Source organism: Amphibalanus amphitrite, unplaced genomic scaffold, assembly GCF_019059575.1.
Source record: "Amphibalanus amphitrite isolate SeventyFive unplaced genomic scaffold, NRLGWU_Aamphi_draft 000553F_arrow, whole genome shotgun sequence".
In the NCBI taxonomy this organism is placed as follows: domain Eukaryota; kingdom Metazoa; phylum Arthropoda; class Thecostraca; order Balanomorpha; family Balanidae; genus Amphibalanus; species Amphibalanus amphitrite.
In genome coordinates this window covers 164,503-225,450 of record NW_024882047.1, presented here as the reverse complement: position 1 = coordinate 225,450, position 60,948 = coordinate 164,503, and the positions used below count along the sequence as shown (strand labels likewise).

At 49.3% G+C, this 60,948-nt stretch overlaps 6 protein-coding genes and 1 non-coding gene across 25 annotated transcripts; 5 read left to right on the top strand and 2 right to left on the bottom strand.

The window, feature by feature from the left end:
* Positions 1–301: 301 nt before the first annotated feature.
* LOC122393768 lies at positions 302–14,160 on the top strand. 17 transcript variants are annotated; one of them, XM_043390111.1, is made up of 6 exons: positions 302–618; positions 1,274–1,438; positions 9,338–9,668; positions 11,124–11,263; positions 12,020–12,297; positions 13,125–14,160. In XM_043390111.1, the coding sequence occupies exons 2-6, from the start codon at positions 1,280–1,282 to the stop codon at positions 13,345–13,347; spliced, it is 1,131 nt and encodes a 376-aa protein (XP_043246046.1). In that variant the 5' UTR covers positions 302–618; positions 1,274–1,279; the 3' UTR covers positions 13,348–14,160. The 17 variants fall into 17 exon arrangements, with proteins under 17 accessions (XP_043246046.1, XP_043246048.1, XP_043246052.1 ...); XM_043390113.1 differs by having other exon boundaries at positions 413–618; positions 11,124–11,221; XM_043390117.1 differs by having other exon boundaries at positions 413–618; positions 9,335–9,668; positions 12,020–12,286.
* Positions 14,161–15,186: 1,026 nt separating this feature from the next.
* On the top strand, positions 15,187–25,281 carry LOC122393775 (E3 ubiquitin-protein ligase ariadne-1-like). Of its 2 annotated transcripts, none has more exons than XM_043390137.1 (11): positions 15,187–15,352; positions 18,474–18,739; positions 19,114–19,269; positions 19,640–19,708; positions 20,577–20,792; positions 21,995–22,216; positions 22,634–22,764; positions 23,157–23,361; positions 23,641–23,754; positions 24,159–24,271; positions 24,508–25,281. In XM_043390137.1, the coding sequence occupies exons 2-11, from the start codon at positions 18,497–18,499 to the stop codon at positions 24,587–24,589; spliced, it is 1,551 nt and encodes a 516-aa protein (XP_043246072.1). In that variant the 5' UTR covers positions 15,187–15,352; positions 18,474–18,496; the 3' UTR covers positions 24,590–25,281. The 2 variants fall into 2 exon arrangements, with proteins under 2 accessions (XP_043246072.1, XP_043246071.1); XM_043390136.1 differs by having other exon boundaries at positions 15,243–15,476.
* Trnal-caa lies at positions 21,602–21,715 on the top strand. Its single transcript has 2 exons — positions 21,602–21,639; positions 21,670–21,715. It is a non-coding gene; the product is annotated as a tRNA-Leu (tRNA).
* A 2,406-nt stretch (positions 25,282–27,687) lies between the features above and the next one.
* Positions 27,688–33,297, bottom strand: LOC122393774 (bcl-2-like protein 1). 2 transcript variants are annotated; one of them, XM_043390135.1, is made up of 3 exons: positions 33,148–33,297; positions 30,496–31,224; positions 27,688–28,693 (listed from the first exon to the last, which is right to left on the bottom strand). In XM_043390135.1, the coding sequence occupies exons 2-3, from the start codon at positions 31,198–31,200 to the stop codon at positions 28,571–28,573; spliced, it is 828 nt and encodes a 275-aa protein (XP_043246070.1). In that variant the 5' UTR covers positions 31,201–31,224; positions 33,148–33,297; the 3' UTR covers positions 27,688–28,570. The 2 variants fall into 2 exon arrangements, with proteins under 2 accessions (XP_043246070.1, XP_043246069.1); XM_043390134.1 differs by lacking the exon at positions 33,148–33,297 and adding an exon at positions 33,010–33,095.
* Positions 33,298–38,082: 4,785 nt separating this feature from the next.
* LOC122393773 lies at positions 38,083–40,618 on the top strand. Its single transcript, XM_043390133.1, has 3 exons — positions 38,083–38,178; positions 38,924–39,123; positions 39,571–40,618. The coding sequence occupies exons 2-3, from the start codon at positions 38,926–38,928 to the stop codon at positions 39,718–39,720; spliced, it is 348 nt and encodes a 115-aa protein (XP_043246068.1). The 5' UTR covers positions 38,083–38,178; positions 38,924–38,925; the 3' UTR covers positions 39,721–40,618.
* A 139-nt stretch (positions 40,619–40,757) lies between these two features.
* Positions 40,758–46,328, top strand: LOC122393771 (probable indole-3-acetic acid-amido synthetase GH3.9). The gene is made up of 9 exons (XM_043390130.1): positions 40,758–40,895; positions 41,224–41,393; positions 41,760–42,504; positions 43,097–43,225; positions 43,518–43,684; positions 44,115–44,236; positions 44,426–44,642; positions 45,007–45,081; positions 45,666–46,328. The coding sequence occupies exons 1-9, from the start codon at positions 40,856–40,858 to the stop codon at positions 45,816–45,818; spliced, it is 1,818 nt and encodes a 605-aa protein (XP_043246065.1). The 5' UTR covers positions 40,758–40,855; the 3' UTR covers positions 45,819–46,328.
* A 775-nt stretch (positions 46,329–47,103) lies between these two features.
* On the bottom strand, positions 47,104–49,570 carry LOC122393772 (tubulin alpha-1D chain-like). Its single transcript, XM_043390132.1, has one exon. It carries the CDS (start codon positions 48,601–48,603, stop codon positions 47,254–47,256), a length of 1,350 nt encoding a protein of 449 aa, XP_043246067.1. The 5' UTR covers positions 48,604–49,570; the 3' UTR covers positions 47,104–47,253.
* Between the last annotated feature and the right edge of the window lie 11,378 nt (positions 49,571–60,948).

Below are 60,948 nucleotides of genomic sequence, written 5' to 3'. Positions count from 1 at the left end.
GACCTCTAGTCATGCACCTATCAAACTTTGAGCTTTGAAGACCGAACTAGAAAAGGGAATATGTTCTGTCCCTCCCCCTATGTGGGTTGTGGATCTGTTACGCGCGGGCTGTGCACACCGATGACCGACCAACATTAGGTAAGTGTGTTTTCCTCATAAGGTTCTGATCTTGGGTTAAAGTCAAATTAATTGGGAAATTTCATTTAAATGATGGAATTAAGATGCGAACAGCACGCTATCCCCGAGTACCTTAGGTCAGCGACCTTGCCCCCGGAAGATGAGGGCATTCCTTCCCAATCGGCACGTGCGATGGACGGTAACAGCTCTGTTCCGGCTGCGCCTCTCGTGACCGGGCCTCACGTCAGCTCAGCGAGCCTGACGACAGTCCCTCGGCCGGAGCGGGCGGCGGACTTCGGTCCGACCACGTCAGCGGCGGGTGGCCGCCCCGCCCGGCAGGCCCCGATATGACCGGCCGGCGCCCGGCGGCCGGCACCAGACGCGGGGCGCACACCGAGAGAGACGGACAGAGACGGACAGAGCGAGAGGAGCGGGTGCGCTGACGGACAGAGTGAGCTGCGTGGGAAGACAGGGTGTGACTGCCGACTGACCTGTGAATAGGTGAGTGGCTCGTGTACCCGGTGAATACCCACCGGGCAGTTGAAAATTAGCTTGACCCATCTCATCTTTGTCGCATAGTGTGTGTTGAGTGTCACCACCAAAGTTCTAGCTATGCATCATTAAGGCCTTTGAATTGTAGAGTTAGGTATAAAGTATATCTATCGACTCAAGAATCTCATTGGTCGCTTACCAGGACGATGCAATGGTGACTAGGCCTCTACAGAATCCAGTGGTGTTTGGTCGGGTTGCCAGCGAAGTTTGGTTGCTAGCTGTATAAGTTCCAGGCCCGGAGACACGAGTCAGGCGGACAGTCGATGTAAACAGGAGATATCCGGGACCCGGTAAACAGCCTGTTGGCATGGTCGCCCGGCTGGATGGGTCACCAACCCCGATCGGATCGGCTTAGTCGCCCCACAGGCAGGCAGTTGTCACAGAGCACATCTCCCAGGAGACTGCGGGCTCAGAGCCCAGGGAAATTCGGAGTCGACAAACATGATGCAACCCGACTGCGTTTGGCGTGACTAACCTCATGCAAATACAACCAGTGCCCAGCTTGTCACTCCGCGACCGATGTGACCTAGAAGGGCTGCGGCCGCTCGCGCCGTGATGCATATGTCGTGTGTCCGTCTGACTGCTGTTGCCTCGTTTTCTACAGAACACGATGACGTCGCCTGCTAGTGCCGCCGTGGCCCGGAAGGAGGGCGTGTCCGACGCTCTGCTGCGAGAGGCTGAGCAGTACCGCACTGTGCAGACCCTGCGAACGTGGCCGGTAGTCACCAACACCTCGGCAGCCGTGCTGGACGGCTATTACACCCTGAAGGTGAGTGGGGCGGCCCTTACCAGAGTGCCCATAGCCCAATTACACACCCTGGGTGAGAGGGGCGGCCCTTACCACACCGTGAGTGTCAGTGGGGCGGAGAACTTTCTGGACGAGTGTCAGAACCCTGAAGGTGATGAGGGACGAAGGACGTCGTAGGCAGGCACTAAACTGACCATCTCGCATCGAGTGGGTGGATTAGACAATAGAGCTTAGACAGCCAGGCTATCGGACACCTGCTTCTTGCAACACCTGACAAAGGTCCATGGTATGACATCCTTATGCCTGATATTGACCCACTTCGAACCATAACCTCTTGAGCGCGAACTGCCTATCACACACGAATGAAGGACACATGGGCTTCACTTATCGTGATTTCTGAACCCGTTAACTGCGGTATCGAAAGGTGTCAGCCAAACGTGTACCATAAATAGCAACATAAGAAACAAGATGATAAATGGTTGCTTGATGACTTTCGCGTTTTTTTTCGGCACATCGATGACCGAGTCTCATCACTCCTTTACGACCACCGTCAAATATTAGACATGTTTATATGTATTTGAGCGAGATAGCGGGCACAAGTCGACAGTTTATAAGTAAACGTTTACATTATATCAGCACGGCATTATTCCTAAAACTCATGGCTCACTGAAGAAGACACCCTTTCAAACAATTGTTCAAAGCTAAGCATAAATTAAGTCCGGATACGTTTTATCTATTTTTATCGCGCCGATCCCACACTTTTCACCTCAAACAGCAATGTCATTTAGGTTATTTTTGGATAAGAACGATGTCTGGTAGGTATAATACGAGGCGGATGTTCACGCCCAACTCGGCTGAGCCGAACGCCGGTCAGTCATCGGTCATGCTCGGGTCGCGTGATAGGTGTATGGATTGGTGCACGACGCCAGCCAGTGATCGGGGACGTCGGAAATGTCGGTACTCCGACCTCAGTTGGAATTGGCATAAATAAACTTTGATACCATAGCCGCTAGGAAACGGCAAATTGGTGTCGATTTCTCCGAATGTTATCTTCCCCCGCACTTGATTACCGTAAAAGACATGAGTAAAGTAATTTGTATCGAAAGGGTAGGGGAGTAAAAGTATGGCTCAATTGTATCACGCGTTGATTCTCTGTCATGTGCCCCGGTTGAAGTCGTGCCATCGGCCGAGCGTTGTGCCGTAGCCAATCACAGTTAGCCATGACCTCGTCACGTGCCGCCCCAGGCCATGAGGGCGGGGCATCCCTTGGGGCGGGGCAGCCCCGGGTCAGGCGCCGGCGCAGCCCCAACTGACTCTATCGGGCCGCGGGACTCTTCCACGTGTGGCCGGCCAGACTGGGTGCGTCTGCCTGGGTCTGAGATTAGCTGTGTGTTCGTAACATGTGTGTGGTGACACTGACAGTGACATAGTGTGCAGTGAATTGTTGGTGAAATCTGCCGTCGGGAGGAAAAAAGCCGTAAGTCACATTTTTATCGATTTTTCGTTTTTGATATAGTTGGAAAGCTCTTTTCATGATGCGTTTAATGGTACTGCTCAAACGTGTGTACACTCAAAAATGAAAATATTATATATAATATAAAAATTCAAAAACGGATTTGTTACATCAGGGATAGCAAAACACGCAGGAAGAAAGCCGTATCCTTAAATTCGGCAGATACGGCATTTATACAAAATTTCAAACAAAGAATGCGGAACTGATAAGTCAGGAAGAAAGCCGTATCTTGTAGATACGGCTTTTATTTGATGGTGGCCTGTGAAATATGAGCCGAATCGTTGGTCCAGGAAGTTTGGAAGAAAGCCGTATTTACTCATTTAGCATGGCTTCGGCATATCCTGGACGGAACAGTTGAACATTTACACGAACATGCTACGTGATCGTAGCAATATGTGACCATTATAGGGGAATTTTAATTGAAATAAAATAGGGAGTGAACTTGAGAAGTTTGAAGCCAACAGAACTTTGCCAGCTCGGTGGTGTCAGCAGGGTGCCGGGCATTCAGTATTTTGATGTGCTAACCAGCCGGGAGCGCCAGTATAATCCGACCGTTCTTTTCCCAACTTCGTTTAAAATTCCAATAAAAAATACCTACCCGACCTAGCCTCCCCCATGATTAATTTGGCCTCCCTGTCCCCACCCTACCCCACAACCAAAATAGCATCATGTTAAGTTCGACCCGGTAATCATCATAGACAATAGACATGCAGCTCGTACTCGTAGCCGGCACGCTTAGTACGACGACCTACAATCTTTGTCGTAAAACCGTTGAAGATATAGTTGAATACCGTGAAAGTTCGATTGCTATTGCCAACCTCGTCACATTCATTGTGATAATTGTGACCACGCCCATGTATCTTTGGGACCGTCATCCCCTGTCACTTCCATTCCTGGTCAATGACTTTACCGTCTTCCTTCCGGCTCCCTCATACCCATGATGCTCAATCATATTGGAAATTTAGGCTACCTTGTAGTACCCACACAAGCCCAACATTGTCATATTCTACAGGCAGCTGCCCAGAGCCTACCAGCACAGCTGTGGCCGGTGGAGGATGCAGCAAGGCGTACTGAATGGCCCTCTGCTCTGTTGCAGTAGGCGCTATAATCAGAGCCCTGTGAATACGAGTGCACATTGGGGGGCCTTTTGAGGGTGCGCCCTCTAAAGGGCGTTCCCGCAGACGTGTGGAGCTCTCAGCAGTCTAGCGATCTCCGACAATGAGGCGGCATTTGCTTACACCCTCAGCCGCGGCACAGTGCTGTCGCCCTAGATGTTTCGCACAGGCTTTGTAGATGCAGTTTCTTCACGGGAATTCCTGAAGTTGGGGCATTCCACGTCAAATCAAACACCGAAATCCGTCATCCCCTTCGATTTTTCTGAAAATTTGTAGGCAGACTGGGCATGGTTCAAAACTGAGTTACGTATAATATTTTCGAAATTTGATAAAGTATCGCTGAGATATAGGTCATCGAATATAGCCAAAAATGCCACACATCAATTTTTTAAAGGTCTATAACTCTGGTTAATTTTCTGTTATCAAAATGATATTAACAGGGTCTTGTAGGCAATTGATAAGGCTTTGATTTTTAATTATAAAGTTAAATTGAAGTGACCTTGAAATGCATTTGACCTTGAATTAAAACAGAAAAATTTAAATAGCAAAAAACACGTCACCTTCGATTCGGGTAATTTTTACATATTATGTCCGTCACAATGTTCCTAACCATCTGTGAAAAAATTGGAGTGGGCCATTCATAACTCTCGCGGCAAACGCCGTTTTCATGCATCAACATCACGCAAACGCGCGTGACCTTGAAAGACAGAGTCAAGACATGCTTGCTTGTGTACACTTTCTGAAATGAATGATTGCTGATTAGTGATATCCCAAACTCTGCGAGAATGGAAATACATAGTCATCGTAGTCAAGTATTCAAGTTCCATAGTAAAAGTGTCTCAGGCAAACGGTATTTTGCGGTGAATTTTGAGCCGTGTGGAAATGCATCATGAAGCCAAAAATTCAACGAAAACATTATCACGCAACGATATCTTCACGTCTTTTTATCTTCACTATACGAAAGAATATACATTTTTGAGTATGTATGGGGAATTTCTAGTTAATCCAATAATAAATATGGCAGTTAGAGACCTGCTAAGAGTAACATGTCGCCGGCTGAGGAGGGATCGGCCGACGCGGGAAACGCAGCAATCACAATTTTGTGTTTACACGTTCATATTTCAATTGTTTACCAACCGATTTTCAAAATTCTTACACCATAAGATTGGCTGTATATTTCTTAGTCTTCTCACAAAATTTGACGCGAATCGAACGTAATCAGCGGTAAGGAGCGCGATGTAAAGACGGAACCGTTCCGTTCCGTCCCGGCACAGTCTACAATTCAGGCGGCGGCTAGCGGTCGGCGCCGGCTGCCGAGTCGCCGCGTCGCCGCGGCGACAGGATGTTCACTTTACACCGCTATTACTAGACCAGTTGTGAACCGATTTTCTTCTTGCTTGCACGATGAGACGTGCAATTCAATTTTGGACAGGTAGCTATAATTAATTTCGCATTAATACTATGAGATATTGGCGAAAAACAGGAGGGGTGGGGCGAAATTCACTCTTCCCCCTCCACTGCGCGTGCTAACATACGTTTGCATATGTGCCATTTTCTTCAAAACTTATGAATAGCCCACTCTAATTTTTTCACAGGTTGTTAAGAATATGGTAGGCAATAAAATATATGAAAATTAGCCAAATCGAAGGTGACGTGTTTTTTGCTATTTCAATTTTTGTGCTTAAGAACAGAGTTAAGCAAATTTCAAGGTCATATATTTAAGTAGGTGCAATTCTAAACAAATGCTTAAGAAATTACCTAAACAGTAAGGTTTATTTCATTCAAATCAAACAAGTACAACCAAAGTTATGGTCGTTCAAAAATATAAAGATGCAACATTTTGTAAAAATTCGATGCCCTATATTTAGAAGACCTGTGGTCAGAATGTGCAAAAAACATCAATGTAATGTTCGGGGCGACACAGGAACTCGCTCACAAATTTATAATGAAATCGCTGATGGTAAGGTGCAAAACAGCCGATTTTTGTTCGATTTGACGTGGAATGCCCCAGTTCTTACACCATCCTCTATTTTGGTTCAGGAGCCGGGCGGTTCCGTGCTTGTAGCTGCGCACCACGTGACTTAACAGCGTCCCTTTTCCGGAAACCTTGTGTCCAGCTAATCAGCAACATTCCCACTAATCGTCTCTTGCCCCCTTGAAGTGCTTTTAGGTCTGCAGATCGACGATGGGAAACTACACTATCTCGGTTCTCTCGACATTGTCGCCGTGGCTCCGGCGCAGCGGCAGACCGGCACACTCATCTCTCCGAATATATCGGTGGCTCAGAATTAACTCTGGAGTCCAGTGTAATAGAAAATTGAAGCACCGTACAAGGACAGCATTCGTGATTCCCCTTGTCGGTTGCAGGCACGTAGCCAGGATTTTGCTCAGGGAGGGGCCACAGGTCGCGGCCTAGTGTCGTGCCCCTCCAGAAAAGGAAAACTCCTCGGATTTGGCCCACTGTCTTTTGGGGTTTGGTGGAGCTGTGGTTATTTTTTAAGTTTTATTTTATTTTTCGCCTTTAGAGGGGGGCATGGCCCCTGTGCCCCCCCCCCCCTTTGGCTACGTCCCTGATCGGTTGGTCAAGCTGTCTCTTGATGGCACCCTGCGCAATCAGAATCCAAGAGGCTAAAGTTACGACAATAATCCGATTATGCATGGATGATGTAGTTTAAAATGGGTAGGGTGAAGTCGTATAAGAGTACGCACTTAGTGGATTTCTTGCTCTCATTTGTTTAATATTTGAAAGAAAGAAATCGCAAATAGGGAATATTAAAGGTCATTGAATTAGCCATCAACCCATGGGGCAACGATCCTTCAGCGTAAATGGAAGTGGTCTAAAACTGACATTTTCTGAACCGCTGCAGTTGCGTACTCTTACCATATGGATATGGGGTGTGTAAGAGTACGCACGCCAGGCGGGTGGAGTACGCAAGCATATGAACACACCTATGCAGCTTGTACTGTCCAAATGCTTAACTTCAAACTCAGAAGGCATTAAAGTTAATTCTAGTATCCAAAAAGAAAAACATAAAATAAATCTTTCAAGTCTATAAATCAGGAAATAATCATGTCGTGTGTTTCTTTTAAAAAAATGCACAATCAAAAGGGAGAATAACTCGGATTTGGAAGTTCGGGTACGCATCTGCATCACAGTGCTCCATTGATGATATACCTACAAACCAGTAAAACGCCTTTTGGGCGAAGAACGAGCGAGCGAGATAGTGAGCCCTGCACGTGCGTAAGGGCGAGAGGGTACTTCCAATGGGCTTGTGCAAGGCACCCTTCTAACCGGTCGCTAGCGGTGTACCAAATTTGAACGCAATCGGCCCAGCCGTTCCTGAGATCTGGAAGCGGCATTCTGCACGTGCGCACGTGCAAACGGGGTCCAAAGTGACTTTTGCACGGCACCCTACTAACTGGTCCCCAACCGTGTACCAAATTTGAACGCAATCGGCCCAGCCGTTTTCGAGATCTGGAAACGCCCCCTGCACGTGCGCACGTGCAGTAGCACCCAAGTCGCAACACATGGGAATGCATTGTCTGGTGGGTGCCTACCTGCATGCCAAGTTTCAGCGAAATCGCCCCAGTAATTACCGAGTTATTAAAATGGGAACAAATTTGACACCCCTTATTGTTGTATTTTGCACGTGCACTGGGGGTGACCCACATGCATCGAGAGTATCCTATTTTTGGTAGAAGGGATGCAGCTACCCTACAAAAGTTACCGCAAGACAATCGCCCAAGCGGCTGCTGAGATATGAGCCTCTCAAAATCACTACTTTTGCAAAACAGCTTGAACACCCTTGACTTTTCACGTGGCACGTGCCACGACGGTCACTGAGATGTATCAAAAGTAGTCAATTACGGGGTAGAAGGGATGGGGCTACCCAACAAAAAAGACCGCAGGCCAATCGGTTCAGCGGTTGCTGAGATATAAGCCTCTCAAAAGCGTTACAGGCCGGGCCGGGCCGGGCCGGGCCGGGCCGGGCCGGGCCGCTCATACTGAGATTTTTCCGTTATATTGAAAAGACTTCGCTTCGCTCGCTGCGCTCGCTCGCTCGTAAACAAACGTCATTGAGCGATAGATTAATAATTGTATATTTCTGTATATTCGATTTAATGTATAATTCTGCGTACTCTTACCCTCCTGAACAGTGCGTCCTCTTACCGTACATGCAATTCGCGCACAAAACAACCCCGAAACGTTGTGCAAAACTTCGCAAACAGAATATTGCACTGCACAGTATTTCCCCAGATAACCTCACAAGTTTCCTACAACAATCACAGAAATGTACCTTATCTCAACTGCCAAGTATCAAAATTATTGTACCATACCATAATAACATCATAACGCTCGAAAATAATATTCATCGCCTTAAACTCAGCAGCGTCGCCGCTCAACGCCCACGTTCCGTTGGTGACAAGCACGCACTGGCGGCTTCATGTCACTTCATGAACTCGACAAACCCGCGTTGCTAAGCAACCGCAACAGCTGATGCGTACTCTTATCGCCCGCGTACTCTTACCCGCCCTTACCCTATCATGTTTGTTTTTGTATTGAACGCTCAATTAAATATCCATACTTGGGAGCTGAAGCAGTGGGACGGAACCAGCAGCGGAACTGCTTTACTTTAGTACTTTTATGAACCAATATGCAGTGTCAATACCATGCACCGATGATACTGCTTTTTGACGACAATATGATTAAACAAAAATGGCGATACGGCTTTATTCCCGATCGGTTAACCAATGTATCAGACATACGGCTTTTTTCATGACAGTATTGTTCAGGTGTCTCGTACGATGCGGCTTTCTTCCACGATACGGCTTTTTTCGTGAAAGAAAGATTCCGCAAACTCGGGGTTGAATTGGAAGCAAAAAAGTTTTTCGCCTTTTGCTTTTAGGTTAAAGTAATTTCCCTTTTATAACCACTTTCATTGAATGTAAAATTTCTTTCCGATCACTGCAGTATGTTTTGTTTCGTTATTGAGCAAAGTTAACGAATTTTATAACAAAAAACGCGTTTTTGCCTTTCCTGAACAATTTTCAAATCGAAAAAGTGCCCCAGATACGGCTTTTTTCCTCCCGACGGCAGAAATTATATGATATTGGAAATTGGACCTGGTATCCTGACAGTAATACGGCGTGAGTTCATTGTCAGTGACCTTAGACGTCGTGTCACGTGAGAGGGAGGGGGACGTGGCGCGGTGTTTGGGTCAGTGGCTCAGTGTATTGTCAGTTTGGCGTTGTTTCGGATCAGTAACGCCGCGTGCCCTCTGCCGGCAGAAGGAGGGGGACGTGGCGCGTCCGGTGCTGAACGTGTCCGAGGAGGTGGTCGGCGCCGTCTGCCGGCTGGCCGTCCTGCCGGTCGTCACGTCGCCCGTCGTGAAGACCCCGCTGAGGATGGCCGACTGGGTGGGCGCGCTCGGCGCGGAGCTGCTGCAGAAGGCCGTCCCCCGGCTCACGGACACCAAGCAGCCGCTGAGGCTGAACGCGGAGCTGCTGCTGAGCCTGCTGATGGTGCCGCTGACGCTGAGCGTGGCGCTGAGCCGCGACCTGCTGGAGCTGGGCGTCCTCAAGCTGGTCACCACCTTCCCCGGCCTGCAGCCGGCAGCCAAAGGTAGGTAGTGAGAAACACAGCCTTGGGCGGTGACATAGAGCGCCTGACACATTGCTGACATGAGCTCATCCAGTGACATGTTTAGATCCCGTACTTTCCGTTCATTGCCGACTTGTGATCCCGTGCTGACTTGCCTGACACCACGCCGCTCGTGTTCTTATCTCGTGTGTGTTCCTGTCCTCTCCTGACTACATCATCAATCATCATAATGCCTTGCGTAGCTAGTGATGAGAACCCGTGCTGATTTTCGGCAGTTCAGTTATGGCCAGACCAGATTGGCCAGACTCAGTTATGGCCAGACTCCGTTGACCTGTGCTCTCTCTCTCTCTCTCTCTCTCTCTCTCTCTCTCTCTCTCTCTCTCTCTCTCTCTCCTCTCTCTCTCTCTCTCTCTCTCTCTCTCTCTCTCTCTCTCTCTCTCTCTCTCTCTCTCTCTCTCTCTCTCTCTCTCTCTCTCTCTCTCTCTCTCTCCTCTCTCTCTCTCTCTCTCTCTCTCTCTCTCTCTCTCTCTCTCTCTCTCTCTCTCTCTCCTCTCTCTCTCTCTCTCTCTCTCTCTCTCTCTCTCTCTCTCTCTCTCTCTCTCTCTCTCTCTCTCTCTCTCTCTCTCTCTCTCTCTCTCTCTCTCTCTCTCTCTCTCTCTCTCTCTCTCTCTCTCTCTCTCTCTCTCTCTCTCTCTCTCTCTCTCTCTCTCTCTCTCTCTCTCTCTCTCTCTCTCTCTCTCTCTCTCTCTCTCTCTCTCTCTCTCTCTCTCTCTCTCTCTCTCTCTCTCTCCTCTCTCTCTCTCTCTCTCTCTCTCTCTCTCTCTCTCTCTCTCTCTCTCTCTCTCTCTCTCTCTCTCTCTCTCTCTCTCTCTCTCTCTCTCTCCTCTCTCTCTCTCTCTCTCTCTCTCTCTCTCCTCTCTCTCTCTCTCTCTCTCTCTCTCTCTCTCTCTCTCTCTCTCTCTCTCTCTCTCTCTCTCTCTCTCTCTCTCTCTCTCTCTCTCTCTCTCTCTCTCTCTCTCTCTCTCTCTCTCTCTCTCTCTCTCTCTCTCTCTCTCTCTCTCTCTCTCTCTCTCTCTCTCTCTCTCTCTCTCTCTCTCTCTCTCTCTCTCTCTCTCTCTCTCTCTCTCTCTCTCTCTCTCTCTCTCTCTCTCTCTCTCTCTCTCTCTCTCTCTCTCTCTCTCTCTCTCTCTCTCTCTCTCTCTCTCTCTCTCTCCTCTCTCTCTCTCTCTCTCTCTCTCTCTCTCTCTCTCTCTCTCTCTCTCTCTCTCTCTCTCTCTCTCTCTCTCTCTCTCTCTCTCTCTCTCTCTCTCTCTCTCTCTCTCTCTCTCTCTCTCTCTCTCTCTCTCTCTCTCTCTCTCTCTCTCTCTCTCTCTCTCTCTCTCTCTCTCTCTCTCTCTCTCTCTCTCTCTCTCTCTCTCTCTCTCTCTCTCTCTCTCTCTCTCTCTCTCTCTGACCGCCACTGCTCCCGTGCCGCAGGGTTCGCGGAGAAGTCTCTTCTGGCTCAGTGCGGCACGGCGCTGCTGCTGCTCTGGGTGTACCTACCGCTCCTGCTGCTGTCCCGACCGGTGGAGACGGTACGCGCTCTGGTCTCTGTCCCCGGCCAGGCCGTCGCCGCTGTGAGTGTTCGTGGTGTCCGCTTTGGTGTGGGTCAGCGCAGCGCTGATCGTACCGTACCGAAACGGTAAACTAATGGGTCCGTGGTGTTCCACTGTCGCCCACCAGTGCTGCGCTGGTGGGCGATAGTTAGCTCCCCGGCGAGCAACGCGGAGCTAACTGCTTGAATGCCCTCGGCTCATTCCCGACACAGTAGCTTACTATCTTTCCCGCTGGTGCTTCAGGTATTTCGCCCTGTCCTTCACGGGTTGCAGCTTATGCAGTAATATGTTGCTCGTGCTTTGTCCGTCTGCATAATGGCCTCTGGAGAAGCTGGAGCTTTTGGCTTGCATGAACTAGGTGTATGGCTGTGCTCACGCTTGCCCAGCAAGTTTTATCCCCGCGAACATTTTTTTTTTTGTACCATTCGATACAGCATTGGAATCCGGACAGGGAAGAGGCTATAGAGTGTAGCACAAATTAGTTCGTTTAGCCCTTCTTGCTCAACACGTTCAACTGCCTCAGGCGCTAAACATCGCCTGGTTTTTGCTTAAGCCATAGTTTAACGGAAGCAAAGTGTGCATATTGTGTGATCAGCCGCGATATCCCACATACCTAACTGCTGTATCTGCTATCTACTAAATCATAGAACTATTGCAACTCTTCTCCATCTCTCGTCTTAGTGACCCCTGCGATTCCTGGTCTTGGACTGCGATCCCTGCTGCTGCCGGCGCTGTGGGGCGGCCGGTGACCCTCAGACCCTCCCTCCGCTTCTCCAGGTGATCTCCTGGGCCCGGGAGGCCGCCAGCGCCGTGGCTGACGAGCTGGCCGCCTGGGCGAGCGCCGTGGCCGATCTGGCCGTGCAGGCTGTCAGCTGGGTGGCCGCCACCGCGCAGACCGCCTACTACGTGCTGTTCGTGATGACTGGCCTCGAGCCGCTGCTGGCGGCCCTGCTGGAGCGCGCCCGCGCCCTCCTGGCCACCTCTCGGGAGGCCGGAGCCAACCTGGTCAGCACAGTCCGCGCGTCTGCGCCCGGTTCGGGCCTGGTAAGACGCATGTACGCACGCTACTACTCTACTCACTCTAAGGGTCTGTTCCCGTAGCTGCTCCAACACCCTCTAAGCTCATCTAACCTAACCTCATCTATCGTGTAAATCGTCTACTGTACGTACAGCCCCCAAACAGCTGATTCTCTCGCATAAATTTTCACGGGACTGTTTGGAAAGGGCTCTCCTCAAACTGTTCATCCAAACTTCTCCGATACTTCTTCTTGGAATAGCCACGGGAGCAGACCCTAAATGCCTTGGGTGCTAGAGGTACTTTCTACCTCCAGTCTCGGGTTTGGGAAAGTGTTAATGACCTTAACTAACGCACACTACTCTAACGAACTCTAACTTGGTCAGTAGAGTCCGACATGGCTAACGTAACAAGGAACTAGCTGATGTGATTATTGTAACGTGTGTAAATCCTGTTGTCGTGATGTGAATGCACATAACATTGAGGACAAACGAGCTCAATGATGGATCACGTCAATTCTACTTTGTCCTGAGGTCGCTGATCGATTGAGTATATGGCGGACTGTGTATGGAGGGCGATGGCTTTTCCAGAGGATTAAACAGGACGGAACCTCCTTGCATGCCGCTGAGTAGCGTTGGGACTTGGTAGCATGATGTCAATTGTTTATCCACTGACTCGAGCTCCCATTCCCCTGGCTATCAGCGCCGCTCAGGAGCAGCCGCTGCCCCGTCTCTGTAGTCTGTGCCCCCAGTTTCATCTGCCTCTGTGCCCGCAGTCAAACCTGTATCGTTAGTCTGTGCCCGCGCTGTCTGACCTGTCTCTGCAGTACTGTACTCGCCCTAGCCTGACCCGTCTCTGCGCCCGCAGGCTGAGCTGGCGCCGGTCCAGTGGGCGCGGGAGCTCTGGTGCGGCGGAGCCGACTGTCAGCGCGCAGAAGGGGAGCAGCGCAGTGCCGGCGCCGGCGCTGGCGGCTCCGGCCGGCCGGCAGACCGCTGAGCCCGAGCTGTGGGCACCGGGGAGGATCGGCGGCGCCCTGTTGGTCACTGTCAGCCTGTGCGGAGTGGCGGTGGCAGTCATCAGCCTCTGGTGAGCTGCGCATGAGCACCGCTAATCTCTGAGGAATCACTGCGGGAACCACGAGCTGTTGGCTGACCCTGGGCCGATTAGCCGTGCTCTGTGGGCTACCGTTTGTTCTTCTGTCACTATTTCGTGTCCAAGAAGAAAACACTCGAGCTATCATTTGGTTTTCCGTGCGAGTTTCTCAGAGAAGTGGATTTGGCATGTACTCAGCACAGTGGGAGCTCGCGTATTACTGTGAATACTCGACCCTCCCAGGACATTTTCAAGTGATACATGCCAGGGAATACAAATGCGTGTGATGGTGCAATCATGTTAAGCTTCACAGGATTGTTGCTCATTCCATTAGCCTAGTAGTAATGGTGCTGGGGTAGATGCGCGTGCTTGTTGCTTACGGAGAGTTGTGTTGTGTAACGCATTTCTGCACCTAATGTCAGAGTTAGGTGCTGTAAGTGTGAATCGCACGAACTAGTTTCCAGCGCTGGGCGCCCGTTTCACCCGTTTGGTATCTGTCGAGGGCTTCCGGTGCAGGGAACGGCTTGAAACGACTGTGCTCATTTTCGGCGGGGTTTCGAATAAAAGGACCATTTGCCCTTGTGTACGCGTCTTTGCTTCTCTCTGTAGCTCGGCGATTCTCGAGCTCATTGTCATGTTCGTATCGTGAAGCGGAAGATCGCGTTATTTTGCATTGTTTTGGATGCTATTGCGATGGATGTGTGCATTGTTTATGCTAAGAAGCGGTTGCCCTGTGTTCTGGAATGCATCCGGGTGGTAGAACTTCGACATTGTGTTTAATAAATAGCTGGTCAACCCAGCCCTGGGCTCATTTCTTTTTCCTAAGCTGGCATTTGTTCCTTTTCGCAGTTAAGTACGGAACGCCATAATGACGGTTTATGGCATGTCAATAGATACTGCTGGAGATAGATACCTAACAAACGAATGAGAGTTGAGTTGAGGCTTGTTAAAATCTTAATAAAGTTCTGTGACACTGAGATCCACGAGCTTGCTTCGGAACCGGTGTGCATTCGCGTTTTATTCGCAGGGGTCTCGCATCCCATTGTGGTCATAGTCAGAGGTGGAGATCTCGGGGGGGGGGGGGGGGTCAGGACCCCCCCTGAAAACGAATTACTGCTATGTAAGTCAATGGTACTGCATCCAGCCCGCCTCCATCTGCCCGGCCTGGACCCCCCCCCCCCCCACCCTGACATTTTGACAGATCTCCATCCCTGGTCATAGTGGGATAGCCGGGGAAACGGCGACCGTCCGATCGGTGCTGCATAGCGGATAGGTGACAAAATCGCGGGACGTCGCCACTTCGAACTGCGAATCCTATAGGGTGCACTCGGCGCCATAGTGCCCGAGTAAGTCGCTAGGTAAGAGTCATCATGGATCTTTTGGGTTGGTTTTCCCACGGTAATGATAGCATCTTTACTTTTCCGGTAACTTCTGAAGAAAAATTAAAATAGGTATGAATCATGCCGAATGATCCAGGTGAAGGACGAGCGTGAAGATGCACAATATATAGAATAGATAAAATGGACAATAAGAAAAAGCGTATGGAGCAAGCACAAGCAGTATGGTAATATACAATAATATTTCGAATTTTCAGACATAAATTTCTCATTCATCTTTATGTAAAGTCCTGTATATTTAATTTAGTACCGGCATTTTTTTCGGAATAGGGTGATGACGTCAAATAATAATAAATGATAGGAGGTGAAACCGAGGACGAATCGTGAGAAAAATATAAATTGAGTTTTGTTTTGAATTTTTTTAAGTATATTTAGATTCTTGGTCGACAGTTTTCAATAGGTAAAAGAGTTTTAAAACAAGTAATCACTTTCAATACGTCATTTTACACAAGCGATGAAAATGCTAGGTGTTGATCGTCACAGCTGCGCCATCATAGCTGCTTGTTTTGCTATTACTAATCATTGCGCAAGGTCAAAGCAAGAATTGCATTATTTTTGTTTTTTGATTCGTGAGGGTGATTTTGGATTTGAACTTTGGATAGGGTGGTACGTTTATAAATTATTGCAAAAATTTTCACTTAGAATAAGAAGCTGTATGAGCTCGGCTCCAGTTCTGATGCAAGCTGAAATTTGAAGTGGCTGTTCTGTCAGTATTGTTTGTGAATTCAAGGTAGGTACCATTTATTCATTTATTTTCATTTAATATCAGTTGAAATGGATTTATGTTTTTGGTTTTCTGTTGAATGTTGCATTGTTCAGCTTCTTTTCTCAGATCCTGCCTGAGGCTCCGGCGCTCCGCTGAATTCAGTGATCAGTACCAGTACGGAGTACCTACACTCGGGGGCAGATTGATGTTCCACCACTCCCTAGTCCCTACTCATCGTGCTCCCATGGCTCAGCATGGGAGGTAAGACCAGTGCTGCCAGTGGCAGCACTGGCACTGGCAGGCAGTGCTGAGCAGTGCTGAGGGCAGGCAACTGTGAATGGCAGCAGCCAGTGCTGGTGCTGAGCCATGGGAGCCCGATGGGTAACTAGGGAGTGGTGGAACATCAATCTGCCCCACTCCCCAGACTCTCGAGTGTACCTACTGCGTGCAAAATACCTGAGTAGTTCTAAAGCAGTTGCCACACTTGTTTTTTTGCTACCAAGGAGAAGCACTGTACCCAGGAATCAGGATCATTTCTAATCTATCAAACCAAACCAAACCTAATCTTACCTGTACAACCTACAACCTTTAACCTACCGCCTACCTACCTACCACCCAAAAACAAAAACCTACAATGTACAACCTATCCTACAGCGCCTCTCTTTGGTTGCAAAAAATAAGTGTGACGCCTGCTTTACTGCTACCGAATAACTGTAGGCAACAACAATAGAGCTTGATGTGAACTGTCTCTTGCACTGTGGACCACAGTGCCCAACTGAAATTTTAATTTTGTCTGTTAGTTTTCATTCTGTAAATTAAGATAGTTTTAGCAATAATCATTACTGCATTTCCTACCAGGCCTAAATGCCAATGGACATTATTGGTGGTGACAGGTGGGCACCATGGGCTAGGATTAGGTACCTACCTACCAAATCACCTAACTAATGGTTTGTGTGCAATAGCTTAAAAGCACTTTTTGTTAGAACTGTATATTTCCTTTTTTAACAAACAATTTAACATTTTTTTTATTAAGGACAGGGTAATGAAAGAGGTCTAATATTGATATCAGTATTAATTAGGTTATGTACCAATTAACCTGCAATATACCAACTACCAACTAAGTTATCCTTTCAAGATTTGAGTGTGAAAAATGCTTACCGTAAAACGGGGTGTTAAGGGACAGTTTTGAGGTGTTTTGTTATATAACTCAAGAAGGGTTGGAGAAAGAAGCATCAAATTGTCAGCATTTTATGTGGAATTTGGTGCTTTACATGCCTGCCACGTTAAAGTTTTTAAGATTTATACCTGCATATATTTTTTATTATTTTTCATCACTGTCCCTTAGCACCCCAATGTGGGGTGTTAAGGGACACCTATATTATTCCAAGAAATGGTTATCAAATGCCCACAATTGGGGTGTGGAAGGACACACAATTTATTTATTGAAATGTTTTGCATATTCTGTCACAAAACAAGTCAGGTTCATTAACCACTAATGACCTTTTTAGCCAATTACGTGTAATGCAGTTTACGCTTGTGGAAGAAGTGCTAATTATAAGGTAAACAGAACCAAAAAGTACCCTTCTGTCATCAATAAAAACCCATGTTGAAGCTAGTCACTTGTCATTATGTTGCCCTCTTTGTTTTAGCCTTTTTATGATGACATCACATTTACCTACATCAGTCTCCATTGACCCATCATTGTAAAAGAGAGTGTTGAGATGTTTTGTTACATAACTTAAGATGTGTTAGAGATAAAAGCATGAACTTGCCAGCATTTTATGTGGAATTTGGTGTTTTCCATGCCTACTTAATTAAATTGTATTTAGATATTATTTTTTATTTTTTCTTCCCTGTCCCTTAGCACCCCACGTCCACCTCAAAATATGCATGTATCCGGAAAAGAGGAAGAGGATGATAAATGAATGGGTGGATTTGCACAAGTTTTTCAGGAAACATGTGCAATACATGTGACAATACACCTATGCATTCATTTTTCCTGTACACCCACTAGTTTATGTGGTACACACAAAGTTTTGGAGATGTTTCAATTTTGTGAAAATGTAGCATGATTTTCAAATCCATTTTTGAACCAAATCACTTGCATGAAAAACCATACCATTTTCTCCTATGGTCAAGAGCAAAACAGTGTCAACTACCACACTGAAGTTTTTATTGAAGCTTCTCAAATTAGGAAGTTAATATGACTCAAAGTTTTTCCCATGCAACTGTCCCTTAACACCCCACTGTCCCTTAACACCCCATTTTACGGTACTTTTCAACCAGATAAGATCAAATCAGCTATGTATTGGTAAACTATTTCTTATTACATGCTTCATAGTACATACATCACTGGACCAGGTGGCATTGTGAATACTACTACTTGACTACATACCATTTTGTTTTTAACTGTGAGGTGGGTCAGCAAAAAATATGCAAGATTTTCATTCATCATGCTGGACTTGGCAGTTATAGCACTTGGTTGGCTTTGATGCTTAAATATTATTGTGTAAGTTGTTTTATGGTTGTGTGAACCAGCTGACTAAAAAAGTGGCTGAAGTTATGTAGCAAAAAAAGCTTGAATAAAACATTTTATGAATTAACAGTCCTTGAAATATGTAGGATCTCTATGCATCACATGCTGTGTGTCAGCTGTCACTCTTCCTTAACACAGGCTCAGTAGGTGCTGTGTGCAGTGTGCACTGCTCACTATGACCCAGTGCACTGCTCGCTGATAACCCAGTACTCAGTGGCTGTGTGCACTGCTCACGGATGACCCTGCACTCATCACTACACTGGCTGATGATCCAATCCAGTGTTCAATGGCTGCACTTTTCGCTGATGACCTAGTGTTTAGTGACTGCTTTACTCACTGATTATCCAGTGTTCAATGGCTGCACTTCTCACTGATGATCCGGTGTTCAGTGACTGCACTGCTCCGTGCTCATTGATGAGTAATGACACAGTGGCTGTGTCCACTGCTCTCTGATGACCCAGCTCCTGTATTGTGATGCTCGCCAGGTCTGCAGCACCCTTGTCTCGCCATGGACTCTGACGGCGACCTCCAGTACGATGAGGACTCTGCTGACGACGACATGGTGTACGACAACGACTCGGGAAACGAGTCGAGCGGCGACGAGGTTGACTTTGACGAGCACCGTCCGGGCCCGTCGACAGCCCACGAGGTGGAGCTGGCCGCCGAAGACGCACCGTTTCAGGTGCTCTCTGTGCAGGAGATTGTCGACTTCATGGTGGTCGAGATCAATGAGGTCAACGAGGTGGCCCAGGTGAGTAGCGGCGGTGACAGTGGTGATGGTACAGCAGCTGAGGGTAAACGGCCTCTGAATGGCTTGATATTCCGCTTAGATAACGGAGGTGTTGGTGGGCGTGTCTCGGTATCCCGGGTAGATTACGTAAGTGGTGGTAGAGACTCGGTATCCCGGGGAGATTATGGAGGTGATAATAAAACTGGGTTGTTATCCAGGGTAGATTAGGGGATGTAAGTGAGTGTTGCCCAGTCTCCTGGGTAGGTTACGGAGTTAGTGCGGGTGGCTCAGTATGTTGGGTATGAAATATCAGTGGCAGTGCCCACCACAACTGAGCGTCTGTGCCTTAGCCGGGAGATGTGTCACCGTGTCATGACGCCACCTGTCCCCCGCAGCTGCCGCGGACCACGATCCGTATTCTGCTGAATCACTTCAACTGGGACAAGGAGAAGCTGCTGGAGCGTCTGTACGACACCGACCAGGAGCAGCTATTCCTCGAGGCGCACGTGGTCAGCCCTCACATCACGGGCACCGCCTCACAGGCGCCCAGGGTGAGTCTCAACGGGTACCGGCGTGTGCCACAGGTGGTGCCTACGCTGCAGATCTTCACAGGCGGTCATGGACATTAGCTGGTTCAAACGATGTATCGAAATTGAATGCAACAATGAAATGCCGAATACTATTAAAACATTATTGTTCAACATCCTTTCACACTGAACAATCGATCGATCGATATAGGCTTGTCCTTTGTCCCTTGGCAATGTGTGAACACGCTACGCAGTTTTGCGTCATGTACCCACGAATAATCCGTCCAGCCTGCTGATCATCTGTGGTGCACCACAGGTGAATAGCAGGGTGGGAGCTCTGTATGTTATTTAGCGTTCTTTGTCCAGCCTGCTGACCATGTGCCCCGCGCCGCAGGTGAATAGCAGAGTGGGAGCGGTCCCCACCGAGGATTGCGAGATCTGCCTCACCGTACGGCCGTCGGCGGTGAGTTGACCCTGCGCGCTGTCCATGCACTATCCGACGGTAGTAAGATGACATGAGACTGTCTTTTTGAGGGATGTGGAAGAACAGCTGCATACTGCTCAGCATGGGTGTATTCCAGTGTCAGTCATTTGTCGTACGTAACAGATATGTGATGTTTGGTGGCGTCGTTTGACACTGTATGATGCTATCTGACCCTATATGAACTAATGTGATTCCTCATAGCGCTACGTGGTGCTGTGTGACGGCATGTAATGAAACGTGACGATACGTGATGCCGTGTCTCTGAGGTATGACGCCATATCACGCTGTTCGCTCTGGCTGACCGTATCCGTCGCACCTCCCCGCCCTCAGGAGATGTCGGGCCTGGTCTGCGGCCACCGGTTCTGACCGTATTGTCTGTTCCCTCTCTCCTCAGGAGATGTCGGGCCTGGCCTGCGGTCACCGGCTCTGACCGTATTATTTGTTCCCTCCTACCCACAGGAGATGTCGGGCCTGGCCTGCGGTCACCGGTTCTGACCGTATTATTTGTTCCCTCCTACCCACAGGAGATGTCGGGCCTGGTCTGCGGTCACCGGTTCTGACCGTATTATTTGTTCCCTCCTACCCACAGGAGATGTCGGGCCTGGTCTGCGGTCACCGGTTCTGACCGTATTATTTGTTCCCTCCTACCCACAGGAGATGTCGGGCCTGGTCTGCGGTCACCGGTTCTGACCGTATTATTTGTTCCCTCCTACCCACAGGAGATGTCGGGCCTGGTCTGCGGTCACCGGTTCTGACCGTATTATTTGTTCCCTCTCTCCTCAGGAGATGTCGGGCCTGGCCTGCGGCCACCGGTTCTGACTGTATTGTCTGTTCCCCCCACCCTCAGGAGATGTCGGGCCTGGCCTGCGGCCACCGGTTCTGCGCCGCCTGCTGGTGTGAGTACCTCACCACCAAGGTCATGGACGACGGCGTGGGACAGACCATCTCCTGCGCCGCCCACGGCTGTGACATCCTGGTCGACGACGAGACTGTGCTGCGACTGGTCTCTGAGCCGCGCGTACTCGCCCGCTACCAGCACCTCATCACAAACAGCTTCGTCGAGGTGAGTGCGGTGACGGGGGAGGGGAGGAGGCCAAGAGTTAAATTTTGTAGGACTTGTTTTTTTTTTAATTTCTCAATTAAATTGTGTTAAAAATGCATTTTTCGCAGCCGTCAATTTCACGCCATTTCTTTTTCATGACTGCAATCAGTCGACTACCCGAAGTAGTTTGGTATGCTAAAACGAAAATGTTTTACCCAGCGTTTCAGTGTAGGGGCGTTGCCAAGATGTACTGCAACGTTGTGTGGTTGAGACTAGGAAATTCTTTACTCCTGGTATTTCTGAATTGCTCGGTGAATGAATGAATGAATGAATGAATGAATGAATGAATGAATAGTGAATGCGGATGAATTGGAATGAAAACCTTTCAAAATACGTTTTTAGTTGCTCATGTGCTCCCGGTCAATGTCATGATTTATGACGCAGTAACTATTCTACTATTGAGTGCTGTTCTTTTCTTAATCTAATTCAGCGTGAACCAAGCGTGTTGATGATACCTGAACGACGTAGAAAGGGAAAAGATTACGTAACAGCTAGGCCCAAGGCTATAGCTAGGCCTGTCGGCTGTCGCAGTGTCGCTCGATGCTCTGCCGCTTCAGTCAGTGGCGTGCATACCGCATATAGTGCGTGGCAAATATTGTGTCACTTAAAACAGGCTTGATACTTAGAAAGCATGATAAGGTATTTTGAGTGTAGTAATATTTCAGTGCAATGCATTGTGATGCGTTCCAGGAATACGTCCGCGTTCTGTTTTATAGGAGCAAATGGGTGTTCGTCGAATCTGAATGTGTTTTAGAGCGGGGATGGGTCGTGTCAGAATGGCCGAGTGGTCTAAGGCGCCAGACTCAAGGTTATCCTTCCCGCTGGTAGCGGGCGAGCATTCTGGTCCGCGAATGCGGGCGTGGGTTCGAACCCCACTTCTGACAAACGTTTTCCGTTTGCCAGTGGCGCTGGTGATGTGAAATGCTCAATCATAGTGCGCTAGTCTGACTTGAAAAACAGTACAGCGCATATAATGAATATAGGTACTGAAAATTAAACACCTTTAGACGTCTGTGTGGTTACCAGCCAAGTTACCGGCAGCCTGTATTTGCTGCGGATGAAGTAACTTCGCCCTCAGGATTTTCAGGCACGGTGGGAGCGATGACTAGGTACTGTGAGTCTCTGTTACCTGCTGGCCTGTGACGGCGTCTGTCTGTCTCCAGTGTAACCGGTACCTGTGCTGGTGTCCGACCCCCGACTGCGGGTACGCGCTCAAAGTGCCCAATCCCGACTGCCGACCCGTCACCTGCAAGTGCGGTCACAAGTTCTGCTTCGCCTGCCGCGAGGCCTGGCACGACCCGGTCCGCTGCCACCTCATCAAGCGCTGGCTCAAAAAGTGCGACGACGATTCGGAGACGTTCAACTGGATCTCCGCAAACACCAAGGTGAGAGCGACGCTGGCTGGTTCTGGTGGTTATACGTTGTCTCCTGTGTCGCTGCTGGGTCCTAGTTTTTACCGATGGCGGCACCAGTGATCTGTGTGTAGGGGAATGGTGGCGCCAGTATCCTTCACTGGGATGAGTGGCAGCGCCAGTGGTCTGCCTTTAAACCTTTTAACTCTAAAATCGAACGCTGCTATCGGAACGGTTTTAAAGCATCAGGCATGACTGATCCCGTGTCGTCATTATATCGGCGAAACAATTATAACTGTCCGGGGCACATTCGAGGGATGGGAGTGTCCAAGCCTCTGAATGTCTCTCCTAAATGCATGGCCCTTTCTCTCTTCTCTGCCCACGTGGTGCTTGGTGACTCTTGCTGCAGCGCTGTTTTACCCCAATCATCTCCACGGCCTTTGTCCCCAGGAATGTCCCAAGTGCAGTGTGACCATTGAGAAGGACGGCGGCTGCAACCACATGGTGTGCAAGAACCAGAGCTGCCGCGCCGACTTCTGCTGGGTCTGCCTCGGCTCCTGGGAGCCGCACGGATCCTCATGGTGAGTGGTGAGCTCGTTTCTATCGCGTCGTAAGCTCGTCATTCAATGAGTTAGCGTGGTCCGCACGGGTCGTCCTCATGAGTTGTGAGCTCGTCTCTGTGAGTTGGCGTAGGCCGCACTAGGGTGGCATGGACCGCACGGATCGTCGTGGTGCCCTGATGCTGTAGAGAAAACTTTACGTGTTCTTGAAGTGAAGAAGGTCCTCACCAGAAGTGCTCTCTCGGCTGTTGGACTGTATGCTCGATTAAACGCCATTCATCCGTTCCGCCCCGTCAAAGTGGACTGTGAGTCTGTGAGCCCATCCTCGGTGGACTCACAGTCACCGCCCTCTGGTGACTGTGAGTTTACCGTCCGTGTGCTGAGTGCCGACTCTCCCCTCCTGGGCGCCGCAGGTACAGCTGTAACCGATACGACGAGGACGAGGCACGGGCGGCGCGCGACGCCCAGGAGAAGTCGCGCGCCGTCCTCAACCGGTACCTCTTCTACTGCAACCGCTACATGAACCACATGCAGTCGCTCAAGTTCGAGAACAAGCTGTACGCGTCCGTCAAGGAGAAGATGGAGGAGATGCAGCAGCACAACATGAGCTGGATCGAGGTAGGTGCCGGCCTGGCGGCCACTGCTTATCACAGACAGCTTAGTTACTTGATATTTCCCTGGTAGAGAAAATCAGCCGGTGCCAGACGAAAACGGCGTCAAATGAATCGTAACTTACGTGAATTTCAGGCGTTCAAATCATTAGCGACTCTGCACGCACTGTTGTTTCTCTAACCATGAACCGCGTTTGTTCACCGTGGTATGTAAAATGTCAACCCTTCCTTTTTACTCTTAACCGTGTCGTTGTCGTTACCTGACGGCCCTTGCTTTGATCTTCAGGTCCAGTTCTTGAAGAAGGCGGTTGACATCCTCTGCTCCTGTCGCGTCACACTCATGTACACATACGTGTTTGCGTACTACTTGCGCAAAAACAACCAGTCTGCCATCTTCGAGGTTAGTTCAGTGTCCCAAACCTTCGGGGGTCTCTTTAAGCATTTGAAACCTGCTTGATTACAAGGTTCTTTTTACTACTCGTAAGTAGTGGCCGTTTTTCGTCTCTGCCTGCTTTGCTCGTCATGACACAAACCAGTGAAACCAGCATATGTTGGTCACAAAAAACAAAGACCTAAATAATGATGAAACGTCTTATCGGGCAGAATTCTCTGTTATCGAGGTAATTGTGATAAAAAGTGAAATTTGTAGACGCTGTTTTGGTGTCTTATCGGTTGGGCCTCTGCGTTGTGTCTGAACTGAGTGGTCCCACATAAGCCGACTTGTCTGTTTGTTTGGGTGACACTGTGTGGTAAGAAACAAAAGGACCTGGAGCGTTGATTATAACTGACTGTCCCTCCCCTCAGGAGAACCAGAAGGACCTGGAGCGGTGCACCGAGGTGCTCTCAGAGTATCTGGAGCGGGACATCACTCAGGAGAACCTGGTCGACATCAAACAGAAAGTCCAGGATAAGTACAGGTCAGTAGAACCACTGGGAACTTTGACGGGCACAATAGCCACACTGTCGGCTAGCCGCGGTCTATTTGTAGCGGACGAACACGCTTATCGTCACTGGCCATTGTTCCGCCATCTCATCGGGGTTACCGGCTACCTTCTGTGAGCGATCGGGGCCCCGATGGTTACCCACTCGTGTTCCGTTGGACACGTCACGGCGCGCTGTTCGTTCTCTAACCGTGTCCTCTCCTCCCTTTCAGGTATTGTGAGGGCCGGCGAAAGGCCCTCCTCGAGCACGTCCACGAGGGCTACGAGCGTGACTGGTGGGTCTATAACGACTAGGTGGACCGCGCCACGGACACTGCTGCCAGCGGACTGCTCCCGAACCTATAGTCACACAGCTGACTGACCGGTGGCGCCGCGCCCGCCGCGCAGAGCGCTATCGGCGAGCACAGGGTGTGCTCAGCGCCAGAGCGACTAGTCGGAACGCGGTCTGGACGGGGGCGGGAGGAGCAGGGGGGGGGGGGGCGACCCGCCGACAGACACCAGAAGGTGGTAGCGCTTTCAGTGGACAGGGCAGGGGAGGTCAGCGGCGGTGACCCGCGGCAGCTGGAACCCGGGTCGATGGGCGCCGAGTAGAGGCGACCGCCGGCCGCCGGAGAGTTTTATGTGGGACGGTCCCCGGACTGGGGACGGCGGGAGGGGTGGGGTCAGCCGCTGCCACACGGGTTCGGGCGGGCTCCGAGGGGCGCGGGGCCGGCCGGCCTCGTCCGCCGTGCACTGAGTGATACCGCGGGCCGGTCGGCCCCGCCGCGCCGCGCCACGCCCTGTATTATGTCCAGCCGGGACGCCGCCGGCCGAGCGGACGCGTTGTGAGAGCGCGCGCGCGCGAGTCTTATTATATAGCCCATGATTATTAGCGTGACCGCGATGTGGCCGTGATTGGATGCATTTTACTGGTGAGTCGAGTCCGTACCGTACGCTTTCTGCGCCGCTGTGTAGTTGTTTGAGCAATACACCCGTGCAGATCTGAAGACGGCTGTAATTCGAGCCGGGCCGACTGTCCCGAGGGGACCATCTGTTCTATAGGCGGCGGGAAACGAATCGCTCTGACCATGACGAGGGTTAATGCTAAGAGGACATTCCGACATACCGAAGGGCCAGCACGGTGGCATTGGCATGCACCAAAGGCGAAAACAAACAGATCGACGATCATTTACTACTTCTTGAGACGAGTTCGTGCATAGGTTGTGGGTGGCCGTATCTTTGGTTATTTATAACCGTTAGAGGTTTTACAAGTGAGGAACGAAAAACGGACTATGTATTGTCCGTGCTTTAAGATTGAGTTTAGCTGTTCAAGGTCAGTTGAAGCTATCGCGGCTTATTGGACCATCGCATGGCCTAGCACTGCGCACTGCGCAGCGCATCTCAGAGTGGTCACATGACGAGGTGGCATTAGTCACATCACCTCGTTTTGCCTGATAACTCCGAGATCACCCTGGCTCACGGGTGTGGTTACACTTGATACCGAGATAGCCGATTAATCGACACGAGGGTCGGTTTCGAGGACCACCGGACGTCACAATCTGTAAAACGGCGGGACCGGGGAGGGGCGACTGTGTGTCATGGCCCACTGACTGATACGGCTATTCCAGTTCCACATCCCACCACGAGTTGATACAGCTCACTGTACTACTCATACAGCTCTACCGGTTACATCCCGTTTAGTGATGCAGCTATGCAGTTGTACATTCACAAATAATTAAATCAGTTACCTCGCACCCCACTGACTGATATTGTTCGTCCATTTGACACTTACGCCCACAGTTATGCCCATTATTCCCCATTTACACCCAATCATATACACGAGTTCGATAGCTTACTGGATTCGCCCTGTGATTGAGACCGTTCCACCAATGACACGCTCCACCGCGCCGGTTACCACACCCCACGGCCCGGGGAGTGGCGAGTGAGCGGCCGCACGGGACCGGGCGGCGGCCGGTCGGTCGGTCGGTGACGCCTCCGGGAGCTGTCAACACAATTGGCCGCTCCACTAGACAAGCTACACGCCGGGCGGCGCTCGGTGTTTCGATATGACAACAGCTGGTGAGGCGTGAAACACTGGTGGAGTCTCGCAGTGACAAATAGGAACTGTCGGGAGCAGGGTGTTAACTCGTTGCGACAGTAGCAGCTGGTGACCGGGCTACTAAACGGTCTGTTTGCCTATGTCGACATACAGAGTCTCAGCACAGCTGTGGCGGCAATGCTCTCAGAGACGGCGATGCACCGTGTCTTCAGCCGGGAGTCATAGCCCTCGGACCGTCGTCGGAACCGTCGTCGGGCCGGCGAGAGGCGAACGACCGAACGGACGGACAAACTCGGTCGATCAGACTGCTCATAACGTCGGCAGCCGGGTCAGAGCCGCCCGGCTCGAGACGAGAGGGCCTCTGCCCGGGTACGCAGCTCAGCTAACGGCACGGCACGCGCGAGAAAAACATGTTTTCGCAGCTCTCGGAGAGCGAGCTGGCCGTGGCCGCCGCGGCGCCGAGTCGATAGTGCAGCGACACCCGGTCGGCCGGCCTCGATCGGAGAGAGAGAGAGGCACCAGAACAGACGGAGCTCACGGGCCGCCGCGTCGGCCGGCGGCGGGGAGGGTGGCCGACCAACATGGTACGACGGGCTGGAGAGAAGGGAGTTATGCAACCACCACCGGAGATATTTGGAGTTCTGTTCAACTGCAGCTGAGCCAGGTGCGTCCGATCACACCGTTGATTTGCCCCGATCGCGGCCTGCTGCTCACGGGCACCGGCTGGCTGCATACTGGCAGGGGAGGGAGGGGCGCCACCCTGCCGAGACCGGCTCAGACCGCATGCCACACATACCGGGCAGCATTCAGAGGAAAGGCAAGCCAACGGCGACACGAGCCGGCCGGTCCGGCTCTTGATGGGGCCCGACTGCAGACGGCCACAAACGACCGACATCAGCTGCGAGTACAGCAGAAGCTCCACACAGCTCCACAGTTAGCTGTATAGCAGCTTCACACAAGTCCTTGGTAGTCCAAGTATAGAGGCACAATTCTTTAATTTCCTGGTGTTTTGAGGGCCGATAACACGCATCGCCCTGTAAGATTGTTCTGTGACACATTTTCCCTTGCAGTTCAGTTGGTTCTTTTAATCCTTTCATAACAGTTTTCTAGTCCATGACGAAGTTTAGGGTTTTCTTGACGTATCAAAGTAATTTCACCACTGCCTACCTAGCATCGCAACACGTTATGTCTCGTTTCTTTACCACTCAGCGCGACGTCCGCGGTCTACTTACTTGCCGCTGAAATATGAGAGACGGCTGAGATGACGTCACTGACACTGTCAATTACAATGAGCGCTTCTGGAGCAGTGAAAGTACTGTCGGCTAGAGCCACCAACGCCAGTCACAGGCCGACATACCCTGGACGATTATTTTTTATTACACTATGCAGAGCAATTAATACAAAAATAAACTGAATGAACCAATGCGGTGTCCCCAGTGCCGTGCGTCGCCAATGCGAAGCGAGCGGCACGGGCCGAGCCCGGGCGACGCAATAAATAACGTGAGAGGCAGGCGTCACCGCGACAGTGCGCAGCGGCACGCGCGCGCACACACACCCTGACCAGGCATCTGATTGGAAACGCACACACTCTGACGAGCTCAGACACATACAGACGCACACACGCACACACATAGGGCAGACACACACGAGCACACACAATACGACAGACAGGTAAGTGAGGCCTGTGAGCGGCCGCCAACGGCCGGCCTCACACCGCCCTCAGCTGACGGTCGGGGGCGCTCCACACAGCGCGGTGTAGATTCCTGTCGGGCCGCGGCCTCTGACCGACGCTCGGCGGCGGACCCTGGAAGACGAGCGGCTGCTGGTTCCGCCGGCCGGCCGGCCCGCCCGCCTGACTAGACTACCGCTACACGGCTACTGCCGGCGGCCGGCCGGGCGCGCCGTCCCAGCCCCGCCCCTAAAACCCAGCCCGCAGCGCCCGTCTGTGGGATCGGCGCCTCTTCACACACACAGCAGCGGCCAAGCCGTCTGCCGACACGCCGTACACTGCTGCGGGAGCGCGGCCGACGCGGCGCACCGCTTTGAGAAGCAGAGGCGCCAAGTGCGCTCCTCCGACGTGGTGTCCCGCCTGTCCGGCCCGGGTGCACCACGCGGTTTGTACAATGGTAGGGGTCGCTCAGATAAAACTGCGGCGTCCGGCGCTGTGCCGAACGTCTCTGTGCGCCGGAGGACGGCGGAGGGGGAGGGGTGGTCAGCTCGGAGGCGCCGCCCCCCTCTCAGCGAGACGAGATGAGGGACGCGGTGGCGGCGATGCCGAGGCCGAGACCGAGCTTCACTAGCGCGCTCCACACCTTGGACTCCATGTCCTCCGGGTACCGGAAATGGTCGCACAACACCGCCTGCCGGGGAACAGAGCCATAGTGTCAAACCTACAGACGGACACATACAGGCAAACGTATCTTGGGATGTACACCAAGCGCTTGTCACTGAGTTTACTAGCGAATATTTCTTCAAAAGTACGCTTCATATTGTAAAATACGTCATTTTCGTTACAAATATCACGCCCATTTTTTCGCTTAAAAGGAGCGTTATTTATTGGTCCACATAAATTCCAAGTTACATATTTGATCCTGCCGTCTCGATAGGCGTTCTAGAATTTGTAAACATTCCTGTGGTCATGAGCCATCGGACAACCATGCAGGCAGGCGGGGGAGGGAAGGGGCAGACTTGTCATGAGTCGACAATCCCGCACCTATGCCGCTGCAAACTGCATCGCTAAACAACCAACAGGCTTTGAGTCACGACACTGGAACGCCGGTATGTGATCCCTGACTGGCCTCCCGTTCTACCAGTCAGCTGGCGTTGCATGCCAACCCAATAAGTCACTGGCCCGCGAGTGGCGGGTCGGTGGCCACGGTCAGACAATAGAGCAAAACATCCAACCACCTGAAATTGGGGTCAATATTGGCCAGTCCTGTGCACGCCAAGGGCCGTACTAGTCCCAGTGACGGTTATTGGCCAGGGAGCTATACGGAGAGTACCCAGAGCGGCAATCGGCACGTGATTCTAATGCGGCTCCTGCACGAGGCGCGATGAAACTCTTCAGTGTTGTGCTTGTCATGATATCACCCTTTCTTGCTGATTAATTAAAAAAGGAAAGCACGTTCAAACGATCCGTAACTAGCCGATACAAATCATGTCCCGCTGAAAGCGCTCAAGCGCTCATGCCGGTATACAATCTCGTCCGCGTTCCGCTGGGTTGCGTCAAACCTCTGCTTTCTTCTGGGATGCATGTTGCACCACGCGTCTTCTACCATAAGAACAGATGGCCGCATTGAAACCCTCAAAGCGGTGCTTGATAGGTGAACGCATGCTTTGAACGCCTATGAATAAATGACAAAAGAATGATAGCGAGCAATCCTTTCCAAATGAATTCGCCGAGTGTGGGACGAACTACGCCCATCGCCAGCTAGTTATATCGACACTGGACACACTTGTTCCGGCCCAAAAATAATCCAAATAACACATAATTTCCCGATAGAACGGTAGGGTCAACACGTCAACACGCAGACCCAGTCAACACGCTTTGTCTAGCGCGGCTCTGAGTTAACCAACCCGTCTGTTTAGCACACTTGACGAAGTCCATATAAAATGTCAAGTCAACCGGCAAGCCAAAGGTCGATAGCACAAGGACAGGGTATCGTGACCTACAAGTCATGTAGAATCTTCATGTTGTAACTTTCGCAAACAACAATGGCTCGCCTCATGAACAAGGAAGCGTCTCCTCCTGCTGTCGTTGCGTGCAACTCATAATAAAGTGCTCGCCAAGAGGTATCACTTCTATGGAAGGTTGTCCGTCCCCCCACAGACGCCAGCCTGCCAGACTGTGGTGGTTTGCTGATGAGCTGTTGCCTTATTTTCCTTGCCCGGCCTGGAGCACGAAGTCCATGCAACTTTCGTTGTTATCCACCTTCCATCACACTACTACAGTACCCAATACTCACTCAGCCTCCCTGCTCCCACAAGAATCCGGCCACCGCCCACCAGTCGCACTACTACCGTTCTGTGTACTCGCCCAGCCTCCCTCCCACCACTACACTGGGTACCGAGCACTCCCCCAGCCTCCCTCCCCACTACATTACTGGGTACTCACCCTACCTCCCTCCCACCACTAACAGGACTCTGTTGAGTCTGTACTTACCCATCCTCCCTCCTGCCGCACGAAGCCGGCCAGGTGTTCGGACGCGTACAGGCCGATGAAGCGTGCGATCTCGGACACGAAGTCGTCCATGCCCTGCTCCTGACAGTAGAGGGCTAGTCGCGCGCCGAACGCGTAGAAGGTGACGATGCGCGCCCAGGTGACGTGTCCACGCTCGAACAGCTCATCGGCCACACCCACGAACGTCTGGTAGCCGGTCTCCTCGCGGATCGAGAGCCGGGTCACCATGCCCGTGAACAGCAGCCGGTGTTTCACCAGGATTTCGTCCACGCAGCGGCGCAGCGTCTGACAGACCCGGTCCCCGGTCGGCTCGCGGTGCTTGCCGATGGCGAAGTAAACGGTGTCGAGCGCCAGCTTCTCGGCCTCCGCCTGCACGGGGTCGCGGTGCGTCTGCGTGGCCTTGTCCGTGCAGCGGTGGTGCACCAGGGCGCCCAGGATCGGCACACGGGAGAGCAGCCAGCTGCCGCCGCCGCCGACCGCCGCCGGGCCGGCGTCCGCGTCCGACTCGCCGCCGCTGCCGGCCGGCTCGGCGGCGTCCATGCCCGCTGCGGCCGCCGGCGGCGGAGAGTGTGGCGAGCCGGCGGCGGCGCCGTTGGGCTTCCGGCCGGGCGCCGGCTCCGTCTGGGTGTCACTGTCGGTGCGCGCGCGCGGCCCGGCCGAGCACGAAGAGATGGGAGCCGGCGGCATCGGGGTGCGCGGGCCGCCTCTCAGCTGCCGGACAGAGGTACAGTGAGAGCGGTCAGCTACTGGACAAAGGTACAGATACAGAAGTACAGTATGTACCACCAGTCAGCTACTGGTCAGAAATATAGCGACAAACAGTTACCTGGTGCGGCAGTTTGAGAGACAGGACAACTGACAAGTGACCTGGGCCTCGTTTCATAAAGCGAGTCCGTAACTTACGCCGATTTTTGGTCTTGTATTTCAAGTGCATGTGAAGCGATAAATTTATTTCCCCGTCTCCCTTCTGTTCTTGCTTGCAAGCTCAATAAACTCAACGGTTCAAACTAACGTCATCGATTCACATGCACTTCCAATACAAGATCAAAAGCCGCCGTAAGTTAAGGAACCGCTTTATGAAACGAGGCCCTGGTGTCTAATTATTGTCCCACTCAAGCAAAGCCAAGACAAAGATGATCACAACAAAAACATAGGTAACAATTGGGTCATTGAAGTTAAACAATTTGAGATGCATACACTGAGTCCAGCATATTTTGCCATTCTAGCATCACAGTCAAATAGTGTTTTGTAGCCTACACAGTACATAGCTTGCAGACGCTAAGCATTTAAACAACTTTAGTGTAAAATGTAAATTGAGTGGCACTTTTTAGAAAAAAAAGATAAAAATTACCAGGATGTAAAATGTGAATTAAATGATTTACTATTCAACTATCATGAAATTGGGCATGAATTTTTACAATTAAGGTAAGGTCTTGTGCAGAGGGGATGCATAGTGAATCTCAGCAATAAAAAAGAAGTGGGATTTAGGACTAAGGCACACTGAGACACTGCATGAATAACAGTTGCTGTTTATGAGAAACATGTAAGTAGCAGCACTGTAGTATAAAAACTATGTGAATGGCTGGTCAATGTACACATTACTAGCTTGGCAGGTAGATGCAAGAAATTCCACTAGAAATAAACTTATCATTAATAATGTTGGATAGATTACTATGTTATTATGTTACAATAAATTATATTGGATAACAGGACAAGGTGCAATAGTCCAATCCTAAACCATCATAGCATCCTTTGATCTTCAACCATTTGTACTTGATTTATAAGGATGAGTCATATGATCAATTTATTATATGTCATGTTCTACATAAGAGTGGGTCATGTTGGGTTACTAAGCTGTTTGGGAAAACAGGTTCATTGGGGTTCTTCTAATGATTAATGACCATATCCTATGGATCGATAGCCTAATGGAAATTGGATCCTCATTATGATAACATATGATTAGGTTTGGTAAGAATATGTGGAAATGCTCTTCATGGGTTTTCCCACAACTTAATACTTAGAACATTGTTCAATGGTCTAATCACTAATCACTGATGAGTGACGACTAAATGTTTAATGCAATGTAACTGTTAAATACATGATAGTTCAATGAGTCCAATGAGCAACAGAGACTAGGTACCTCTCCTGCAGCATCACAATTCACTTAATGAGCTTCCTTTCCTTGACCCTCACACAGAAAATGGAGCCATCATTTTAACACTAGATTAGCTGCACAGAGCACAGCAACCCAAAAGGAAGCAAAATTCAAGTTTTTTCTAAATAGGCTAGGACAGCTTGGTTCTTGGTAGCAGCCCATAACATCTACAAACACTGACTTCCAATGTTTGCCATGATGATGAGTTGGTCCGGTCCAAGTTTTAAGTGTAAGCTTGAGCTCATCTCACAATTAGCAGATAACAATGAGAAGCAATAGGAAGCAGCAAAGCACTTGAATATACTCGTTATGTCCAATTCTTTGGAAATTGCTTTACTTACAGAAAACGGACATTCAACAGCAAGCATAAATCATAATTCTTTTGTTCTTTTCTAAACGGACCACGCCAACTTTCGAAACCATACGCGCCATAAACGCCACAGTATCAAAAAAAGCAAACCATCGCGTGAGCAGCTTACCACGAAACTTTGAGTAGCTGTAGATCAGAATGTTCCTTTCAAATATGAAGCTTTTCGCTGGTCTAGCCGCAAAATGGGTTAAATCCTAATTAACAGACACGCAGCGCGCACCCCATCCCGACGATTCCACAGGTCTCCGATCAGTTTTCAAGGATTTAAGAATTGAGCGCAATAGCTAAGAGATATGTTGAAAATGAGTCTGATGACGTCACAAGTCGTTCATTTATTTGATTGGACGTAGGTAATAATTCGCTTTTCACTTGAATTCGGGTCACTCTTGAATTCCACTCAATTTCACGAAATTCGTAAGCTTATGGTTCGTATATACAGCCTTGGTTCGTATAGGAAGAGGCAGGTTCCTAAGCAGCCAAAGGTTCGTATGGAAAGATTCGTAGTATCAGATAAGGCCCGCCAGTGGCGGATCCAAGGGGGGAGGGGTCACATGGGTCATGCCCCCGGGCCCATCAGGGGTACCACAGTCCTGACAGGGGTACCACAGGCCCGCTAGGGGCACCATAGGCCTAGCAGGGGCACCACGGGCCTGTCAGGGGCACATCGGCCTGGCAAGAGCACCACAGGCGTGGTACCCCTGACAGGCCCTTGGTGCCCCTGCGAGGCCGGTGGTGCCCCTGCTAGGCTGGTGGTGCCCTGCGAGGCCAGTGGAGCCCCTGCTAGGCCGGTGGTGCCCCTGCTAGGCCGGTGATGCCCTGCGAGGCCGGTGATGCCCCTGCGAGGCCAGTTGTGCCCCTGGCAGGACAGGACTGGAGTGCCCCTCACAAGCCTGAGGTGTCCCCGGCAGGCACATGGTGGTGCCCCTGACAGGCCCAATGCGCCCCTGCGAGGCCGGTGGTGCCCCTGACAGGCCTGTGGTGCCCCTGGCAGGTCTGTGGTGTTCCTGGGCCCTGGCAAGCCTGAGGTGCCCCTGACAGGCCCGTGGTACCCTTGCTAGGCCTGTAGTGCCCCTGGCAGACCTGTGGTGCCCCTGATAGACCGCTGGTACCCCCTGGGCCCTGACAGGACTGTGGTGCCACTGACATGCCTGAAGTGCCCCCCGACAGGCCCGTGGTGACCCTGACAGGCCTATGGTGTCCTTGCTAGGCCTGTGCTGCCCCTGGGCCCTGGGCAGGCCTGTGGACCCCATACGTGCCTGTGGCGCGCCTACGGCCGCAGGCGCTCCTGACAGGTTTGTGGTGCACCTGGAAGGACTGTGGTGGTGCCCCTGACAAGCCTGCAGTGCTAACGACAGGCAAAGGGCAAAGTTCGTCGGGCAAAGTCGCCCGACGAATAAGGTTTTAACGGCTGCTGTATTTCGTAGTGGAAAAGGTTCGTATCGTATCGGACCAGAAAGACGCCTTATGCGGCGATAAACCACTACGAGCGAGAAAGAGTGAGGCCAGAGGCCTTTACGAAATTCCAGAGAACTTGTGCACGACGCCCTACTTACCGGTGGGCATAGGTGGGCACCGTTCCCCAAAATTGTAACTTCGTTACTCGTTCCTCCGTTCCCTCAAAACGTGACTTCCGTTACTCGTTCCTCCGTTCCTCTGTATATAATGTAACGGAAGTTCTTTTAGTCCGTTACTCCGTTACAGCAAAATAAAAAACGTTAAAATGTTGGGTATTTCAAACATTTTTGAGACCATTCTGACACAAACTAAACCTACCGAGAAAGCGGAATGCCCACCAAATCTACCAAGACAGTGGGCACTGATTGGACACTAAACCTTGGAACGTCTGGTGGTACTGATGCGCATCACTTGTCCCCGGCCAGATGCCGGTTGCACTTCACGAACACTAGACGTTCCAGGTTGGCATCTGAGAGCATAGGCGGCGGAACGGGGGGGGGGGCACCGGCGCACCGTGCCCCCTTTGATTTTGGCATTTTAACATTAGCCCTATGTGCGTTGCATGGAAAGAATGGGACAAAAAGTCGGCAGTGCCCCCCCCCCCCCTCTCCCTTAATTGAAGATGTTCCGCTGCCACTTTCTGAGAGGGTAGCCCTTTTTGCACGTAGCACATCTTTTCCCATTGAGAACATGCGCTCTGCTGAGGCGCTTGAAGGGACGCCCGTGTTGAACTTTGCGAACACATACTGCAACGCCGGCTCATTGCGGAAGGCCAGTACACTGTACACTGAGGCCATCTTCCGTCTTCAAGTCAGGGCTGCTCAATAATCCACTATTCCGCTGCTGCATTAATGTCTGTGGGTTAGCTGAAAGATCAACCCGCTCGGACAACGAAAAGTAACGGAGGAACGAAGGAACGGACTAAACTGTTAACTTGTAACGGAGGAACGAACAACGAATGTAACGGAAGTTACTTGGTCCGTTACCCTTTTTAAAATGTAACGAGTCCGTTCCTCCGTTCCTAAAAATTGTAACGGCGTTCCGGAACGGAGGAACGGAGGAACGGATCGTGCCCACCTATGCCGGTGGGCCTATACGTGGGTGCAGTATGCTGCACGTGGGCACTGCCACCATCATGTATCAAAGGCCGGCCCTTCGGTTAGTCAGTAGGTATTACCTCGTCGCTGGAAAAGTCGCTGGCGACGTCGCCAACTTCACGGACATTACCTAATACGGGCCGGACAGTATTAATACCTACGGGCCGGGCAGCATGAATACGGGCTGAGTTTTCAAACGGCCGTAACATATACAATATACATACATAGATACAGGTACGCCAAGTTTCAGCACGCTCGGTCCCGTTTCAGCACGCTTGCCAAGTTATTGTTATTGTTACAAGTTCACACCTCTTCGTTTTGCACGTGACGTGGCATGTGCCATGTGCACACTGCACAACAGCACATGGGGGTGGGGGTCACTGCATCGGAAATGGTCCAATTACTTGGCAGTTGACGAAGGTACCCCCACAAAAAAGATCGCATGTAGGTAAATCGGTTCACTCATGTCTTATATGTTTGAACGACTGCAGGACCGACGCCATTCCGTGCACAAAGCTGCAGAACGTCGTTGGTGACCGGTTAGAGACACGTACTTACTTAGGGGAGAGTGGGGTAAGATGCCCAGGGTGGGAAAGACGCCCCACCCCCTCTAGGGGCGAAACAAAGAATCAAACCTGGAAATTAATGTTCTTAGCGTAAAGCGGAAGCCTGCCTTGTTAACTGCACAAAAATTTGCGAAGCTCAGTTGGGCAACGGCTGGCTGGTGATTGCATGTTTTTTATTTGCTGCTTTCAAAAAATATTTTGGTGTCAAAACATTGTAAATATCAAAGAAGGTAGATAATTTTTGCGTCCCTTGCTATAGTCGTGATACATTAACATGCGCGTACTGTGTCCCAAACAGTTTGTTTCAGGGTGTAGTTTTATGGCTAACAAATTGTACTGATTTAATGTTAATTCGGTACCTTGGGGTAAGATGCCCCCTGTCCTGATGGGGAAAGACGCCCCCCTAAATCCCTAGGCTGTCCCTCAAGCAGGCCGTCAAATCTTTTATTACATACTTGTGATGAGAGACAAAAGCCGATCTGGGACTATTGGGAGTCCAGTACGGTCGGGTGCTCCCAATGCCGGTCTCTCGGCCCACACAGCGACTTTTTGGGCGGCATCTGCCTCTGGAGCCCTCACGACGGCCTCTGTGGGCCCCATTATTGGCTCCAGGGCCCCTCACGACATCCTTCGAGAGCTCCCACGTTGGCTCCACGGGCCGCGCTGGCATCTGAGGTCCCCACGATGGGCTCGAGGGCCCTCAAGCATCATGAAGACCTATAAGGGCCCCACAGTGGTCTCCGAACGCCACCACGGAGGCTTGTTTGGACGCGCTGGACTATGATGGCCCTAACGATGACCTCTGAAGCCCCTTACGACTACTTTTGAGGGCCCTTTCGATGACGTTTGGTGTCTACTGCAGGCTCGAAGGGACTGCTGATTCGTTCAGGCGATTCACGTGCCCATTTATGTCACTTTCAATGCAGGGGGCATCTTCCCCAACGCCAGGGGGCGTCTTTCCCACCCTGTGGGGTAAGATGCCCCCTTTCACTTCTTCAGGAAAATGCTTAATAGCAAAAAACGTTATCATATTTCAGGCACGAAAGTGTGATATTTTTGGAGAAAAATGATGTCGGCTTCCGTTGAAACTCCAAGTTTTTGCTTTCCGGTCGTCATTTTCGAATAATACATGACATAGCAAAACCCTGGGCATCTTTCCCCACTCTCCCCTACATACATTTAGAATTGGTGTTTCAGCGTCTTATGGCGTCAAATCACCCAGAGGTCGTCCCCCATTATCCTGCCTTATGTTAAATGCATATGGACGGGCACGGGCAAAGTGTACCTAACAATGTAAAAAGAAACTAAGGTCAGGTGACTTGTAAGGTCACGTATTACGTGATACACTGTTCCCTTACGAGCAGTTTACAAGCCTTACGAACCTTGACGACCTACTTGTATACGAATTTTTAAATTTTATTTTACATTTTGCACATATCGAACCTTTTTTACGATACGAACCGTCTCTGTTTCCGGGGCTATCAAACACTGTAAGAATTTTGGAAATCAGATAAGAGATTTTGGAGATAGATTCTTCAGATCTCCTTCCCCTTCATTCACTCGTGTTACGGAATATATTTCAACAGCACTCGCCTTAATGGAATATACCCAGCTACGCGCGGGTTAAACAGCGATGTTAGAGACTACAGAGCTACAAACTAAAACGGCGCATCCTCCGACCAGTAGTGGCCGATTGTGTGTTGGCCGCATATGGTCGCTGTATGTTACGAGATTGCGTGTCGCGCACATGGTCCTGTTTCGAGACCGTGCGGCGGTGTTGCGCTAAGCCGGCGACCGCGAGTTGAGATGGACGATCAGGGCGCGTGCGCCGGTGAAAGGCCCCCATTGACAGTGCCGCGTGTTGAACGGCTCAACGCAGCCGACACCACCACCTCTTCACTATATAGCCGCCGAGCGGGTGTCGAACAGCACTAGTCTCCCGTGTCCTCGGTGGAGCTACAGGCGCCCGTCCCAGTACGATCACTGCGTCGTCACTGTCGTCACCTTGTCTCCGGAGCATCGGTAGGTGTATTCGCGTCAGGCGGTCAACGTTCCATTGATGTATTGATTAGGTATACGTAATGTAGGCATACATGCATCACAAACTTTTCGTGGCGAATTAATTATCTATGTAAGGTAAACCGAATGTTGACAGCTGCAGAAGCAGTGCATAATACACATAGATATACAAAATAATTTCAGTAAATTAGACGATGCAAAAACACAAAGCGTTTTGGTCACATGAACGTCCTTCAGCGCTTTGAGGACTAAGCAAACAATCGGCTCTCTTATAAACGTCTATCACTTACGCTCTTACTGCATTAGTAAACAAGTCGTCGTCGATTACTTATAACTGAGCTTGTTTGCCGTCCTTTTTACTTTAATAATTTCAGCAGATAGACCAGGTAGGAGTACAGCAATTTATTGCTTTCATGCGCATTAGGGTTATCGCGTAGGATTTTTTACGTACCTATTGGTTTTCGTTTTTACTCTGCTTCGATGTCATATATGTTTTAAGAGACATGCAGTAAACAAGCAATGTTGAGGTTTTTGAGCCAAATTTGTTCACGGCTCAATGCGGACTGAACGATAAGCCTTTCTTTTAAATTCACTTCTCGTCCATTGTTACCTATCTACCATTGGTCGTTTGGTAGTAGTTGTGCTACTGTCACGCTGCCAGCCCGGTCTGTCACCTGCAGTCCCTCGTTCACCTCTCTTCACCTCACCATATCTGACAGCTCACCCGCTCACCCATCCCCGCTCGCAGTGATGGCCTACCGCACCGCGCTTCTGCTGCTGCTGGTGGCAGCGGTCACCCTCGCCCAGGAGCCCAGCTACAGAAGTGGCTACTTCCAGTACGCCAACGTCAAGGGGCCCACAGAGTACGCCTACGGGTACCGCCGCGGCAGCCCGCACCACCACCGGGCGCACCACCAGAGGAATAAGGACCACACGTTCCAGGCCAAGGTAAGGACGAGAGCTGACTAGTTCAGGTCCCCGAGCTGGCGCTGTCGTAGGTATATCCTGCCCACTTGCCCGGTAATGCTTCGGTAATTGATACCTAACTGTCCAATCATAGCTGAACACTCAACAGATTTGACGTGGACGTACCAAGCTAAAAATTAGAAACTTGCATCTGTATTCTGTATACTCATTACTCAATCCCATGTCCGTAAGTTCCCGCTACTATTATGAGTTTAGCTCATGTTTAATTTGTCATATCCCAATGAATATATTAGGTAATTGCGTGAATGATGTGTGTTGTATGACGGTTTAGAATGTCGATTAAATATAAAAGCATTGTGTTTTCCATGAAGCCATATGAAGCCAAAGCCATATCAGCTCTGGCTGCGGTTTTTCTGACATAAACCTAAGCGAATCGGCTTTTCCTAACCGCAGTGCTTTTATTCTCAGGTAACCTGGGGCGACTACAGCGGAGGTCAGGGCGAGCACTACTTCGAATACAACCACGGTCCCAAGAAAACCGCCCACGAAAAGTCGCGGGAACAGGCGCCTCGCGCCTACGACCCTCGGCCCTACACGTCCAAGCATCTGTCATACTAGGCCTGCGGACCTGAAAATTGTCCGTATTCATCGATGCTTGACACTGCCAGACCGTCTTTCGTGTGTATTTTAAGTTTTCGTGCTTATTAAGCCAGAATGTCATCACGAGGCTACATGGCACATGCAACAGCGCCGCGTTGTCAATGGACTCCACATTACGTAACAGAATGTCAGGGATTGCCAGCGAATGTTCTCAGTTCTTTCGACTCAATTAAAAGCGGATACATGTTTTAATTATTCATTGCCACTTCGAAATTCTTCTGTTACTTTGTTGTTGTTTAGAGGGTCTAAAAAGCGATTTAGTTTTACCGCCGTTTGAATATGTTATTACTGCGCTGTTTTTTTTCTTCAAATTGTTACGTTTTGTCTGGTTGGTTAGTGTGCGTTATTGTTGCGATTCATGCTAAGGTGATAATCAAAATAACATTAGGAAATATTGTCATCGTGATTATAATAATGCATATGAATTAATACAGATGCCTTTAATACAAAGGACGCTATAAACTTTTTAGATGCGGGCCAGGTAAAACATGCAAAAAGTTCACGGATCATATGTTTTGAACGATCGCAATTCATACCAATCCAATGGTATGCGAGACGGACAGATGAATCGAACATAACTAGACGGTACTTATCAACGATTCAAACGACCTACGAGGCCATTATCAATTAATCACTAACGGACCGCTACCAACGCTGTTTAGGGGCGGAAGCATGTAACATGTAACCAGGTGTTCGATGGCCGACCCTGCACTGTCAGATAGAGGCGGTCTGTGCAATGTGCGGTACTTGTGTAGCCGTCAGCGGCGGTAGATCGTCCGCACCAACGCGCCCCAGCGCGGCGTTACGAGCATGCCGCACGCTGCACACCTAGGGGAATTGGGGTATGGGCGAGGGCAGGCTGCGGTTTACGCAAATTGTCGATGCACGCTGAGGACAGAATCGATGACGAAGCCGCTTCGCTCACGTCCGTCACCCGGGTCTGGAGGCGCCACTGCCGATAAGATGAGCTGGCATTACGCCATGCCGTGGTGACCTTCGCAGATACCAAGTGGTTACGCCCGGGCGGCGGCGGTCAGCGATCAGACGCTCACTCGATCGCCCCGGCCACTCCCGGTGCCCTCTCACTTCATCCATGGAGATTCTCTGCACATTGGCGGCATGGTGTCTGGCAGGTAATCGTCATCTGGTCGCCACCCGATTGTTATTTGATCATCTGGTCCGTGGGCTTGGTATGACCCCTGTTCAAATCTAGTGTTCCATCTTGACATCTGCTCATATTAGTTAAACTTTAAAGCTGAAATGACCATTGTTAATTAGGTAGAACGTCACAGGTGCTTGCATTTCCGGTAAAGCAGACTTGAGCTTTTTTGTCCATTCGTGCACCACTCATCATTTTCATCGTGTGGTTAAGCTGTGCTCACTGCACAGTGCACCACATTCTTGTACTGCGCGCGTCTCGGGCTCGTCAATATCGTTAATTCGCTCCCTTCTCTGTTTCAGTGGTGCTCGGCATTGTGCTCGTACTCGCGGTCGACCTATACACCAGACCTAAGTCGCGTTTTCATACCACTTCGAGTCTCCTCTACGCGTATATATTGGGCCTCATCACAGTGCCTATTGTAAATATTAATATAAGACGGCTCAGAAAACAGTTTGACAACTTTATTCAGGTAAGATTTAAATCGGATATCAAAACTATATCCAGATTGTCATGTCCAATCGAGTGTCTGATAATTTGACAATGCAGGCATATAAGTAATTAGTTGAACCCTAAAAGTGCCTCCTCAATGTCGAGAAATGCGTATAGGGACTCTGCAGAGTGTAAAGTTCATTGGAACTCTCGAGCAAGGTAACTAAGTATGTACCTTTATTTAGAATGTTGATGTTGATCAGCAAGTCATGATTAATCATGGCAAGGAAGTAGCGACCCGTGAAGTGGAATAGCTTGTGGAAGACGTTGTTACACAGCGGAGTGGGTCCACGAATTCTACCATCTTGGCTTGTGGCGTACTCAGCTGTGTTCCCCACCGTTCCAGGCCCAGGAGCAGTTCCTGCTGCGTCAGATCCGTGACAACGAGAACACCCAGTACGGACGGGACCACCAGTTCGGTCGTATCCACAGCCTGGCTGACTTCCGCCGCCTGCACCCGGTCACCACCTACAGCGACTACACCGAGTACCTGGAGCGCGCCGAGAACGGAGACGTCGGCGCCATCCTCGGCAAGAGCAAGCTGCTGCTGATGGCCTGCTCGTCGGGCACCACCGGCAAGTCCAAGCACATCCCGATCTCGAGCGGCTTCTCGGCGGTGATGCTGCAGATGCACGCCGCGCTGTGCGTGTTCCAGCCGCGGCCGCAGACCGTGCGCGTCCCGCTCTACAAGGAGATGGCGCTGCTGTGCAAGCCGCGCTGGCGGTATACGCCCAGCGGGCTGCCCATCGGGCCGCTCTCCGGCATCTACTCCAAGAAGCCGCACATGCTGGCGCAGTATGCCACGCCGTTCGGGGCGCATGTGGTCGACACCGAGACGGAGGCCATCTACACGTCACTGCTGTTCGGACTGCGCGACCCCGACCTGTGTCGCGTCGACTTCGGGTTCGCCTCCACCTTCTATAACGTGATGCAGTTCTTGGAGAGCCACTGGCGTGACCTGGTCGGGGACATCCGATCGGGTCGGCTGAAGGAGAGCCTGAACGTGACGGAGGAGCAGCGGCGCGCCATCAACAAACACCTGGTGCCGGACCCGCAGCGGGCCCACCAACTGGAGGTCCAGTTCGAAAAGGGTGAGAGCATCGACCGCACACAGATAGCTGCTAGCCACAACGCAATTCACTGGTTACAGACAAGCAAGAGCTTACATTGAATAAGGAGGTTTTGTACAAAAAAAAGATGAATAAATGAACTTTTTTAACGTTAAGTAAGTAAATACACCTTTTTGCACTCAAAATAGGCATCTTTTCATTCAATTTCGGCGAATTGCATTCAATTTCAGCGATCTCTCTGTTCGAAGCAAATGAGAGATCGCTAAAATTGAATGCAATTCGCCGAAATTGAATGAAAAGATGCCTATTTTGAGTGCAAAAAGGTGTAATACAATTTCAAGCGTTATCTAGTCAGACCTTCTGATTTTCAAGTGCCTTTTACCGTCGCGGTGCTATCTCGTCCTCAATTATCAGACGCATCCATTTGCCACAGTTGCGACTTGCGAGCTATCAGCATTTGACATCGGATATCAAGCATAGAATAATAAAACAACAAAATGTTCACTTATATCTATCTGACTTCTTACTGAAACGTTGCGTTACTTTGACGAAGCTGCTATACTTTTTTTGCCGTCAATGCAATTATTTGCGTATCACGTAACTGTTTTTCCAGGGTTTACAGCGATCATCCCTCGGATATTCCCAAAGGTGAACAGTGTATCGATGCTCCACTCCGGAACATCAATGTCACTCTACAAGAGCAAGTGCCTCCCATACCTGGGGCACCTGAAGCCAATCTCATGTGCGTAAACGCTATGCTTAGATTTCGTATCGAGTGGATATTTGTATATAATTTTCCGAAAGTCTTTGATTTTGTTACGGAAAATTATGTGGTTTATTGTAATCATCTTGGCAACCTTATTTGTTTTACGCCTTCGAATAGTTCCGTAATTTCTCTTCAGCCACTATCGATGGCATAGGTAATCATATGGGCCGATATAACGAGTAAAGACGAAGAACATAGGTAGCGCACACATGTCCGTATACAAAGAAGCACCAGCATGCCTAATGTGAGCGTTTTCGACCGCGGTCAGTCGTGTACGGCTCGTCGGAGGCGTTTTTCGCCGTCAACACACGTCCGGCCGGCGCCGATCCCGCCTACGTGGTGGTGCCCACCATGGCTCTGGTGGAGTTCCTGCCCGTGGATGACGCCGGGGCTCCGCTGGACGGCGCGGAGCCGCTGCTCGCCGATCAGCTCAAGGTGATCCGGGAGGATTGATCAGTGGGTTCTGCTGCCAAAGCTGAGTGCTGTTCAATGCACCTGGCTGTTCAGTTGTTCAGTTGCTGGACCAAGCACAATGGAAGCGGGATTATGAGGAATTGTGAGAAGGAGTGCTATCATATCCTTATCCTTGTCCAATGTCCGTATCATATCTCTGTCCTCTGCTGATCTCGACTGCCAGTTGGTGACTCTTGCAAATGCTGATATCACGAGAGTATGATTGTAGTGACGGTGCACAAACAGCCCTCTGTGCCGCTCTTGACCTTGGGATGACGTGTACAACACAAATGCGGGCCGTCATCCAACCAAGGTCCATGGTTTTAGGGGAAGACTAGGTACGAATGTGAGCCAAAGACGCTGTTGGGATAAGAATCAAACGTACACATGCAGCCGTACGCTCGTGTTCCAGGTGGGCAGCCTGTATGAGCCGGTCATCACCAACAACGCGGGCTTCTACCGCTACCGTCAGGGAGACGTGGTCAAGGTGGTCGACTTCTACCACCAGGCACCCTGCATCGACTTCCAGTTTAGGTCTGTATGCGGTATCGCGCGAATAAAAGACAAGCCTGGCTCAAAGGATGAATAAGAAATACAGTAATGAGAAAAGCAAAACGGAGCAAATGCGTAACGCTATTCGCCGCCGAACCGTTCGTTGCTATCACAGCCCAAGCTTGCTATCGAAACATCCACATGATTTCTCTGGTCACCTCTGTTTCACAGGGCGGGCCAGATGCTAAACGTGCACATGGAGAAGCTGTCGGAGGAGGCGTTCATGACGGCCCTGCAGACGGCCGCCGGACGCTGGAGCGGCGTCTCCGTGCGAGAGGTCACCAGCGCCGAGAGCGTGCTGGACCCGAGCCCGCAGCCGGGCGCGCCCTACTACCTGGTCCTCCTGGAGCTGGAGAAGGGCCAGCTCTCAGCGCAGCAGGCCGAAACGGTAACACGGCACTGAATAAGCAGTAATCTTGCATTCCAAACAACGTACCCTCAAACCCGAGGAAGTTAAATGCGTCAACAATCGTCTATAATACCCGTAAAATAAAAACGGAATAGTGAAGCCAGTTCTTTCGAAACTGAACCGCACATTTAAATAAACGATCTCAAATTCATGCGCTCCTGCTGCTGCTGTATCTAATCCCGTTTACAAGTTATAAGGTTTGTCGTCGCGACATTAGCTCGGTTGGACATCCTGTTTGCTAGCCCGAGTTGGCTGACCCTATATTTGTGACTCAGAAGGCACATCGCCGGCATGCGGGGCCGCAGTTTAAGTGTTTACGAACGGTGAAATATTTATTCTTCAGATCGATGAGGTCCTGCGTGAACAGCACTATGTCTACAAGTCGTTCCGCGACAAGGGGTCCATTGCACCTATGAAGGTATGCTACATGCGTCAAAACTTCATACTAACCGCTATGAGGCTGCTGAAATTATAATACGCGTCACTGTTTGTATGTTCGTGGAAGGGTTCATCATTAAAAATGTCTGCAGATGCTGTGATTTCATGGGATTGAGTGTAAAACCAATTCCATGAAAACACTTTTACCTGTGCAAATTATTTACGGGATAATGCTACATACATACATCGGAGGATGCCGATTGCCGAGCCGAAGTACGTTATAACATACAGGTATGCAAAGTGCAAACATACCATTATACAAGCAAACAAGCCGTCAGTAGTCAGACAGAAATATATACATATGATGTACAGATATAGAGATAGACAGACGGACGGACGGACAGGCAGACAGACAGACAGACATAATCAGACAGTACAAACGGACAGGCGGAAGGGTCACAAGTAGAGTGTACTGATAGACGGAGTCTCTCTCTCTCTCTCTCTCTCTCTCTCTCTCTCTCTCTCTCTCTCTCTCTCTCTCTCTCTCTCTCTCTCTCTCTCTCTCTCTCTCTCTCTCTCCCCTTTCCCCTTTCTCACACAATACACACCCCTGTGTGTCTTCAGGTGCGGCTGGTGGAGCCGGGAACGTTCCAGCAGTTCCGCCAGTTCCAGTTCGACACGACGTCGGCGTTCGTGACGCAGTTCAAACAGCCGCGCGTGCTCCGCACCCAGCGCCAGGTGGAGTTCTTCCTCCAGCACGTCACACCCTTCCAGTGATCAGTGGCGGATTCAGGGGGGGGGGGGCAAAACAGGCATTTGCCCCTCCCAAACGGCATAATTTTAACATTACGCTTATGGACGAGGCATGGAAAGAATCGATAAATTGTTATGGTTTGCCCCCCTCCCCACAAAAAAATGAGCTGGATCCGCCCCTTCTAGTGATCGCCGACAGATGCTATCGAAGCTGCGGTACGCACTGCTTTATTGTATATAGTAATACACCTACATACATATCAACCGTGCGTCGCCGACTTGGGATTTAGAAAGGGCTGAGTTAATAGGAACATTATAGGTGACTTATAGGGCGATGATTTTCTTCGGATACCTAGTGCGGTGAAATGAAAATGAGAGAGTTCCTCTCCTCCTCGTGTGATGTTTATTTAATAAGTTGTACCATATGTCTGTTTGTGTCTGTTTGTCTGTCGGTTTATAATAATTTTATTATATCTGTGTCGATTTATTACAAGTTCAATGCAAAACTGTTAAACACATCGTTAAAAAATGCAAGTGCGACGGTTCCAAAACTCTGGAAGTTACCGGCTCACAAAGCATATATGCTTTGGCTTTGTGGATGATATATTATTAGCTAAGTTCCGATAGCCATGGTTCAGACATTGTTTCAGGAGCCCGTACCGACCCAGCTACTCAGCACAGTTTGCAACACCATCCGTCATCTCCCAGTTTGTTATCGTTGAACAGCCATAAACAACGTTCTCCACCCTGCCACTCAGAAACAACATCTTGATTATCCCAAATATCAGTTCTTTTGCAAGTAGGCATGCATCAGTCCCAACCCCTAAGCAGAAAAAAGATTATAGCCACCCTTTAAAAAGTAAAGAAAACATACAAACAATAATAAATACCGTAAGTTTCCTGTGATCATTCACCGGGGACAATGAAGTCCAAGAAGCTGTGAAATCGTTCGTAAACGGGTAAGAAGGTTTATCGAGGGGATTCTGGTCCTTTTCGTTTTCGTTAAGGTAAATATGTCATCAGTGGTCAAATAGTTTGCGAGTTGTGAGTAATTTGCAAGCCTAAGACCAACAATAGGTGTGATCCAACAAATGAAGTCTTAACACGTGAGCTATGCCTAAAACTAGGGTGGCGCAGCGTCAACATTTAATACAATTTCTGTTGTGTGAACATTTATACTTGCTAACTATAGCGGTAAAGGGAAACGACTTACTCTCTATCCTGTTTCAAACATATGGATATGCCCCTGTAGAAAATGCTTAGGCCAGATCAATCAATGCATTGCGTAAAGAAAAGGCTAAAGTAAAGTAGCTTATGTATATTTTTCGTTTCACCAACAAAGCTGGGTCAAATATATTTGACACCATACGATAGATGTGTAATATTCACGTGAGAAACAAAGCTTCATGACTTCACGCAGTCACAAATAGTTAGCTCAAGTTTTTCTTCAGCTGCTGAGTTAGTACTCATCCTCAATTTCTTCATCAATATCACCGTCTTGCGCTACCTCCTCGTAATCCTGCTCCAGCGCCGCGATGTCTTCGCGCGCCTCGGAGAACTCGCCCTCCTCCATGCCCTCGCCGACGTACCAGTGCACGAAGGCGCGCTTGGCGAACATGAGGTCGAACTTGTGGTCCAGGCGCGCCCAGGCGTCCTTGATGGCAGTGGTGTTGGAGAGCATGCACACAGCGCGCTGTAGCTTGGCCAGGTCGCCGCCGGGCACCACGGTCGGCGGCTGGTAGTTGATGCCCACCTTGAAGCCGGTCGGACACCAGTCGACAAACTGGATCGTCTTCTTGTTCTTGATGACGGAGATGGCGGCGTTGACATCCTTGGGCACGACATCGCCGCGGTACAGCAGGCAACAGGACATGTACTTGCCGTCGCGCGGATCGCACTTCACCATCTGGTTATCCGGCTCGAAGCAGGACCTCGTGATTTCCTCTACGGTGAACTTCTCGTGCTGCGCCTTCTCCGCCGATACGACCGGTGCGTAGGTGACCAGCGGGAAGTGGATGCGAGGGTACGGCACCAGGTTCGTTTCAAACTCGTTGAGATCGACGTTGAGCGCGCCGTCGAAGCGCAGCGAGGCGGTGATGGAGGAGATGATCTGGCCGATCAGCCGGTTCAGGTTGGTGTACGTCGGACGCGCGATGTCCAGGTTCTTCTGGCACAGCTGGTAGATGGCCTCGTTGTCCATCATGAACTCGACGTCGGCGTGCTCCAGCGTGGTGTGAGCGAACAGGATGGCGTTATAAGGCTCAACCACAGCCGTGGCCACCTGCGGCGCCGGGTAGATGGAGAAGCACAGCTTCGCCTTCTTTCCGTAGTCCAGTGAAAGCTTCTCCATCACCAGGGAGGTGAAGCCAGAGCCAGTGCCGCCACCGAACGAATGAAAGATGAGGAAACCCTGAAATCCGGAACACTGGTCTGCCATCTTACGAATTGAATCCTCTGTCTGGTCAATGAGCTCCTTGCCGATGGTGTAGTGGCCACGTGCGTAGTTGTTGGCAGCATCCTCCTTCCCGCTTTTCAGGTTCTCCGGGTGGAACAGCTGGCGGTATGTGCCAGTACGAACCTCGTCTACCACCGTCGGCTCCAGGTCCACGAACACAGCGCGCGGCACGTGCTTGCCGGCGCCGGTCTCGGAGAAGAACGTGTTGAAACTGTCGTCGGCGACGCCAACGCTGGTGTCTGAGGGCATCTGGCCGTCGGGCTGGATGCCGTGCTCGAGGCAGTAGAGCTCCCAGCAGGCGTTGCCCATCTGGATGCCGGCCTGGCCGATATGCACGCTGATGACCTCACGCATGATGCCGAAGAGGGGAGACAGAGACTTATAAACTGACGTGCGGCGTCCGAAGTACCCTCAGGCGGACAAGGCACGGGACCCGGTCGAGCTACGGAAGCGCGGGTCCTCCTGCCACGGTGCCCGGTGAGGCTAGTGCGGCGGCCCGTGGATGCCTCCGGGGCCGAGCGGTCGGTACGGTCGCTGACACGGGATCGGCATGTAACGACCCACGGCGGGACGCTCAAATGCGCCGAATAACGTGGACACACCGTGTGTTTGGGGGCGTTGCTAAGGTATGGGGGCCGCTATGCAATCGAAGAATTGATTGCAGCCGGCAAGGATAAGGGGCCGCGCGACCAAACATCGTCGTTACTGAAAAGTGACGTAATACCTGATGGCGTTCCTGGTATGGCTAATGAACACAATGCGGCATGAGCCCGAGGGCACTCCAGCAGCGGTGTGCGCACACAATAATTACCATCGTAACAGCGCCTCATCACTCCGTGTGTATTGGACCCACCGTGTTTATCATTCGTACAGGGAAGCATGAAATGCTAAGTAACTGGGCAGCAACGTTTATTGGATACATACAAATGTTAGTGAAGGCATAGTTGCGTAAGAAAATCTTCGCTCTGGTTTGGTACTTTTCCACGTGAGTCATGAATGGTTGCTTTTCAATTAGCTTTCAGGGAATCCGTTTGCGCAACGACTATCCGAGCCAATTTGAAATGCGTGTGAGCTTCACTTTGGGGGAGAGGAGGGCGAACAAGCACGTCAGTATAGTATCTGGATACCTATACTCGTAATGCACCATATTATATCAAAGGTATAACTGGCTTTGTCGAAGAAAGGAATGCATACCACGCAGTGAGACGAGCCCCGTACAATATTGCGGCGAACGACGCGTGAGCCGCTTACGAGCAATCGAGCTCAGCATTATGACACCACTGGGTGCATTTATTTGACAAAATACAACTGACTGCTTGGCAGCCACGAAAAGCTAAGGTTCCGGTGGTATAGGCATAAAAAGCGACGTTTATTACGTACCTTGCATCAATATTAAGTAACGAACGCTGTTCCACATTGTATTGAATGTCTTCATGTTTTTTATTTCTACTTTATTTACTTCTTCCTTTTTTCTTTATTCTTTTCTGACAATATTGCCATTCAATAAAAATTTTATAGTTCATTCAGAAAAGTTGTTTTAGCTTACGCCAGTTGTCAATACGAGTACATATCACCAAACTTCGAACTGTCTCGTCTTATATTCCTGACGAAGGCTGGCATAGCTCTAAGCTCGTAAATAAGAGTTCACGTTAACTGTGACATTTATCTCTCTGTTAGGTTGCATTGGATATTATATATGCTACTAAACATCGAATGTTATACGGCTTCCTTGCAGGGTGATTTTTTTTACTTGTTAAAAAGTAATGAGGTCTAGTGGCGTTAAAATGTAAACATATGTTGCAAAACTATATACCAGGATGACAAGCATTCTGGGACATTTTGATTTCATGCAACACGATGTGAAGGAACGTCCAGCGTGTATTTTACTTGTGCTTGAAGTTACCCCCTCTCTCACCGACACGAATCAGCCCGCCTGAGCACGTGTTGAACAGCACCATGGACTCCCATACTCATAGGCGGACTGAAAATGCTCCTATCGCCAATTTTCAGCTCTGCCAGATATTTCCACTGTTTTCTCGTTATATCTGCCATAGATGGGTCCAAAAACTAGAAGTCTAGGGAGGGCAGGTCGAGGATTTTGATACTGACGGCCCTGGTGGTGTCTGATTCGCTGTTTTTCTTTCTCCCTGAAGACTGATTCTTCAGAGGCTGCACTTACGCCAGATAGACCGTTTGAAGGTTATTTATGACTACAAGCTTGTTCGTGCGTTATTTAACGTCTTTTTGAGGTATCTCCTTGATCATCGTATGCTTCGAACTGCCTCAATGCTTCAAAATCATCGTTTTGTGTCGTTCCTTACTGAACGGCAGTGGACCATGCGTGTTCAGGCTCCATTAGGGCCGAGGCCGTCGGTGAAAAGGGACAAATGATGACAACATACAAAATGTCCCAGATTTATCTATCACGTGCATTGCTTTTTTGCACGCGATTTTTCGATTTAGGGACCACCATTGACGTTTACTTTTTAACAGTTAAAAAAAAAAACCACCCTGTATCTCTTTTTTATGAACAACGGATTCAAAGACGCAAATGAGCATTACTATACCACTACCTACATTGCCACATCTTCATGCGTAAAACACACTCACATATGTACCTACATCACAGCCTAGCCTTCTGTAGCTATCTTGGTTGTGCCGAAACCTCCCACGCAAGAATTCCCCTTCGCAATGAGACGAGTGCAACACGTTACGCACAGCGCTACCATCGAGTATCGCCTACAATTCTCTTGACACGACACACTAGAGATGTCAATCGGATACCAACTTTTTGGTATACCGATACCAAACCGATACCAACTTGGTAATGTGGTTAGTATTTTGTTGGTGTCATGAACCCTCACTAATGTATAAGAGGCTAAGAAATCGGTATAAAGTTGGTATTTCCCTCATTTTCCCAAGTTGGTTTGGTTTCGGTATTTCCCCACGGTTGTGGTTGGTATTTGGTTTGGTATCGGTATTCCGATTTTCCGTAATTGACACCACTACGACACACTGACACTGCAGCACGACTAGAGTGTCGCCATCTGCTCCCTCACACTGCCGAGGTCAGCGCGCCCTCTGTAGAGCCCGCACGCGGCTGATGTCCGCAGCGCTTCGCATCGGCTCAGGGCCCAGGGGCAGCGGCTTCGACGCCTGTTCTGTTCCGGATTATTCCGCAACTGCCCCCCCCCCCCCAAAAAAAAACGTATGCACCACAGCGGCAAAAGAAAGCTGATCACTAGTGGGTGGATCCGATCGAGAGAGAGAGAGAGAGAGAGAGAGAGAGAGAGAGAGAGAGAGAGAGAGAGAGAGAGAGAGAGAGAGAGAGAGAGAGAGAGAGAGAGAGAGAGAGAGAGAGAGAGAGAGAGAGAGAGAGAGAGAGAGAGAGAGAGAGAGAGAGAGAGAGAGAGAGAGAGAGAGAGAGAGAGAGAGAGAGAGAGAGAGAGAGAGAGAGAGAGAGAGAGAGAGAGAGAGAGAGAGAGAGAGAGAGAGAGAGAGAGAGGAGAGAGAGAGAGAGAGAGAGAGAGAGAGAGAGAGAGAGAGAGATAGAGAGAGAGAGAGAGAGAGAGAGAGAGAGAGAGAGAGAGAGAGAGAGAGAAAGAGAGAGAGAGAGAGAGAGAGAGAGAGAGAGAGAGAGAGAGAGAGAGAGAGACAGACAGACAGACAGACAGACAGACAGACAGACAGACAGACAGACAGACAGACAGACAGACAGACAGACAGACAGACAGACAGACAGAAAATTCCCACAGCATCGCTATAATCGCTGAACACCGACCAAGCAGTGACAGCACGGTAGTGGGGCAACGGCAGCTCTGCGATAAACTGCAGGTGTAATGCGATCAGTGACTGTCCCTGCTGTATTGCGGTACAGTCTTTATTTAACGGTGCTCCTGTGTTGCGGTGCAGTCTATATTTACGGCGCTGTTGTGCGGCGCAGTCTATATCTACGGCGCTCTTGTATTGCGGTATAGTCTACATTGACGGCGCTCCTGTATTGCGGTACAATCTAAGTTTGCGGCGCTGCTGTTTTGCGGTACAGTCTATATTTATACGGCGCTCCTGTATTGCGGTACAGTCTAAATTTACGGCGCTGTCATATTGCGGCACAGTCTATATTGACGGCGCTGCTGTATTGCGGTACAGTCTACATTTACGGCGTGGATGTAGTGCGGTACGGTCTATATTTACGGCGCTGCAGTATTGCGGTACAGTGTATATTGACGGCGCTCCTGTATTGCGGTACAGTCTAAATTTACGGCGCTGCTGTAGTACGGTACAGTCTGTATTTACGGCGCTGCATACTGCGGTAGAAAATATATTTACGGGGTGACTCAAGTGCGATAAAAGTCCAGGGTTTCAGAGTCGTGGTGATATTCTCCGACTCCGACTTGGACTCCGAATCCGAATTTTTCATCGGCTCCTACTACGACTCTGACTCTTATTCTGACTCCGGATCAATGCACTGTGGCCTATAATGGGTGAAATCCTAACCCACGCCGGTACGGAGGGGAGCTGATGCAACCCTTCCTCTGCGTGTTGTTAGCTAAAGGCAGCACGGCTTCTCGGAGTCTGATTTTCAACGTTCTATCAGAGTTTTATGTCGCTATTTGTTAAGGAGCGAAAGCATCGGTTATCGGAATGTGAGCTTAAAACGGCCGATTTTTCTAGCAACTTGATTTTCACCTGCCATAGTAAGGTCCAATATTAACCCTCGCCGGACCTATTTGTTTTCTACATACGCGCCGGCCGAGGGGCGGGGGCGGGTGTACGACCCCTTCGCCATTTCGCCCCTGGTGGAGCTAGCGCGTCGCGGAAAAAAAAACGAGCGTGTGCGCCGTTATGAGACAAAGAGACTGATACCAGCTTTTAAGGTCCTAGGTCAACCGTTGACCTTTGAGGTCAGGTCAAGTGACCCAAGGCACGGTTCGGTTTTCGGTGAATAACTTCGCAAAACACGGTCGCACAGCCGCGATTTTGGCAGCATCGTGCTTGCCTCGCTCAGGCGCGTCAAATGATATACTTTTTTGTTTGGGTGAGGTCAACTTTGGGTGTTGACCTCAGGTCACGGTCAGGTCAGCGCCCCCAGGTCACGAACTTGGTCAAAGGAGGTAATGTCGCATATCATTAGATTTGCCAGGTCTTCCTGAGTCCATTGGTGGCTTGCCGACTCGCTAGCTCAATTTGATCGAGAGTTATTGACGAAAAACGAATATGACCGTAATGACGTCATAAATGCCGTCACGCAAGGTCAACATTGCAAAAGTGACGCATCGAACCTTGCAAAAAGTGCATCAAATCACGATTCTGTGTGCTTGAAATAGTTGGAGATCGTTCCCGGTCCCAGAATAGCGGTTTTCATTTTTTCCCCATTGACTTATAATGGTGAGGTCACGAAAATGACCTGACCTCATACTCGTATGATCTTTAGGACAAATCCGATGTATACAATTTGTGAGACTCGTAATGGATACTAGATCCTGCAAGCTTCATTTCCCCGTGGCAGCTCCTCTGGCAGTGAGGGCGTTGCGAAGTTGCGACATCTGAAGACCGTGCCGAGGTTCACTTATGACGTCATAAGTCAGTGACCTGACCTGACCCGAAAATGCGGTTGGTGTCAAAAGATCCGGATTCCGGGTTGAACCAAAGGTCAGGTATGATTCAAGTTTCAGCTCTCTGTCGCCAGCGTGTTCGGAGCTATCGCGAAAAAACCCTATGGGGGGGGCGGCACCCGCCCCCCCCCCCTCGGCCGGCGAGGGTTAAGCTGAGGTAACAGTGTGTGCTCATCTGGGACATTTCAACAAGCGCAATCCACTCGCGTTTGTTGTAAATCGCTCGGATATTTTATTTGGAACGACGGCATCCTGCTTGAGCCGAGACCGCAGGTAGTCTTGCTTCGCAGAAGAGGTATTCGGTTCAAGGGAGCCAAAATTTACTTAGGTTCTATAGATCACAGGACTGGGACCAAGTTATAGTGTAAGGTTAGAGTCATTTTTAGAACTAACGCAAAATAATAGTAACATTTATTCAATCTGGTATGCTTAAGTTATCTTCAACCTCTTGAGCAAGCCACAACTCATATTCTAACGCGCATTACCGGAGTCGGAGTCGAGACAGCTCGGACAATTCCGACCCCAGCTCCGACTCTAGGCCTGTTGCCAAGACTCCGTGCGACTCCGACTCCGATTGTGACTCCGAAACCCGGCTACAAACTGTACATTTACAGCGTTGTTATAGTGCGGCACAGTCAACATTTAAGGCGTGGATGTACTGCGGTACAGTCTATAATAGGTGGACCCTATTACTGATTTGAGTGTCTCATACCGTTCGCTCCCCAAATCTGTTGTCCAGTATTGGCTGTTAATGGCCGTCTGCACCCAAATCGTGTTATCGTTCATATCACGATCGATAACAAGACGTGGGCCGACGACGAGTGTGTCTATAGGACGGCATATATAGTACAGAGTGGAAGTTCCTATTGGGGAGGGTGGGAGGGGACCATTTTCCACAGCCTGTCGCTTGGTTTCCACCCTTCTGCACTGTCCGCCGCCTCTGAGCTCCCGTCTTCGACTGCCTGACCTGTTTTGCGGCAGATCCCTCCCTCCCCTTGTGTACTGTGTGTGCCTTATCTCGCCTCGGCCGCGGCCCGGTCCCCTCCCCGTCCCTGGACCCGGGCCGTCAACCCGCGCACCACGACTCGGGTCTCCTCCCACCCCTCTGCCCCTCCCTCCCTCCTCGTGCTGGCCATCCTCCGCTCACTCTATTCGAGCCCCAAATCAAGCTAATAGGTGGACCCTATTACTGATTTGAGTGTCTCATACCGTTCGCTCCCCAAATCTGTTGTCCAGGGCCCAGTTTCACCAAGCTCTGTTTGGGGTAGTTTCGGCGAAACTACCCCAAACCAGTTTCACCAAATGGGGTAGGTTCTGATTGGCCACTTCCAAACTACCCCATGGAGTAGTTCTTATTTTACCCCAAATTTGCCATGCAAACAGATGCTCACGGTCAGTGAGCAACTGAACAAGCCAATCAATCAGCTGATTATCGTCGGTTCTACCCCAAATATCCGACCAAAATTACGGCAGACATTCGTGGGGTAATCTGTGAATATGATACCGATTGTGAGCAAGAATTGACAGTAAAATAGTAATAAGAACATAATTTATTGAAGTCCAATCACCTGTCACGTTTGAGTACGCATTATTCATAGCATACCTACTTCAAATTTCATCCAAGTATTTTACTGCATGTAGCCTGCGCCACCATGCTTGTGATCTACAACACCAAAAGAAGCATTATACATAGATGTCGCCCATAGCTGAATGCCAGGAATTTTACTTTTTTAACTATTAAAGGTTTTCTTCAACAGTGACCTTGAATACCGGATGAGGAAGCCTTGAAATATAAACAATAAAAATGCACATTATTCACGGTGGTTACATGCTGCGTCTTGTTGAAATGATCCAAGTACTTGTGTGATCTATTCAAATTATCATTTGAGCCTATATATGACCTTGATTTGAGGCATCTATGTATTACGGTCAATGTGCAAATACCTATCCAGCAAATATCAAGACGCTAACAACTGAAATCAATATAAAATGCCGTACCTAAATCAGCAAGAGGATGTGTCGTGCATACCTAGGTAATTCTCATTAGAAATAAAAAGCATATGGTGCACGAAATTCGTAAGAAGCAGTTGTTAAAAATACCAGGCCAAGTGGATTCGATACTTTCCATATCTTTTTTTTTTTGTCGCTGTTGTGCATATCTCAATTAAAGGGACTATCCCACCTTTAACATGGGGTTTGAGTTGAGATAGCCAAGTTTGCGGCGAGGTTCAGAAACCACTATCTATCTAGGTTGCAACCCCCGCGGCCTCTTGGTGTTGAAGAAATTCGTTCCCTTCATTTGAAAATGGGCCTTGTGCAAGGCCCTATCTTCAACATGGAGCGACCGTTAGTGTGACGTCACCTCGTTTAGTCATTCTGATTTAAATGGGTTTGTTCGTCGAAAAAATCGCTTAAAACTTGGTCTGAACTTTGTTGTGGTGCCTACAGACTTACAGAGTAAAAAGAATCAGCTTTATGACAGTAATGTGGCCTGGGGAAGGAGGTAATTTTGGGCTGTGACGTCACATATTTGAAAGTTTGTGTTTGGAATATGGGAAGCCTAAGATGTTTAATGAAAAATAAATGCCAGAACCGTGTTCCTGGTCATCCAATCTATAAAGTCGGGCACAATTTAACTGGTTTTAACAACATTTTAGACGGTGGGATAGTCCCTTTAAGTTGCGTTATGTGCCGTGCATCTGTAATGTATGTATTTTGTAATGCACATTAGAAATAAAAAGCATCTGGTGCAAAAGATTCGTAGTTAAAAGTCGTCAAAAATACCAAGCAAGGTGTATTCGATACTAAAACATGCACTAATTTACTAAAACATTCTAATTATAAAACACTAAACATCTAATCTAATTTAACATCTAATCTAATCTTAAATATCTAATCTAAACATCTAATCTAAGCATCTAATTTACTAAAACACTAATTAATATTAAAATATTCGATACTATTCGATATTGAAACTAGATAAATAGATATTCGATAATGTAACCTATCCATCAAGATTCGCGGTTGTGCATTGCATTCCTTTCTCAATAAAGTTGTGAATCTTGGAAACTGAGGTGCCATGGTGCCATCGTTACCAAGGTGATTGGTAGACAAATACAAGAAGCCAAATCGAATGTGTTCTTCATTTCACGCCGTCGTGAAATGAAATTCTCGACCAATCAAAACGTTCCGTTGTTTTGCTGATGCTGCTTGCTTAGCAAACATTCACAATGAGATGCCGAAACTACCCCATGGGGGTAGTTTGAGCTGGTGAAACTGGATTCTATCCCATGGGGTAGAATGGAAATCTACCCCATGCCGAAATTACCCCACTTGGTGAAACTGGGCCCTGGGCCCAGTTTCACCAAGCTCTGTTTGGGGTAGTTTCGGCGAAACTACCCCAAACCAGTTTCACCAAATGGGGTAGGTTCTGATTGGCCACTTCCAAACTACCCCATGGAGTAGTTCTTATTTTACCCCAAATTTGCCATGCAAACAGATGCTCACGGTCAGTGAGCAACTGAACAAGCCAATCAATCAGCTGATTATCGTCGGTTCTACCCCAAATATCCGACCAAAATTACGGCAGACATTCGTGGGGTAATCTGTGAATATGATACCGATTGTGAGCAAGAATTGACAGTAAAATAGTAATAAGAACATAATTTATTGAAGTCCAATCACCTGTCACGTTTGAGTACGCATTATTCATAGCATACCTACTTCAAATTTCATCCAAGTATTTTACTGCATGTAGCCTGCGCCACCATGCTTGTGATCTACAACACCAAAAGAAGCATTATACATAGATGTCGCCCATAGCTGAATGCCAGGAATTTTACTTTTTTAACTATTAAAGGTTTTCTTCAACAGTGACCTTGAATACCGGATGAGGAAGCCTTGAAATATAAACAATAAAAATGCACATTATTCACGGTGGTTACATGCTGACGATGTGTCTTGTTGAAATGATCATAGTACTTCAACTTGTGTGATCTATTCAAATTATCATTCGAGGTATCTATATGCCTTACGGTCAATGTGCAAATATCCAGCAAATATCAAGACGCTTACAACTGAAATCAAAATAAAAATGCCGTACCTAAATCAGCAAGAGAATGTCGTGCATACCTAGGTAATTCTCATTAAAAATAAAAAGCATATGGTGCAAGTAATTCGTAATAAGCAGTTGTTAAAAATACCAGGCCAAGTGGATTCGATACTTTCCATATCTATTTTTTTATTTTTGTCGCTGTTGTGCATATCTCAATAAAGTTGCCTTAAATGTGCCGTGCATCTGTAGGTACAGTATGTATTTTGTAATGCACATTAGAAATAAAAGCATCTGGTGCAAAAGATTCGTAGTTAAAAGTCGTCAAAAATACCAAGCAAGGTGTATTCGATACTAGTAAAACATGCACTAATTTACTAAAACATTCTAATTATAAAACACTAAACATCTAATCTAATCTAAAACATCTAGGGTAGCCTAGGGCAAGACGCCCCAGATAATTTATTTTGCTACATAACTTTTGTCCCACACAACCTGGAAGGCCAAATTTGTGCTCAATGCGTTCTTTGGACATTTTACTTTAAATTCCACCCCTCAAATTCATTCACTTATGATCGGACTCCCAGCTAGGAAGTGGTTTGTGAAGCAACTGCAAATAGGGCGTTTTGCCCCAACCCCAGGGCAAAACGCCCCACGGCCTGGGGCAAGAAGCCCCACACTCTAGATTAAAGATTAAACATGCTAGTTGACTAAATCTTATATGAAGGGTCCGTTAGACCTTCGGAGGCATGGCACTGAAGTTAGCACCTTCCATCCTATCAGGTGTTCAGCTACGACACTATTGTATGAGCAGGTTTTTCACCTGCCTCATAAGGCCAAATAATAAATTATTGCAATGCAAATGTTAACAAAATACTTCCTTTGCCATCCAGTTGCTGAGAAAAGTACATATTAATGCATATAAACATACCGTTCGCTAGCTACCGAACATTAGGAAGTGGGTAGTCCGAACAACACATGAGGTAAAACGCCCCATGGGGCTTTTTGCCCCGCGACCTACTGGGGCGTTTTACCCCATCACGTAGTTCGGTCAGAGAACAACGCCTTGCACTCCAGGAAGACATAATTTAACACGAACCAACCCGGCATTATAAGCGTTAGACAATAGTTGTTCAAAATACATTAAAGTCGTTAACCTGATGTGGACGATAAAAGAACGCCATGATGCATAATCTGACAAGAAAACATAAAAAGCACTCCAAAAACAAATTTTTGGCTATATCTCCCTAAAGAGTCATCACAATTTATTTCCAGTCTGCTCATATAATGATCGTATAGTGTACGTTTTATAGAAGAGAGGATGTTTCCCAGAACCTTGCCAGTTCCGAGAAACATCGGTGAGGCGTTTTACCTCGGCGGGGCGACTTGCCCCGGTCTACCCTAAACATCTAATATAAACATCAAATTTACTAAAACACTAATTAATTTTAAACATTCGATACTATTCGATAATAAAACATGCCATTGTTCTGTAACCTATCCATCAAGATTCGCGGTTGTGCATTGCATTCATTTCTCAATATCTCAATAAAGTTGTGAATCTTGGAAACTGAGGTGCCATTGTGCCATCGTTACCAAGGTGATTGGTAGACAAATACAAGAAGCCAAATCAAATGTGTTCTTCATTTCACGCCGTCGTGAAATGAAATTCTCGACCAATCAAAACGTTCCGTTGTTTTGCTGATGCTGCTTGCTTAGCAAACATTCATAAGAGACGCCGAAACTACCCCATGGGGGTAGTTTGAGCTGGTGAAACTGGATTTTACCCCATGGGGCAGAATGGAAATCTACCCCATGCCGAAATTACCCCACTTGGTGAAACTGGGCCCAGTATTGGCTGTTAATGGCCGTCTGCACCCAAATCGTGTTATCGTTCATATCACGATCGATAACAAGACGCCAAACTCGCCAACGGAGCAGAATGTACGTACATGCGGTTATATAGGTGTTTCCCGCCTATGACTGCGTAAGATCATGTACGAGTCTAGTTATGAATACGCCCCCGAAGTCACGCCTAAGATTGTTTAATCGCAGTACCACAGTCTGCCGTGCCGGGCTATCTCAGTCCCACGCACAAGGGGGAAAAGCTCAAAAAATTGAGCGCTCAAAAAATTGAGCGGGCCCCATTATGAAGGAATAGGCGAAACGATGGTATTTTACAATGCCTTTAGCGTCACACTACGGCAAATATCGTATCCAAATAAGGTATCAATGGCAAGAGAGAGCAACAAGGTTTCTTCTCGAACACTCGCCGTGATAATTTATATCGGTGTTTTTGGAAAGAAAATGCCCTAAAGACGCTCAACTTTTTGAGCGCCACTTGTCGTTCGGGACCGCGATACTCAATAAATTGAGCGCCACGACAGACGACAGTCAGCTGGCGCTCAAAAAATTGAGTGCCGGCCAGCATCTACACTCAATTTTTTGAGCGTTCTCCGTGACAGGTGAAGCCGGTACTGGCTGCCATTTTTGATGTCATGTTCGTTGAAATACGTTAAACTGAGTTGAAACAGAAATGCAGGAAGTTGAATGCTACGTGGTACCTAAACTTTTCACAAATCCATGGCATCATGTCACATTTTCCGCTAGTAGTTTTATCGGTCTTTCGGATTCGGCACACCTCAAATAATTATACAAGGCTTGAATAATCCGTATGAATACTGTAATTGATATTCTCTGACTGTACTGGGAGAAGGGAATACGTGAATACAGAGATATCCACCCACCCTTGAATATTGGAGAATTATAGCAGGAAAAACTGTATTGCCACGGTTACAACTTACAAGGCCATCGGCCGCAAACAAACAAAAATACTATACAATGTGGGTTAGATTCACAAACATCATCAAGTGTGGAACACAGAGACGAGCAAAACAACATCACATTATCGCATGCCAGCCCGACCACATTGGAACTGGGTCCGGGTGACCTGCGACCGGAACCTGCGTCTTGCCAGCATACATCACAAAAGCAGGAGGCAGTGTCGTACTGCTTTGATCCAAAATATGCCAT

What these genes read in the sequence shown, in the direction of transcription:
- LOC122393773 (XM_043390133.1), top strand. Translation starts at nt 38,926, where the DNA reads ATGGCCTACCGCACCGCGCTTCTGCTGCTGCTGGTGGCAGCGGTCACC. An exon ending in ACCACACGTTCCAGGCCAAG is followed by an intron (nt 39,124 to 39,570) that starts GTAAGGACGAGA and finishes TTTTATTCTCAG; the next exon opens with GTAACCTGGGGCGACTACAG.
- LOC122393774 (XM_043390134.1), bottom strand. Translation starts at nt 33,036, where the DNA reads ATGCTTGCTGTTGAATGTCCGTTTTCT. An exon ending in CTGTTGAATGTCCGTTTTCT is followed by an intron (nt 31,225 to 33,009) that starts GTAAGTAAAGCA and finishes TCTGTCCGGCAG; the next exon opens with CTGAGAGGCGGCCCGCGCAC. An exon ending in TGCGGCAGGAGGGAGGATGG is followed by an intron (nt 28,694 to 30,495) that starts GTAAGTACAGAC and finishes GTTCCCCGGCAG; the next exon opens with GCGGTGTTGTGCGACCATTT.
- LOC122393768 (XM_043390110.1), top strand. Translation starts at nt 1,280, where the DNA reads ATGACGTCGCCTGCTAGTGCCGCCGTGGCCCGGAAGGAGGGCGTGTCC. An exon ending in ACGGCTATTACACCCTGAAG is followed by an intron (nt 1,439 to 9,334) that starts GTGAGTGGGGCG and finishes CTCTGCCGGCAG; the next exon opens with AAGGAGGGGGACGTGGCGCG. An exon ending in TCGGGCCTGGTAAGACGCAT is followed by an intron (nt 12,298 to 13,124) that starts GTACGCACGCTA and finishes CTGCGCCCGCAG; the next exon opens with GCTGAGCTGGCGCCGGTCCA.
- LOC122393771 (XM_043390130.1), top strand. Translation starts at nt 40,856, where the DNA reads ATGGAGATTCTCTGCACATTGGCGGCATGGTGTCTGGCAG. An exon ending in GGCGGCATGGTGTCTGGCAG is followed by an intron (nt 40,896 to 41,223) that starts GTAATCGTCATC and finishes TCTCTGTTTCAG; the next exon opens with TGGTGCTCGGCATTGTGCTC. An exon ending in TGCATCGACTTCCAGTTTAG is followed by an intron (nt 44,237 to 44,425) that starts GTCTGTATGCGG and finishes TCTGTTTCACAG; the next exon opens with GGCGGGCCAGATGCTAAACG.
- LOC122393775 (XM_043390137.1), top strand. Translation starts at nt 18,497, where the DNA reads ATGGACTCTGACGGCGACCTCCAGTACGATGAGGACTCTGCTGACGAC. An exon ending in AGGTCAACGAGGTGGCCCAG is followed by an intron (nt 18,740 to 19,113) that starts GTGAGTAGCGGC and finishes TGTCCCCCGCAG; the next exon opens with CTGCCGCGGACCACGATCCG. An exon ending in ACCAGTCTGCCATCTTCGAG is followed by an intron (nt 23,755 to 24,158) that starts GTTAGTTCAGTG and finishes CCCTCCCCTCAG; the next exon opens with GAGAACCAGAAGGACCTGGA.
- LOC122393772 (XM_043390132.1), bottom strand. Translation starts at nt 48,603, where the DNA reads ATGCGTGAGGTCATCAGCGTGCATATCGGCCAGGCCGGCATCCAGATG.